Genomic DNA, 72,089 nt, shown 5'->3' with positions numbered 1-72,089 from the left:
GATGAACACATTGATAATAACCAGTAGGTGAATTCTCTCCAGCACCAAACAGGAAACAGCAAAGTGGGTAAAAGAACATCTCTCATGAGGCCTTTTACAGAGATATTCTGTAATATTGATGTAAAGAAGGCACCTCAATATTCTGGCTTTAGTTATTTACACTGAATCAAATAAAGTCGTCAGGAAGCTGCGCCAGTGTGTGTTTTTACTTTGCAAGAAGTGTGACATGTCACAACAGAGCTTTGGCATCTGAGGTGATGTATCTACATGTTGAAAATATGAATACCCTGATCATACCAGCGCTGCTTTAAAAACGATGGCGGGTGAACTGAATGTTGAGGTGCTTTTGTTAGCTGTGCACATTTATACCACTCTTCAAACACAAGCAAAGTTACTGAGCATCATATGCAACATATAATCACTTCCATTAAATAATTCACATTTAAAGAAAGTTACAGCCTCAATATACATTACATATGTCCTCTAAGTGAGTGGGCATTTCAGGAAAAAAAAAAGCGTCACAGAAAACTGCACTCACAAATGGAGAGAAGAGAGAGAGAATCAGAGTGAAAGGTAATGAGGAATAGAGGTGTGGAGAGATTCATGCAAGCAACAGGTTTGTGTGGTCAGAATTACTTTAGAAGAGAAGTAGGAAGCAATTTGAGGCAGAAAGGTGCACAGACCTTCGACACTGTAGACAGAAACGTTTTAATTTGTGCTGGTCTCAGAAAGAAGAATCCATCCATAATCTGTAACTGCTTATCCTGTGTAGGGTCGCGGGCAAGCTATCCCAGCTGACTATGGGCGAGAGGCGGGGTACACCCTGGACAAGTCGCCAGATTATCGCAGGACTGACACATAGAGACACACAACCATTCACACTCACATTCACACCTATGGTCAATTTAGAGTCACCAGTTAGCGTGCATGTCTTTGGACTGTGGGGGAAACTGGAGCACCCGGAGGAAACCCACGCAGACACGGGGAGAACATGCAAACTCCACACAGAAAGACCCCCATTGGCCACTGGGCTTGAACCCAGAACCTTCTTGCTGTGAGGCAATGGTGCTCACTACTACACCACTGTGGCACTCAGAAAGAAATCTGCTCTTCTCTTCCAGGTAAATCATTCAAAAAGATCCACAGAAACACCTTTAAAGACCTGGGTATTATGTGTCTTATATGCACATTAGTTTACAATATGGCGACCATGATCAAACAGTAAACAAAAATACATCTGCAGACTGAAGCATCTCCTGAGCTTCAAAACATCATGAAATAACAGAAAATGGTGAGAAAAGTGATTTGCAAATCCAAACAAAGTAAATCAGAGGAATTTACAAACCTTTCATGAAGTGATCACTACAAACTTCAGCGTTCTTCAACTAAGCTCCCTTTGATCCCAGTGAAAGGTTCAAGAGCCACCTGTCTCATTGTCTTTTGGTAAAATACTTTACTCCTTCACCCTTTATCATCACTTCAGGGGGAAGCCAGAAGAAATTTTTCTTGATCTCATGGTTTGTTTGATTCGAACAGCCCAAAACAAAGCAAGCATAGGGTATTTTAACGACTGACAAAGTGCCCCAGTAATAGTAATGCTTTGTGAACAGTGAACTTAGCTGGCCACCACTTCATGTCTTGCATAGCTAATGAGGCAGATATGACATTAGATGCAACCCAGCAGTTGTACCCTCCTAAAAATTAGCTTCAACATGAAAAGAAAATATTGCAGCCCACTAGATGGCGCTTTGTGGCCCACTAATGAGCCACGGCCTAGTGGTTGAGAAACACTGTTCTCATGTATGGTTAGTATTAGTTTAAACAAACAAACAAAAACAAACAATAATAATAATAATGGGGGGGCGGCATGGTGGTGTAGTGGTTAGCACTGTTGTCTCACAGCAAGAAGGTCCAGGTTCGAGCCCCGTGGCCGACGAGGGCCTTTCTGTGTGGAGTTTGCATGTTCTCCCCGTGTCCGCGTGGGTTTCCTCCGGCTGCTCCGGTTTCCCCCACAGTCCAAAGACATGCAGGCTAGGTTAACTGGTGACTCTAAATTGACCATAGGTGTGAATGGTTGTCTGTGTCTATGTGTCAGCCCTGTGATGACCTGGCGGCTTGTCCAGGGTGTACCCCGCCTTTCGCCCATAGTCAGCTGGGATAGGCTCCAGCTTGCCTGCAACCCTGTAGAACAGGATAAAGCGGCTAGAGATAATGAGATAATAATAATAATAATAATAATAATAATGCTCTGGATGGATCCAGTTGGAATGAAGAAAGTACCACTGTGGATACTGTGAAAGTCCATGTGAATCCAAATGAATCTGGAAGCATCAGTATGTGAACTGAGAAACTTTTTAAAGCAATCTTGCTCATTTTCTTTATGAGAACTAGTTTTGATGAATACAGGGTCACAGGCAAGCTGAGAGGAGATGAGTTTTGATGAATAAAGATGTGTAGTTTTTTAATTGGTTGAAATGTATTTTATTGTGCCTTACTTCTACTGTAACTTGTTTCTGATGAATTTGTCTGTAATTTCTAATGCAGAAAACAAACCACTCAGTGCACTGGTTAATACAGTAGTAATTACAGTGCCTTGCAAAAGTATCCCCCCCTTGGTGTTTGTCCTGTTTTGTTGTATTACAAGCTGGAATTAAAATGGACGTTTGGGGGGTTAGCACCATTTGATTTACACAACATGCCTACCACTTTAAATGTGCAATTTTTTTTTTTATTGTGACACAAGCAAAAATTAAGATAAAAAAAAAACAGAAATCTGGAATGTGCATAAGTATTCACCCCCTTTTGTATAAAACCCCTAAATAAGAGCTGGTCCAACCAATTCACTTCATAAGTCACATAATTAGTTGATTAAGATCCACCTGTGTGCAATCAAAGTGTCACATGATCTGTCACATGATGTCTGTATAAATCAACCTGTTTTGGAAGGACTATGACTCTGCAACACTACTAAGCAAGCAACATGAAAACCAAAGAGCACTCCAAACAGGTCAGATACAAAGTTGTGGAGAAGTAAAGATCAGGGTTGGGTCATTAAAAATATCCCAAACTCTGAATATCCCAGGGAGCACCATTAAATCCATTATAGCAAAATGGAAAGAATATTGCACCACTATAAACCTGAAAAGAGAAGGCCACTCACCAAAACTCACAGACCGGGCAAGGAGGGCATTAATCAGAGATGCAACAAAGACACCAACAATAATGCTGAGGGTGCTGCAAAGATCCACAGTGGAGATGGGAGTATCTGTCCATAGGACCACTTTAAGCCATACACTCCACAGAGTGGGGCTTTATGGAAGAGTGGCCAGAAAAAAGTCATTGCTTAAAAAATCATGTTTGGAGTTTGCCTAACATCATGTGGCAGACTCTCCAAACACATGGAAGAAGATTGTCTGGTCAAATGAGACAAAAATTGAACTTTTTGGCCATCATGAGAAATGCCATGTGTGGCGCAAACCCAACTCCCTGAGAACACCATTCCTACAATGAAGCACGGTGGTGGCAGCATCATGTTGTGGGGATGTTTTTTTTTTTTTTATCTGCAGGGACAGGAGAGCTGATCAGGACTGAAGGAAAGATGGATGACACTAAATACAGGGCAATTCTTGAGGAAAATCTGTTTGAGTCTGGGATGAAGGTTCACAGTCTACCTGGACAATGACCCTAAACATACTGCTAAAGCTACACTGGAGTGGTTTAAAGGGAAACATAATGTCTTGGAATGGCCTAGTCAAAGCCCAGACCTCAATCCAATTAAGAATCTGTGGCATAACTTGAAGATTGCTGTAGACCGACTCAACCCATCTAACTTGAAGGAGTTGGAGCAGTTTTGTCTTGAGGAATGGGCAAAAACCCCAGTGGCTAGATGTGCTAAGCTAATAGAGACATACCCCAAGAGACTTTTGCAGTTGTAATTGTAGCAAAAGGTGGCTCTATAAAGTATTGACTTTTTTTTTTGGGGGGGGGGATACTTATGCACACTCCAAATTTCTGTTTTTTCATCTTAATTATTGTTTGTGTCACAATAAAAAAAAATGTGCACCTTTAAAGTGGTAGGCATGTTGTGTAAATCAAATGGTGCCAACCTCCCCCCCTCCCAAAAAAAAAATCCATTTTAATTCCAGTTTGTAATGCAGCAAAACAGGACAAACATCAAGGGGGTGAATACTTTTGCAAGGCACTGTAGAAGATATTGCTTACGTGTCAGTTATTTGCATTTTCAAATTATATTGTAGGTTTCACTAATCTTAGTCGGCCAAGGAACATGTATATTACATCCTATTTGGGAAATGATTGATAAATAAATAAATAAATAAATAAATAAATAACTTCTTGAATAAAAGTATGCCTATATCAGATAAGACCACTTCAAAAACAAGTAATAAATTCAAACTGGTATTAACAGCTCTCGAGCAGGACCCTGGTGGTTTGTGTTTCCCTTGTTCCTTTGTATGCTTAATGAACTTCTCCACTCAGCAGGGAAGACTGGTCTCTGCTTCAGGAGCTGATTCAGCACATCTCGTACATTTCTGATGATTCCCATAGGATTACATAAGGATAGGATTTCCAAATAATCAATGAACACAGTGCAATATGAGGAGCTGAGAATGGCTTAGCAGGGAAATCTTTTGATGTGATTTTCCTGATATCATCTCCATGAGTGTATCTCCTGCTTAAAAATGTCTTGCTCTTCTACATCCTACATGAGATAAATATCTGATAGACAGGACAGGCTTACATAGCACTGAATTACTGCATTTGGAAGCCCAGTGCAAGCTAATTTCAAAATAGTTAGAATATGAATTGTCTAGTGATCTCGCCATGCTGAGAATACACCAGTCTGATGATCAATTACATGCAGTCTTTAAATATTAAAATTTAAAATAATGCTGTAGTACAGAACAAGGAAGGGTCAACAGTGTGACACACAGGCTATGCTATTATTATTATTATTATTATTATAGTTGAAGTGAAACCTGAGAATCTCTGGACAAACAAAAAGTGTAGACCTGTGAAATTAATAACAATCATCCATCCATCCATTATCTGTAACTGCTTATCCTGTGCAGGGTCACAGGCAAGCTGGAGCCTATCCCAGCTGACTAAGGGCAAGAGGCGGGGTATACCCTGGACAAGTTGCCAGATCATCACAGGGCTGACACACAGACACAACCATTCACACCTACGGTCAATTTAGAGTCACCAATTAGCTGAAACTGCATATCAGTTAGATACCACTTGATGTGATTCTGACATTTTACTCTATTACTCTGTGGTGGGTTTCCCAAAAGCCTCTTAACACTAAAGTCATCTTAACTAGAAGAGAGAGTGTTCATTGTGCTGCTCGCTCTACCATTTAATGATGATCTTTGTGCTTTTGGGAAACTCTGCACTGACCGTTCCAAACATGCAGAACAGAGGAAGTGCTTGAAACACGAAGAAAAATGGTTCATTCCTGGCATCTGGTGGCCATGTTGTCACTGGACAGTAAAGAACTGAAGCACAGTGCCATAAGATCTGTACTTTGACTATACAATTTAACTTTACTTACTACAATAAAATATATAACACTTCAAGGAAATTTTGAGCAGTCAGATTAACTTATGATGTAGTATAGTATAGTGTGACTGACATACTAGATGGCACAGTATAGTATGCTGGAGCAGATGTGTGATTTATATAGTATTGTAATAGTTTTAAAAAGTTATAAACTATGTACTTACCCATGACATCCATATGTGGTTCTTTCCCAAACTGTTGCCACAAAGTTGGAAGCACATAATCGTCTAAAATGTTTTTGTATTCTGTAGCCTTACATATTCCCTTTGCTGGAACCAAGAGGCCCAAAACCTGTTCCAACATTACAGTACCCCTGTGCACAAAGTGAGCTCCATGAAAGCATGGTTTGTCAAGGTTGGAAATGAAAGCACTCAAGCCCTGACCTCAACCCCACTGAACACCACTGGGATGAATTGGAAATGCTGCCTGCATTTCAGACCTCTTCACCCAACATCAGTGCATCAGTTCAGTTTAGGGGTGGGTTTCCCAAAAGCCCCTTAATGCTAAAAGCATCTTAACTAGGAGAGAGCATGTTCATTGTGCTGCTCACTCTACCATTTAACGATGATATTCCCTTTGCTGGAACCAAGAGGCCCAAAACCTGTTCCAACATTACAGTACCCCTGTGCACAAAGTGAGCTCCATGAAAGCATGGTTTGTCAAGGTTGGAATGAAAGCACTCAAGCCCTGACCTCAACCCCACTGAACACCACTGGGATGAATTGGAAATGCTGCCTGCATTTCAGACCTCTTCACCCAACATCAGTGCATCAGTTCAGTTCAGTTCAGTTCAGTTCAGGGGTGGGTTTCCCAAAAGCCCCTTAATGCTAAAAGCATCTTAACTAGGAGAGAACATGTTCATTGTGCTGCTCACTCTACCATTTAACGATGATCCTTGTGCTGCGATGCTTTTGGGAAACACAGGCCAGTTCAGTTCACACTGTGCTTTATTGGCATGACCGTTTTAACATTTGTCAGTCCTGCACGCTGTGGCGCGTGCACCTGAAGGTGTGCCTTGGGCTGCCGAGTGGACTCCAGCACGCACGCCGTGAACAAGGAACACCTGAGCTCAATTAAGGAACATTGTGTTTGCCTATTTAAGGACTGTGCTGATGCACGTGCATCGTGAAGTATTACGCTACATTAAGTACACATTATGGAGCCTTTCTACCCATGTTCTTGTTTTCCTGGTTTCTTGATTCTTGTGCCTGTTTCTCGTTCTTGTTTCTCACTTAGCCTTTGATGTACTGTTTGTGCCTCGACCGAACCTTTTGCCTGTTATGTTTAGCTCTTAATGGCTTAGCTCCCCAGTATTTGACTGAGCTCATTCATATCTATACCCCTGCCAGAACACTGAGATCCTCTAATCAGCTGCTACTTGTCGCGCCTAAAACAAAACTAAAAACCAAAGGTGACTGAGCCTTTGTGGCGGCTGCCCCTAGGCTCTGGAATAACTTGCCCTGGCACATCCGATCTGCAGGATCATTTGAAGTTTTTAAATCTTCTCTAAAAACACACTTTTTTCCCCTGGCTTTTAACCAAGTTTAAGTATTTTAGTATTTATCTTAATTTCTTGTAATTATGGCATTATATGTATATTATATATATTAACCTGTACAGCACTTTGGTCAACCCTGGTTGTTTTTAAATGTGCTCTATAAACAAAGTTTGAGTTATCACATTTTTTACCTTGCCTGCCGTTTTGGATTGTTTGCCTGTGTACTGTACTGTATATTGTCTCACTGTATAGTTTTGCACTTTGTATATATCTGCACTCTTGTTATTAAACTGAATACTTCTGCACATACATCCGCCTCCCTTGCGTACCTGACAGAATATTTCGCCCTACAATGGATGCAGCTGAAGCATGTCAGTATGCGAATCCACGCTGCTTCTGGGTTTCCCTGTCTCTGCCTCTTACCTCGTATTTTCGTCTGAAGATTGACTGGAGCCCCCCGGCAATTTACTATGGAATACATCACCCTATGGGATTCAATCTGCAGTGTGACTTTTTCTATGAGAACCTCCAAGAACCCAAGCCACCCGAACCCATCTCGGTAAGCTTCATACTAACATTTATTGCTGGACGAGCACGCAGATGGGTGGATTACCTAATCCGAGTCGAGCATCCATGCCTTCGAAGCTCACAGACATTCTTTGCCATGCTCAAGTTCATTGTCGAATCATTAGTAAAGGAGGAACCACATGAAAATTTCTGGGGAGGGGCAATCCCTCCAGTGGCCAAATCAGCCCAGGAGCCCATCGCTCCCGAGCTTCCTCCAGTGGCTGATGTAGAGACAGCAGAGGAGGCTACTGTTTCTGAGCCCCGCTTGGAGGCTGTTTCCCCTGAGCTGGTTTCTCAACGAGAACCAGCACCTGAATTAATGCTTGAACCAGTATCTGTATCAGAACCCATGCCTGAACATGAGCCAGTGTCTGTTCCTGTGCCAGTGTCAGTGTTTGTTCCGGTCCCAGAACCTGCTCCAGCACCAGAGTCGGAGTCAGTGCCAGTGCCTGCTCCAGAACCAGTGCCAGAGTCAGAGCCTGTGCCAGTGTCTACTCCAGAACCTATGCCAGTGTTGGAGTCAGCTCCAGTGCCAGAGCCAGCATCAGAGCCTGTGTCAGTGCCAACTCCAAAGCCAGCATCAGAACCTGCGTCAGAGCCAGCGCCAGAGTCGGCATTTGTGCCAGCTTCAGTGCCAATGCCAGAGTTAAGGCCAGAACCTGAGCCTTTTCCTGAATGACCTCTGCCTCAGCTGGCCATGAAGACATCCGTGTTGTCCCGCTGCCGCCCGGCCATGAAGACGTCTGCATTGTCCCACTGCCAGGTCCTAATCAGGACCAAAGCAACACACTGACAGAGCTCGAGCCTGTACCTGATCCAAGTCCAGAGTTCGAAAGCAATCCAAGTCCAGAATTCAAAAGAGAGCCAAGTCCACAGTTTGAGCCAAGTCCAGAACTCGAGTCATCCCCAGAGCCCGAGTCCTCTCCTGAGCCTGAATCAAAGCTTGCTTCCTGCTCCGAGCCCAAACCAGTTCCTGAACTCCTACCTGAGTTCTGCAGAGCTTGAGCAAGAGTCCAGTCCAGAGCTCGGGCCATCTCCAGAGCACAAGTCATCTCCAGAGCTTGGGCCCAGTCCTATGTCCAAGCCAGTTCCAGAACTCCAGCCTGAGTCATCTCCTGAGCTGGAGCCAGAGTCGTCACCAAAGCTCAAGTCATCTCCAGAGCTCAAGCCCAGCCCTACATCCAAGCCAGTTCCAGAACTCCAGCCTGAGTCATCTCCTGAGCTGGAGCCAGAATCGTCACCAAAGCTCAAGTCGTCGCCAGAGCTCGAATCCAACCTGGAGCTTGAGACCACCTTCAGGTCAGGATCCGAGTCTAGTCCAAGATTCAAGTCAGTTCCGGAGTCTGAGCATGATTCTGGCCCAGAACCCAAGTCAAGTCCCCAGCTCAAGCCCACTTCTAGCCAAGAACCCAAGTTGTGACCTGAGCCTGAGGCCCCCACTGGGGCCAAGTATTATGGATTTTCGCTCCCAGACGGAGCTCTTTGGGAGGGGGTTCTGTCAGTCCTGCATGCCTTGGGCTGTGTGCACACCGAGTGGATTCCAGCACACGCACTGTGAACAAGGCACACCTGAGCTCAATTAAGGAACATTGTGTTTGCCTATTTAAGGACTGTGCTGATGCATGTGCATCGCAAAGTATTACGCTACGTTAAGTATGCATTACCGAGCCTTTCTACCTGTGTTCTTGTTTTCCTGGTTTCTTGATTCTTGTGCCTGTTTCTTGTTCTTGTTTCTTGCTTAGCCTTTGATGGACTATTTGCGCCTTGACCGACCCTTTTGGCTGTTATCACGTTTTTGACCTTGCCTGCCATTTTGGATTGCTTGCCTGTGTATATTGTCTCACTATATAGTTTTTCACTTTGTATATATCTGCAATCTTGTTATTAAACTGAATACTTCTGCACATACATCCGCCTCCCTCACGTACCTGACATTGATCCCAAAGCAAATTAATATAAAACTTATACACAAACAATAACAACAAATAAAGGAATAGAAGAAAACAATAATGATTGAAATGAAAACTAAACAAGAATTGACCATTATGTTAACAGATGCATGACAGGATATGTAGGATTGAATTAATTTATATAAATTACATAGCTATATACAATATAATAATCAATAGTACTAGCATTGAATTAGGTTAGATTTATTCATTTCACTCAACTTCATGAACTGATTTATCCTGGTCAACATCATGGTAGACACTATCCAGAGCCCATCCATCCATCCATCCATCCATTATCTGTAACTGCTTATCTTGTGCAGGGTCACAGGCAAGCTGGAGCCTATCCCAGGAAAATTAAATATAATTGTATTTATGTAGAAAATAGACAATTCTTTGAAAATATAATTACTCTCATGCTATCCACTCTTACATTCACCTGCCTTAAATCAAACAAGGCAAAAGTGGGCACATCCTTTAATTAAAAAATAAAATTAAATAAAAAAAAACAGCAAAGTGTCTCTTGTTATCGGCAGTAAACGGAGGCTGCTGCAGATGGGTGTAAGTGCAGGAAGGTTTATTTACAGGCATGCAAATATAAAAAAAGCGTGAGTTAAAAGCAGAGTCAGATAACAGGTAAGAGTCATCCGAGGTGCAAACTCATCAATGGTAATCTGAAAGGTAGAGTCCAAATAAACAAAACAATGTTGAGAACCAGAGCAGTTACACAGAGTACAGGGTTAGGGAACATGAGACACAGGGTACAGCACATATACCGCACGATGTCCTGGTACATCTGGATTTCTTTTGTGTGTGCGCCATGATTGTGCTTTTATCATGGACCGGTGAATGTAATAATTAGTCCTTGCAGTGCACACCAAGCACAAATGCATGTGGATGTAACAGTTTGAAGCACGCAAATGTGACGATGATAAAAAAAGTAGAAATAATTAAAAGTAATATATAATTTATATATTACTTATACTTTAATTATTTCTACACACACACACACACACACACACACACACACACACACACACACACACACACAAACGTGCTTGAAAGTTTGTGAATCATCCCCAGGAGTGGTCAACAATGGTCATGAATTTCCTCCATTTGTACACAGTCTGTCTGACTGTGGATCGGTGGAGTCCAAACTCTTTAGAGATGGTTTTGTAACCTTTTCCAGCCTGATGAGCATCAACAACCCTTTTTCTGAGGTCCTCAGAAATCTCCTTTGTTTGTGCCATGATACACTTCCACAAACGTGTTGTGAAGATCAGACTTTGATAGATCCCTGTTCTTTAAATAAAACAGGGTGCCCACTCACACCTGATTGTCATCCCATTGATTGAAAACACCTGACTCTAATTTCACCTTCAAATTAACTGCTAATCTTAGAGGTTCACACACTTTTGCCACTCACAGATATGTAATATTGGATCATTTTCCTCAATAAATAAATGACCAAGTATAATATTTTTGTCTCATTTGTTTAACTGGGTTCTCTTTATCTACTTTTAGGACTTGTGTGAAAATCTGATGTTTTAGGTCATATTTATGCAGAAATATAGAAAATTCTAAAGGGTTTGCAAACTTTCAAGCACCACTGTATATATACACACACAATAGGCTTTTATCTTGATCATGCGAGTATTCTTTGTCCTTGACCTCATGAATAAGCTTGAGGATATTCTGTAAGTCACTCTGGATAATGGTGTCTGCTTAATGCTGTAAATGTAACTGTACTAACCCCATTTCCAGGAAAGTTGGGATATTTTCCAAAATGCAATTAAAAAAATCTGAGTTGTTTACTTACTATTTACTGTATTTTTAAATTATTATTTACTGTTTGTTTACTGTTTGATCTCAAATACATTAAGAAGGCAAGAAATTGCATGAATTAACTTTTGACAAGCACACCTGTTAATTGAAAAACATGCCAAGTGAAGCTGGTTAAAATAATGCCAAGTGTGCAAATCAAGGTAAACCATCGCTACTTTGAAAAATGTAAAATATGAAACATTTTGTTTAAAACTTTTTCTTTACCACATACTGTATATGTTCCATCTGGGGTGGCATGGTGGTTAGCACTGTCGCCTCACAGCAAGAAGGTCCTGGGTTCGAGCCCAGTGGCCGACGAGGGCCGGAGTTTGCATGCTCTCCCCGTGTCCGCGTGGGTCTTCCCCACAGTCCAAACGCATGGAGGTTAGGCTAATTGGTGGCTCTAAATTGACCGTAGGTGTGAATGGGTATCTATGTGTCAGCCCTGCGATGACCTGGCGACTTGTCCAGGGTGTACCTCACCTCTTGCCCATAGTCAGCTGGGATAGGCTCCAGCTTGCCTGCGACCCTGTAGGACAGGATAAGCGGCTACAGATAATGGATGGATGTTCCATCCGCTATTTCATAGTTTATGTCTTCTGTATTGTTCTATGTTGTAGAAAATAGTCAAAATACAAAAAAAACCTATGAATGAGTGGGGTATACAATCTTTTGACTGGCACTGTGTATATCAACTCAGTCTTGGTGAGATTTCACTTTCAGTGATGGGCTCCTTTGTAATGATGATGTGTCTCCAGGTAGCAAGTAACAACCTATGTACTGTATAGTATGAAGAAGAGAATGGGTTGAGCAACATCAGTGGAAGAAGCCATGTGATGCTATCATAAACAGAAGGGCTATAAAGGGGAAAGACTGGAGGACCTACAGGTGCTGGTCATATAATTAGAATATCATGAAAAAGTTGATTTATTTCAGTAATTCCATTCAAAAAGTGAAACTTGTATATTATATTCATTCATTACACACAGACAGATATATTTCATGTTTATTTCTTTTAATTTTGATGATCATAACTGACAACTAATGAAAACCCCAAATTCAGTATCTCAGAAAATTAGAATATTGTGAAAAGGTTCAATATTGAAGACACCTGGTGCCGCACTCTAATCAGCTAATTAACTCAAAACACCTGCAAAGGCCTTTAAAATGGTCTCTCAGTCTACAGTAGTTCTGTAGGCGACACAATCATGGGGAAGACTGCGGACTTGACAGTTGTCCAAAAGACGACCACTGACGCCTTGCACAAGGAGGGCAAGACACAAAAGGTCATTGCTAAAGAGGCTGGCTGTTCACAGAGCTGTGTCCAAGCACATTAATAGAGAGGCGAAGGGAAGGAAAAAATGTGGTAGAAAAAAAAGTGTACAATCAGTAGGGATAACTGCATCCTGGAGAGGATTGTGAAACAAAACCCATTCAAAAATGTGGGGGAGATTCACAAAGAGTGGACTGCAGCTGGAGTCAGTGCTTCAAGAACCACCACGCACAGACGTATGCAAGACATGGGTTTCAGCTGTCGCATTCCTTGTGTCAAGCCACTCTTGAACAAGAGACAGCGTCAGAAGCGTCTCGCCTGGGCTAAAGACAAAAAGGACTGGACTGCTGCTGAGTGGTCCAAAATTATGTTCTCTGATGAAAGTAAATTTTGCATTTCCTTTGGAAATCAAGGTCCCAGAGTCTGGAGGAAGAGAGGAGAGGCACAGAATCCACGTTGCTTGAGGTCCAGTGTAAAGTTTCCACAGTCAATGATGGTTTGGGGTGCCATGTCATCTGCTGGTGTTGGTCCACTGTGTTTTCTGAGGTCCAAGGTCAACGCAGCCGTCTACCAGGAAGTTTTAGAGCGCTTCATGCTTCCTGCTGCTGACCAACTTTATGGAGATGCGGATTTCATTTTCCAACAGGACTTGGCACCTGCACACAGTGCCAAAGCCACCAGTACCTGGTTTAAGGACCATGGTATCCCTGTTCTTAATTGGCCAGCAAACTCGCCTGACCTTAATCCCATAGAAAATCTATGGGGTATTGTGAAGAGGAAGATGCGATACGCCAGACCCAACAATGCATATCAGAGCAACCTGGGCTCTCATAACACTTGAGCAGTGCCACAGACTGATCGACTCCATGCCACGCCGCATTGCTGCAGTAATTCAGGCAAAAGGAGCCCCAACTAAGTATTGAGTGCTGTACATGCTCATACTTTTCAGTTGGCCAACATTTCTAAAAATCATTTTTTTGTATTGGTCTTAAGTAATATTCTAATTTTCTGAGATACTGAATTTGGGATTTTCATTAGTTGTCAGTTATAATCATCAAAATTAAAAGAAATAAACACTTGAAATATATCAGTCTGTGTGTAATGAATGAATATAATATACAAGTTTCATTTTTTGAATGGAATTACTGAAATAAATCAACTTTTTCATGATATTCTAATTATATGACCAGCACCTGTAGAATGGAGCCTTGTAGGACACTAGGAAAGAGTCTACAGATTCTCTCCATCAAGAAACACACTTTTGTGAAATATTTGACATCAAATTAAAACAATACTAGACAGCATTGTCGGTGAGCTGAACCCTGAACTTTATTTTGAGAATGAAGTAATATTCCTGAAATATAACATGATTTAAATAGTGTTCTGTATGAATTCAGTATCTGGTTGCATCATAACTCATTTAGTATATTTTCAGTTTCTCAGTGGTTCTATAAAGCCCAGTAAATTCACACACAGTATCCCTTCTTATCAGATGCAATATATACCTATCTGGAAACAATTGCTGCACATAAATTGGTAAATCAGTTCCAGACAGAAATCAGAGTGTAAGAGAGAAATAAAAAAGACGAGCAAAAGAGACATGAAGTTGTATATTTGCAGTCATGCACATCTAGGCTCATACTTAAATACTGTAGCTGACGTTTATTATGACGAACTGCGTTTGAAGATGGTCATACTCATACTGACCATCATGTATATTCAGATGTTGTTTCAATACTGTGATCATACTGAAGTTCAATTTATTTTTCTAGAGGAGTTATTCCACTGAACACGTATTTACCTACAATGCTCTCATCTGATAGTGTTTATGTGAAGCCATAGTCCTGGAGGAATCATAGTTCATGCCACTCATATTATACACACACACACACACACACACACACACACACACACACACACACACACACAGTAGGATAACTAAATTTAAAACTGCATCATTTTAGCATTAAGACAGATCTTACAAATAAAGCTCAGTGTGAAGATGCTAAACAGGCTGAACACGAGCTCATCCAGTGTAGAGGCTGTATAACCTTTCAGGTCCTGTGTGATGGAGATCAGTGACCCCCAGCATGACCCCAGCTCCGAATGACCATGACTCCTGCTGAGGGAGGAGTCCTGACACCATGCATCAGTTCATAATACTGTCTTGCTTTGAAGGTTAGCTGAATGTCATCATCTGAAGGACAGGGATGGTAGTGTATTAAAGGTTCAGAAGATCAGTAAATGTCATTTTGGGGCATGTTTTTTTTTTATACAAAATTAAAAATATAATTTTTTTTATTCTGAAATTTATAACAAAAATCCACAAGTAAGTTTTGTTGATCAAGAACTTTATTTATCAGCTAGTTAAAGCTGATAATGATTTTTAATAAAAGAACATGCTGATAATCCTGAAGGATCAGACACTGATACAAATTAAAGAAGATCCTGCTGACTAATGACATTCAGTTCATTTGTGTATCATTCAGTGCTCTACATTTACATATCCACTCCAGAATACATTTTAGTGTAAGCAATATTGAACACTGAGATACTAAATATTTGAGGTTGAGGGGTTTATTCTCTGCCATTTGATCTCTTTGTACAGTGGTGCTTGAAAGTTTGTGAACCCTTTAGAATTTTCTATATTTCTGCATAAATATGACCTAAAACATCATCAGATTTTCACACAAGTCTGAAAAGTAGATAAAGAGAACCCAGTTAAACAAATGAGACAAAAGTATTATACTTGGTCATTTATTTATTGAGGAAAATGATCCAATATTATGTATCTGTGAGTGGCAAAAGTATGTGAGCCTTTGCTTTCAGTATCTGGTGTGACCCCCTTGTGCAGCAATAACTGCAACTAAACATTTCCGGTAACTGTTGATCAGTCCTGCACACCGGCTTGGAGGAATTTTAGCCCATTCCTCCGTCCAGAACAGCTTCAGCTCTGGGATGTTGGTGGGTTTCCTCACATGAACTGCTCGCTTCAGGTCCTTCCACAACATTTCAATTGGATTAAGGTCAGGACTTTGACTTGACCATTCCAAAACATTCACTTTATTCTTCTTTAACCATTCTTTGGTAGAACAACTTGTGTGCTTAGGGTCGTTGTCTTGCTACATGACCCACCTTCTCTTAAGATTCAGTTCATGGACAGATGTCCTGACATTTTCCTTTAGAATTCGCTGGTATAATTCAGAATTCATTGTTCCATCAATGATGGCAAGCCATCCTGGCCCAGATGCAGCAAAACAGGCCCAAACCATGATACTACCACGATCATGTTTTACAGATGGGATAAGGTTCTTATGCTGGAACGCAGGGTTTTCCTTTCTCCAAACATAGCGCTTCTCATTTAAACCAAAAAGTTCTATTTTGGTCTCACCCATCCACAAAACATTTTTCCAATAGCCTTCTGGCTTGTCCACATAATCTTTAGCAAGCTGCAGATGAGCAGCAATGTTCTTTTTGGAGAGCAGTGGCTTTCTCCTTGCAACCCTGCCATGCACACCATTATTGTTCAGTGTTCTCCTGATAGTGGACTCATGAACATTAACATTAGCCAGTGTGAGAGAGGCCTTCAGTTGCTTAGAAGTTACCCTGGGGTCCTTTGTGACCTCACTGACTATTACACACCTTGCTCTTGGAGTGATCTTTGTTGGTCGACCACTCCTGGGGAGGGTAACAATGGTCTTAAATTTCTTCCATTTGTACACAATCTGTCTGACTGTGGATTGGTGGAGTCCAAACTCTTTATAGATGGTTTTGTAACCTTTTCCAGCCTGATGAGCATCAACAACACTTTTTCTGAGGTCCTCAGAAATCTCCTTTGTTTGTGCCATGATACACTTCCACAAACATGTGTTTTGAAGATCAGACTTTGATAGATCCCTGTTCTTTAAATAAAACAGGGTGCCCACTCACACCTGATTGTCATCCCATTTATTGAAAACACCTGACTCTAATTTCGCCTTCAAATTAACTGCTAATCCTAGAGATTCTTTTACTTCTACTTCTAGAACTTTTGCCACCTCACAGATATGTAATACTGGATCATTTTCCTCAATAAATAAATGATCAAGTATAATATTTTTGTCTCATTTGTTTAACTGGGTTCTCTTTATCTACTTTTAGGACTTGTGTGAAAATCTGATGATGTTTTAGGTCATATTTATGCATAAATATAGAAAATTCTAAAGGGTTCATAAACTTTCAAGCACCACTGTATGTTTAGATGTTTTGCCATTGTTCATTTATATTTTTTATTGTTCAAGTTTTTATTTAATAAGTTGATGAATGTTGAGTTTCTCAGTGGACTGCTGATTAATGTATTTACCATGTCTTCTATTAAATTGGCACAGCCAAAAAAAGAACTCAGTGGATTTCTTGCAGCGCACCATGTAATCTATCAATTAAATAGTTATTCATCAACCTAGAAATTTAACTACATATAATAAAAAAGTCAGTACATGAAGGAGACATAAGGATGAATTTGGAAGTCTGTTTGCAACAGCAAGGCCAGCTTACACTAAATTTATACTTATCTACCAGTTTATCTACTAGCTACAGCCTGGGTAGGTCTCCAACTGACACCTAGTGGTAAAAAGTAAAATCAGAGTATAAGGACTGTGTCTTCTGTGATCAATTCAGTTGAGGTGTTCAGATCCAGTGGGTCATTACTGGTGTTTTGACAAACTCAGACTTTTGAATTCATGTGTGTTTTTGTGAGGAAATTACATTAATAATACTTACTGGGGGGGGGGGGGGGGGGGGTACACGACATGGTATTATATTCTTTCATAGGGCCCAAAATTTCTAGCGGTGCCCCTGGCCATAATGCATATGGCCCCACTGCAGTTGGCCTCATCGACAAGGTCAGGGCCCCCCACTGACTGAACTCACACACACTCTTAGTGCATCACATTAATGCACTTCCCCTCTGGACTGCTGTTTGCACTTTTCATGACGTCATGCCATCTTCATTCTATGACCTTTTATTGCACATTCCAGCACACACTGTATACCGTAGCTTGGTTATTTCAGTAACACATATTCTACAACCCCGATTCCAAAAAAGTTGGGACAAAGTACAAATTGTAAATAAAAATGGAATGCAATGACGTGGAAGTTTCAAAATTCCATATTTTATTCAGAATAGAACATAGATGACATATCAAATGTTTAAACTGAGAAAATGTACCATTTAAAGATAAAAATTAGGTGATTTTAAATTTCATGACAGCAACACATATCAAAAAAGTTGGGACAAGGCCATGTTTACCACTGTGAGACATCCCCTTTTCTCTTTACAACAGTCTGTAAACGTCTGGGGACTGAGGAGACAAGTTCCTCAAGTTTAGGGATAGGAATGTTAACCCATTCTTGTCTAATGTAGGATTCTAGTTGCTCAACTGTCTTAGGTCTTTTTTGTCGTATCTTCCATTTTATGATGTGCCAAATGTTTTCTATGGGTGAAAGATCTGGACTGCAGGCTGGCCAGTTCAGTACCCGGACCCTTCTTCTACGCAGCCATGATGCTGTAATTGATGCAGTATGTGGTTTGGCATTGTCATGTTGGAAAATGCAAGGTCTTCCCTGAAATAGACATTGTCTGGATGGGAGCATATGTTGCTCTAGAACCTGGATATACCTTTCAGCATTGATGGTGTCTTTCCAGATGTGTAAGCTGCCCATGCCACACGCACTAATGCAACCCCATACCATCAGAGATGCAGGCTTCTGAACTGAGCGCTGATAACAACTTGGGTCGTCCTTCTCCTCTTTAGTCCGAATGACACGGCATCCCTGATTTCCATAAAGAACTTCAAATTTTGATTCGTCTGACCACAGAACAGTTTTCCACTTTGCCACAGTCCATTTTAAATGAGCCTTGGCCCAGAGAAGATGTCTGCGCTTCTGGATCGTGTTTAGCTACGGCTTCTTCTTTGAACTATAGAGTTTTAGCTGACAACGGTGGATGGCCAGTGGAGGAGTTTAAGTATCTCGGGATCTTGTTCACGAGTGAGGGAAGGATGGAGCGTGAGATCGACAGGCGGATCGGTGCAGCCTCCGCAGTGATGCGGTCGCTTTACCGGTCCGTCGTGGTGAAGAAGGAGCTGAGCCAAAAGGCGAAGCTCTCAATTTACCGGTCGATCTACGTTCCGACTCTTATCTATGGTCATGAGCTTTGGGTAATGACAGAAAGAACAAGATCGCGGATACAAGCGGCTGAAATGAGTTTCCTTCGCAGGGTGGCTGGGCGCTCCCTTAGAGATAGGGTGAGAAGCACAGTCACTCGGGAGGAGCTCGGAGTAGAGCCACTGCTCCTCCACATCGAGAGGAACCAGCTGAGGTGGCTCGGGCATCTTTTTTGGATGCCTCCTGGACGCCTCCCTGGGGAGGTGTTCCAGGCATGTCCCCCCGGGAGGAGGCCCCGGGGAAGACCCAGGACACGCTGGAGGGACTATGTCTCTTGGCTGGCCTGGGAACGCCTCGGTGTTCTTCCCGAGGAGCTGCCCGAGGTGTCTGGGGAAAGGGAAGTTTGGGCTTCCATGCTTAGACTGCTGCCTCCGCGACCCGGTCCTGGATAAGCGGAAGAAGACGAGACGAGAAGAGACGGTGGATGGCACAGTGAATTGTGTTCACAGATAATGTTCTCTGGAAATATTCCTGAGCCCATTTTGTGATTTCCAATACAGAAGCATGCCTGTATGTGATGCAGTGCCGTCTAAGGGCCCGAAGATCACAGGCACCCAGTATGGTTTTCCGGCCTTGACCCTTACGCACAGAGATTCTTCCAGATTCTCTGAATCTTTTGATGATATTATGCACTGTAGATGATGATATGTTCAAACTCTTTGCAATTTTACACTGTTGAACTCCTTTCTGATATTGCTCCACTATTTGTCGGCGCAGAATTAGGGGGATTGGTGATCCTCTTCCCATCTTTACTTCTGAGAACCGCTGCCACTCCCAGATGCTCTTTTTATACCCAGTCATGTTAATGACCTATTGCCAGTTGACCTAATGAGTTGCAATTTGGTTCTCCAGCTGTCCCTTTTTTGTATCTTTAACTTTTCCAGCCTCTTATTGCCCCTGTCCTAACTTTTTTGAGATGTGTTGCTGTCATGAAATTTCAAATGAGCCAATATTTGGCATAAAATTTCAAAATGTCTCACTTTTGACATTTGATATGTTGTTTATGTTCTATTGTGAATACAATATCAGTTTTTGAGATTTGTAAATTATTGCATTCCGTTTTTATTTACAATTTGTACTTTGTCCCAACTTTTTTGGAATCGGGGTTGTAAATATGTTTATTTCTTTTTTTTAATTGTACATTTTAGATTTCTACATATTTTTTATTCTATTTATTATATTTCTACTTTTGTCTCTTAATTGTTCACGCAATAAACACAAAGCAAATTCCTTGTATGTAAGGATGTACTTAGCAATAACGGGATGGATCCAGGAAAATTGGGGGGGGGGGGGGGGGGGGGTGTCATCAACCCAGTAAGGCTGGGGTTCCGAGTAAGGCTCTGCAATTTTTAAATGCCAGGAGATGCATTTTGAGCTGTCAGACACACATTGTAAATGAAATCTCTTACAGAAAATTACCATATCAAAAATAAGTTTTAAAAGTAGGAACTTTGAAAACCATTTTGTCACTGAAAATTATATTGTCAGAGTTGCAGGTACAGTATATGCATAGAACATAATTACAACTGCTATAGTAATATTTATGAAAGATGCAATGTCATAATGGGCGGCACGGTGGTGTAGTGGTTAGTGCTGTCGCCTCACAGCAAGAAGGTCCGGGTTCGATCCCCGTGGCCGGCGAGGGCCTTTCTGTGTGGAGTTTGCATGTTCTCCCTGTGTCCGCATGGGTTTCCTCCGGGTGCTCCGGTTTCCCCCACAGTCCAAAGACATGCAGGTTAGGTTAACTGGTGACTCTAAATTGACCGTAGGTGTGAATGTGAGTGTGAATGGTTGTCTGTGTCTATGTGTCAGCCCTGTGATGACCTGGCGACTTGTCCAGGGTGTACCCCGCCTTTCGCCCGTAGTCAGCTGGGATTGGCTCCAGCTTGCCTGCGACCCTGTAGAAGGATAAAGCGGCTAAAGATAATGAGATGAGATGAGATGAGATGTCATAATGCATTACAACATGACATACAAAACACCTTATCAATAAATTAATTACTATTTTAGCATCTGCAATCTGAGCTCCTGCTCAGGACATTCAATGTACATACAAGACAGTGAATATACCCAGGTAAACTGAGGTAATGTAAGTGGCCATTTAAGACAGAGCTTCATACCAAGATAACTATAAACAAAGACTGCAAGAGTTGCAGGTCTATAATACAAAGTCAGTAACTGCAATCTGAGCTCCTGAGTCTAATAGACTGAGATAGCTGCACAATGATTGTGTGAGTTGCATGTGAACAAGTCCCATTGGTGGATTCAGAAGTATTGAAAAAGCCTACTATAGGCTTGGCCTGTACTGATACTATAATAGATGTATTATTATTATGGTAAATTAATCTCCCTGAGGGAACCCGCCCAAAGGGATCAATAAATCTGAATCTAATCTAAATTAGCCAGCACTTATGTGTCCGGCCACATCACGATCCCACCAAGCAGTTGTTGGGATGTTGCTTCGAGTTTGATACTTCTCCTACAATTTATACTCCTTAGCTTCGTCACTCCTCTGTATCAGTCCACCAAAGACTTTCCTCGTGATGGTTTCTCCTTCCAAGAGAACAGCCGCTTGCATCCTCATAACTACTCTGGAGGCGTTTTTCTCATCGATTAACTTCTTAACCACTCTTGTTGCCTTCTCAATGCCACTGCCAAGACATCCAATAATGACTGGGACAATCTCGACTGCCAGCTCTAGTCTTCTCTCCCTGGTCTCGAAAGCAAGTTGTTGGTACTTGTCAAGCTTCTTCCTTGTCACTCCCTCCAGGCTTTCCTCTTGGGGACAGGCCATATTGACAATCCAGATCTTTCTTTCATTTGCATCCTCCCACATGAGATCAGGTCTTCGTGCTGCAGTCCGTTTCCTCATTTTGAACTCGAAGTCCCAACAGAGTTTGGAACCTTCCTTCTCCAGCACATGGCCCTGTTTCCTTCTCTCTTTGTACCTGGGAGAATGCCTTTCTCGATGGCCCAACTGACTGCTAGGACCATTAGTGCATTATTGTGCCTTCATAGGTATTCAGTTTCAGCAATTATTTCTATCTATCTATCTATCTATCTATCTATCTATCTATCTATCTATCTATCTATCTATCTATCTATCTATCTATCTATCTATCTATCTATCTATCTGTACAGGAGAAACTTTAATTTATTGTTCAAAGTTACACTCAAATTCGGTCTGATATCATAAAAAACTGCAATAATATATAACAAAGTATTACAAAAATATTTAAATTTATAATCCTTTTGTTTAGTTTTTATTGGATAGGCTCCAGCTTGCCTGCAACCCTGTAGAACAGGATAAAGCGGCTAAAGATAATAAGATGAGATATAGTTTTTATTAATTTAACCTATATTCTTTAGTTTATCAATTTTATTATTATTATTATTATTATTATTATTATTATTATTATTATTATTTAGGGGCCTAGTAATACTCATGTATATAACTTATAAGTGTAAGTATAACTAGATGCAAAGTGTGCTTGCTGAGCTGTAGCAGAACAGAAGAAAAAAAAGAAGGAAAAAGAAAGGAAAAGACGAGTGCAGGTCAGACCCGATTGCATGAATGTGTCAGGGGAGTTGGCCTGAAGTATCACAAAGTTTGGTGCGTCTCTGATCGAGCCGATGAGTAGGACGACTCGATTCGTGAGCCCTATTCATTCTCTATGGGGGGGGGAATGACAGAAAAATGATAAGAACGACAGAACGGATGCGTCGATCCAAAAGCTGTATACAAGCACAGTACACCAGTGGATATGTGGTGAAGTGTTACTGAGCAAAACTCCATTCATTTGAATGGGGCCAAAAATCAATGGAAGCCAGATCAGGCCAGGGAAGCTGGGTAGTTTACAACATTTTGAACGGCCTACAATTCTAAGACCCAAGAACGGCAAGATAATACCGCATATTGTGATGTGGAGGAAATATTATAAATGCTGATAAATATAAATTCCAGAGGTGGACAGTAACAAAGTACATTTGCTTGAGTACTGTACTTAAGTACACTTTGAGTATCTGTACTTTGAGTATTATTTTTTTGGAAACTTATGACTTTAACTTCACTACATTTGAAAGGTAAATATCGTACTTTTTACTCCACTACATTGCTGTCAAGGTCCTTGTTACTCATTACTATGAAGCAGCTTTGAAAGTGGATGTGTCTTTTCTTTTCTAAAACGTGATTGGTCTGAGACAGCCCATCAGTAAATCACTAGGGTCACGTCACACCCATAGACTGGATAAAATCAAGTTCAATGATTTCTCAGCAGCATTATTTAACACAATCAGTTGATGGCAGAATGGAAGGAGGCAGTTCTTCTGGAGAATGCACACACTCATGGCCATACCTAGAACCCTTGTTTCAGTTTTCTGTAAAGAATAAAGATTTGTTTCATTTTAAATGTTTGCTTTGTTTGCTGAAAACGAACCACATCATGGCCTACAAAAACTTGCCGTCCAACCTGCGGAAGCATATTGAGGTATATAAATGTTTTATTCCAAGAGAAATCTTGCAACAAAGTTGTCTGTGCTTTAGAGCTAGCAGTAACGTTGCAAATGTAGCTGTGCAGTCTGGTTAATCAAAGGACTTTCTATGGATTTACCTGCCAAGTTGCCATAGCCTTGTCCACGGCTAACAACAACACGTAGCTAGTTAACTTGGACAGTGTTAGTTAGCATATAAAAACAGTTACGCTAACATGAATAACGTTAACTTACCTGAAGTCCATTCAGAAATGTTTTAGCATAATCTTGCCAAATAAACAATGTAGAAATCTTTATTTTCTAGTCGCGTTAGCTACCCAATATGATTTTGAGTTTGAAAAGCGTTTGCTAGCATGTCAGGTGGAGTTTCACTGACTAGCTAGCTTAAAGCCCAGTGCACACCTTCCCGATTTCATTGAGGCTTTGTGTGTCGGGCGATCGGTTACGAGTATACGGGCCCGATTTGATAGGTTAAAAATTCTCCGCACACATTTGCGAGACATCGTACACGTTCAGCCTGAATAGATGGTCACGTGTTCAAGATATTGCATTATTTATATATATTGGACAGAGACAACGTTTTTCTAATTTTGGTTCTGTACATTACCACAATGAATTTTGAACAAAACAATTCAGATGCAGTTGAAGTTCAGACTTTCAGCTTTAATTCAGTGGGTTGAACAAAATGATTGCATACAAATGTGAGGAACTAAAGCATTTTTTAAACACAATCCCTTCATTTCAGGGGCTCAAAAGTAATTGGACAAATTAAATAATTGTAAATAAAATGTTCATTTCTAATACTTGGTTGAAAACCCTTTGTTGGCAACGACTGCCTGAAGTCTTGAACTCATGGACATCACCAGACGCTGTGTTTCCTCCTTTTTAATGCTCTGTCAAGCCTTTACTGCAGCGGTTTTCAGTTGCTGTTTGTTTGTGGGCCTTTCTGTCTGAAGTTTAGTCTTTAACAAGTGAAATGCATGCTCAATTGGGTTGAGATCAGGTGACTGACTTGGCCATTCAAGAATATTCCACTTCTTTGCTTTAATAAACTCCTGGGTTGCTTTGGCTTTATGTTTTGGGTCATTGTCCATCTGTATTATGAAACGCCGACCAATCAGTTCGGCTGCATTTGGCTGGATTTGAGCACACAGTATGTCTCTGAATACCTCAGAATTCATCCGGCTGCTTCTGTCCTGTGTCACATCATCAATAAACAGTAGTGACCCAGTGCCACTGGCAGCCATGCATGCCCAAGCCATCACACTGCCTCCACCATGTTTTACAGATGATGTGGTATGCTTTGGATCATGAGCTGTACCACGCCTTTGCCATACTTTTTTCTTTCCATCATTCTGGTAGAGGTTGATCTTGGTTTCATCTGTCCAAAGCATGTTCTTCCAGAACTGTGCTGGCTTTTTTAGATGTTTTTTAGCAAAGTCCAAGCTAGCCTTTTTATTCTTGAGGCTTATGAGTGGCTTGCACCATGCAGTGAACCCTCAGTATTTACTTTCATGCAGTCTTCTCTTTATGGTAGATTTGGATATTGATACGCCTACTTCCTGGAGAGTGTTGTTCACTTGGTTGGCTGTTGTGAAGGGGTTTCTCTTCACCATGGAAATTATTCTGCGATCATCCACCACTGTTGTCTTCTGTGGGCGTCCAGGTCTTTTTGCATTGATGAGTTCACCAGTGCTTTCTTTTTCTTTCTTTCTTTCTTTCTTTCTTTCTTTCTTTCTTTCTTTCTTTCTTTCTTTCTCAGGATGTACCAAACTGTAGATTTTGCCACTCCTAATATTGTAGCAATTTCTTGGATTTTTTTTTCTGTTTTTGCAGCTTAAGGATGGCTTGTTTCACCTGCATGGAGAGCTCCTTTGACGGCATGTTTTCTTCACAGCAAAATCTTCCAAATGCAAGCACCACACCTCAAATCAACTCCAGGTCTTTTATCTGCTTAATTGAGGATGACATAATGAAGGAATTGCCCACACCTGCCCATGAAATAGCCTTTGAGTCAATTGTCCAATTACTTTTGGTCCCTTTAAAAACAGGGTGGCACATGTTAAGGAGCTGAAACTCCTAAACCCTTCATCCAATTTTAATGTGGATACCCTCAAATGAAAGCTGAAAGTCTGGACTTTATGTCCATTATATAACTATAACTTGAATATGTTTCAGTAAACAGGTAAAAAAAAACCAACTTGTGTCAGAGTCCAAATATATATGGACTTAACTGTAAATATAATACATACATACATGCATAGAGAAGTATTAAATTTTGAATATTAGAATCAAAAAGGGATAATAATCTCAACTAGACAAATCAATAATAAGAATTTATTCTAATTTGTTCAGTCGTTCTTAAAATTCAACTTGTTCTGGGATTCTGGACAAGCGATTTCTGTACCACTGACAATGCTATAATACTTTACCAGGCATTTTCAAAGCTGACACGATTACAGCCATAGCCTCGTTCTTCTTGTCCCGTTTGCTGTAATCAGGTGAACTAATGTCATAAAAACAGGTGGACGCTTTCCAAAGTGACAAGTTGTGCTTCCCGGTCTGCAGTCCACATGTGATCAATCCTGGCACTCCAATTGGCTGTTTAAAATTATTGTAACCGATGAGATTGTAGTAACAATGCACACACTACCGATTGTGTTGCGTACAAGGAGATCGCGTCTGAAAATATCAAGACCAGTTTGATATGAACCGAGCAACCGAGAACCGATGAAATCGGCTACGAGGTGCCCCCACACACATTTACGATTCGCAAGTGATTTAATCGGCCTGACAAAATCGTAAGCGAATCGGGAAGGTGGGTGGTGGGCTTAACGTTAAACCACCATGATGGCACAGCATGCGTTCATTTTGTGAATTCACATTTCTGTCTTTGGTAACATTAGGTTTTGTAAGCGTTATGGCAATAAAACGACGATGCATTGACAGAACATTTTAATACTTAAGTATTTTTAAAAGCAAGTACTTCAGTACTTTAACTTTAAAAATTTGACTGGACAACTTTCACTTGTATCAGAGTAACATTTGACCAGTGGGATCTGTAGTTTGACTAAAGCTAGCCGCACACTACGCCGATTTTCAGCGTACCGAGCCAACTGAAGTCGCGAGTCAGGTGTAAAGACTAGTTTTCGATGGTACCGACTCATCTCACAGCCAATTCGAAAAACTAATCGGGAGCCAGACTGATCGGCGAGAGTCGCTAGCAATAGCCAATCATACCTTTCGCATATAACACGTGACATCATTAAACACAATTTCTAGCGCGAGAAATACGTATTGGTAGCACCTAATGCAGGTATATACTGTAATTTCATAGACTGAAGCTTTATCCATAGACACAGTGGGCTGGAAAGCCACTCTGCTCAAGTTGTGTGGCTGAATTCCAAATCGCTTTAACTCCCCTATATAAGTGCACTATTTAAGGTTGGAAATAATAGCTCATGCAGCCTAGATAGTGCGCTACATATTCCATGTTGTGTCATTTGTAATTCAGCCTGTAGCATCTTCAAGTGTTGGATTTAACAGTAACTATATCCAATAGCCAATCACAAAGCTATTAAGTTGTCACGTGATATTTAGCGGAATGTTTGTTATGATGCTTAGTTCGCATAATCTCGTTTGGTGTCACTTCAATCGCGATTGCACTCGTCAACAGTCATGAGTTAGTCGGGGATATGTGCGTGCCCTGTCGGGAGTCGGCTCTGAAATTGGTCGGTTCGGTACCGCGTGGATCGGCGTAGTGTGCGGCTAGCTTTAAGTAATGAAGTTGGGTATTTTGTCCACTTCTGATAAATTCAGGAATACTTACATTTTCTTGATGATGGAAGCAGATTTTCTTCAGAGCCATTGCAAAAAATTCAACATCTCTCAGACCTACCCAGCCACTGTCGTAAAAATCAAAGTGAGGCTCACCACCCCCCAAAGGGCACATGTACCATGTACATACACACACCCTTTACATGCAGTCTGGGAATACAGTATGTTATGTTGATGCACGAAGTTCCTGTGCCCTGTTAAAATCCAACAGGACTCACCCAGCTTGCTTTTCAATGCATTCGTGTCACGAGCGGAAAAAAAAACAACCCTTTGTTTTACACTGTGGTGTGCTGGGGGGCAGCACATCCGATAAGGACACATCCAGACTGGACAAACAGATCAGGTGGGCCTGCTCTGTGGTCAGCATGAAGCTGGACACTCTGGTGATGGTGGCAGAGAAGAGGTCTATGGACAAACTACTGAACATCATGGACAATGTTAGGGTTTTGCTGGGATTCAAACCCGGGTCGCTGGCGTGATAATCCAGCAAACCCCCACTAGGCCACCAGGGGGATGACTCAAGTGCAGAGGCGTGAAGCGAAAGTAGAGTATCAAAAACAGTTTATTTACACTATATACAGTCCAAAGGAAAAAACAAAAGGATAATCCAAAAGCTCAGATGATGTACAAAAAACAAAAATATCCAAAGGGTCAAAGTCCAAAATCCAACTAAGAAAAGAAGAGGCAAAAACTCAAACGCTCAGAAGATCAAAAGGTCAAAACAAAATCCACAAAGTCCAAAAGAAAGAAGCAAAAACCAAGAATACAAAGACACAGGCAAGGTACATGGGACAGAGGGAACTAGCACTAACAGCATAGCATAGGAAAAAGACTCCGTGACAAGGGAACAAACAGAGGGGTATTTATACACACAATAAATTGAACACAGGTGACACTAATGAAGACAAAACAGGCAATAAAGACAAACACAAAACACAGGAACAGTGGCGGCCTCTAGAGGCCAAAACAAACATGACAAGAAAGATAACAGCGGCCTCTAGAGGTCAAAACAGTCCCAGTCCTAGCAGACAATGCCAGTCTGCACACCGTCATCAGCAACCAGAGGAGCCTGTTCAGTGACAGAATGCTCCTTCCCAAGTGCAGGACGAACAGACTTAAAAACTCCTTCGTCCCTCACACCATTAGACCGTACAACTCCGCTCTGGGGGGGAGGAGGGGTAACAGGAGGACAGAGGACGGGAAGGAGCAGTAGCCTAGCCTGACAAAAAGCAATACTGGACAATGTGCAATATAAAAATGTGCAATACCTCTCCTGCTGGACTTTAATACTTGTATATGTAAATACTTATTTTTTCTCTATTTTCTACTTATCCTCTAATGATGCTGCTGGAATTTTTAATTTCCCTGAGGGAAGCCTCCCAAAGGGATCAATAAAGTTCTAATCTAATCTAATCTAATCTAATCTAATCTAATCTAATCTAATCTAATCTAATCTAATCTAATCTAATCTCGGATCTATTATTAAATATAAATTTATACCATGAACTCTCCAGCTCAATCACATGTAACGATTTATTTTGTTTATTTTTTAAATTATACTAATGAAAAAAAAACGGTGGACATCTCGGTATCTGCAATACAATCACAATTCGGAGGAGCCATGTACCGTACTAAAACTTTTTCCTTAAATCCGCACCAGAATAAACTCGATTGTGCCAAAATGTTCATACAATACTTTTGAAATATCAAACAAATACGACAAATCAAAATACAAAAAAAGAGTCAATTTTTTTAGACTGGCAAACAAATTATTCATGTAATTGTGCAAAATATCAGTCTATTACTCTTCAGAAACCTTTTATTTTTGTTCCGCGTCTTTCTCAGTTTTGTTTGGCGTAATTTATTTTGGTTGCGATTCCAGCTTTCTCATTTGCGCTCCCTGACTTTTTGCTTGCAGTTTTGGCACAAACTTCACGTGTGGGTGGGCTGTCTAGGAATGCATTCCCATTGGGTAACTTGTGTTTGACTGACAGCTATGCTCAGTGATTCCCCTGGAGGCTGTTGCGGCCATTTCCTACTCGGATTTTGGCGGACTGTTTGACGAGTGACCGATCCATTGACGGTAAACAAGGATCGAGTGGACTTCAGTGGCGACTATGATATTGAATTAATTCAACAAAGTGTAAGTACGGGACAAATGTGTTGTGTGTGTTGCAGTAGTACACATTATGCAGGCGTGTTTAACGTTAGCAAGACAGCTATTATATTGGGTAGTGGAACTAAGTCTAACATTTGACTTGCCACGAAACACCTGCATAATGTGTACTACTGGAACACATCCAACACATTTGTCCCGTACTTACACTTTGTTGAATTAATTCAATATCATAGTCGCCACTGAAGTCCACTCGATCCTTGTGTACCGTCAATGGATCGGTCACTCGTCAAACAGTCCGCCGGAATCCGAGTAGGGAATGGCCGCAACAGCCTCCAGGGGAATGGCTGAGCGTAGCTGTCAGTCAAACACAAGTTACCCAATGGGAATGCATTCCTGGACAGCCCACTCACATGTGAAGTTTGTGCCAAAACTGCAAGCAAAAAGTCAGGGAGCGCAAACGAGAAAGCTGGAATCGCAACCAAAATAAATTACGTCAAACAAAACTGAGAAAGACGCGGAACAAAAATAAAAGGTTTCTGAAGAGTAATAGACTGATATTTTGCACGATTACATGAATAATTTGTTTGCCAGTCTAAAAAAAATTGACTTTTTTTTGTATCTTGATTTGTCGTTTTTGTTTGATATTTCAAAAGTATTGTATGAACATTTTGGCACAAAATTGATTCCATAAGAAAGTGGCAGTAGACGGATATAAGTGTAGAAAGAGTTTGTTTGATAGAGACACGATCATACAACTCTGAAACGTTAGTCAGGCTCAAACACCGTGGATAGGGAAAAGGTCGAGCGAGGCACAAGCACACTAGATGAGGCAAAGACAAAAGCAATCCAAAATTAAAACGAAAAGAAAACCGAGCGCTGAGAACAACAATTACGGTCCTACTGAATGCAATACTTCACAAAGTCTTCTTCTTCTTCTGTCGATTTATTGGCGGTTAACAATCGATGTGTATTACCGCCATCTACCGGGCTGAGGTGTGATCTCAAGGGATATTAATCGTTGCAAATGCCTGCATGAGAATAACTCAAAACTGAGCCTGTAGTCAGACCTTGAGCAGGTCACGTCCTGATAGAATGTTCAAAAAGATATCAGTATTATGTCTCGAGCAATGTGTTATCATAACAGTATAATACACAGTGAGACACAAGGTCACAGAAGAATTCTAGCCTTCTTTAACAATATTAAGAGATGTATGCTTGAGTTAATCCTTGCTCTTCTTGACGTGTATTGGTGCTCAGAGGGCGGGCATGCCCTATCAGCCCTCGTCCCACCTCACCGGAGCTTAGAGAAACTCCGGCCAAATTGTCTAGAATTTGTGTAGAATGCTAAACCACATAACCAAACAAAAATCTTCCCGTAAACCAATTACGAGGATAACCAAACAAAAATCTTCCTGTAAACCAATTACGAGGATAACCAAACAAAAATCTTCCCGTAAACCAATTACGAGGATAACCAAACAAAATCTTCCCGTAAACCAATAATGAGGATAACCAAACAAAATCTTCCCGTAAACCAATTACGAGGATAACCAAACAAAATCTTCCCATAAACCAATTATGAGGATAACCAAACAAAATCTTCCCGTAAACCAATAATGAGGATAACCAAACAAAATCTTCCCGTAAACCAATAATGAGGATAACCAAACAAAATCTTCCCATAAACCAATTACGAGGATAACCAAACAAAAATCTTCCCGTAAACCAATTACGAGGATAACCAAACAAAATCTTCCCGTAAACCAATAACGAGAATAACCAAACAAAATCTTCCGGTAAACCAATTACGAGGATAACCAAACAAAATCTTCCCGTAAACCAATTACGAGGATAACCAAACAAAATCTTCCCGTAAACCAATAACGAGAATAACCAAACAAAATCTTCCCATAAACCAATTACGAGGATAACCAAACAAAATCTTCCGGTAAACCAATTACGAGGATAACCAAACAAAATCTTCCCGTAAACCAATTACGAGGATAACCAAACAAAATCTTCCCGTAAATCAATTACGAGGATAACCAAACAAAAATCTTCCTGTAAACCAATTACGAGGATAACCAAACAAAAATCTTCCCATAAACCAATTACGAGGATAACCAAACAAAATTTTCCCGTAAACCAGTTACGAGGATAACCAAACAAAATCTTTCCGTAAACCAATTACGAGGATAACCAAACAAAAATCTTCCCGTAAACCAATTACGAGGATAACCAGACAAAAAATCTTCCTGTAAACCAATTACAAGGATACTGATTATTAAAAAAAAAACAAACTAAATTCTATTTGCTAGTTGAGTGTCCTTTAAATACTGTGTTAGAGCTGTTACTGCTGATTGTGTGAATGGCTGACTTAATAAGTTGTCTATAGTTACATATTTTCTGAACGTTCTCCCCATCTTCTCTCTTTCACTGGAATACTGTGTACAATGTATAAGAACATGCTCAACCTTTTCTACTTCTCCACAGTGTGCACAGGCCCCAGAATGTTTCCTTATTGTATACAACCCACTATTGAGACTTGTGTGTCCTATCCTCAGCCTCGTCAACCAAACCTCCTCCTGTCGTTTCAGTTCACCACCCCTTCTAAACACCACCTCCTTTTGTAAATTATATAGATGCCTTCCTTTCTCCTCTGTATTCCATCTCTCCTGCCACATTTTGTTGATGTTGTCTTTAATTATTACTTTAATTTCTGCCTTGCTTAATGGGACTTCTAACTCAACCTCATTTGCCTTGATGGCCTCTTTGGCCAGTTTATCCACTTTCTCATTACCCTCAACCCCCTTATGAGCTGGAACCCATGTGAACTGAATATAAGTTTTATGTTGATTTATCTTAAATACGAGATGGTTAATTTCATCTAAGAGATCTTGTCGGCATGTAGATTTTCCACTCTGGATACTATTTAAGGAAGACATAGAATCTGAGCAAATAACTGCTTTACTAGGCTTCACCTCCTCCACCCACTGCAGGGCCAGTATAATAGCCATCATTTCTGCTGAAAAAATTGACAAGTGATCTGACGTCCTTTTCCCAATACTTATATTGTAGCTGGGGATGAATACTGCTGCTCCTGTCTTACCAGTTTCGTCTTTAAAAGCATCTGTATATATCTGTGTCGCATCATCATACATTACTTCTAAATACTGCTGTACATTCTGGTTTGCAATCTCCTTAGTTTTCAAATTTACAATAGGGAAATAAAATAACCAAGGGGAAATGATTGACCTTGTAATTGTTTTGCAAAGAGGAATGTCATTGATCCCCAATTGATCTGCCTGCTGATTACCATCCCACCCAAAACTGCGTACGGGTCGACCATACTCCCAGCATTCCCTTAGTACCTGTTTGGTTGGGTGATTGTCTTCATGACCCTGTAGGTTTAGCCAATATGATACTGATAATTTCAGTCGCCTGGGGTCCAGTGGCATCTCCCCTACTTCCACCTGAAGTGCTGGGACTGGAGAGGTCCTGAAGGCACCACAGCATATACGGAGGGCTTTGGCTTGTATCTTGTTTAGCTCTAACAAGGAAGTCTTGGCTGCTGAACTATATGCTATACATCCATAATCCAACACTGGTCTGATTAGGGCACTATAAATTCTTTTCAAGGATGTGCTTGATGCCCCCCAGTCATTCCCTGCTAAGCATTTCAGAATATTAATTCCCTTTTTACATTTGTCTATAACCTTTTGAATATGATTTTTAAAAGAAAGTTTGTTATCGAACCATACACCAAGGTATCTTAAATTATCCGTTTGCTTGAGTGGCTGCCCATACAACCTGAGGTCCACTGTAGGGTTAACCCTTTTTTTTTGAGAAACATATAACTTGTGTCTTTTCAACAGATAAATGAAACCCCCACTCATGTGACCATCTTTCAACCTCGTTTATAGCTATTTGCATTCTGTTCCTTAGACTATCAGAATTTCGGCCTCTCACCCACAGTGCTCCATCATCTGCATAAAGTGCTCTACTGATTCTGGAATCAATATTGTTAAAAACATCATTAATCATTATATTAAATAGAACTGGGCTGCAGACACTACCCTGTGGGGTACCATTTTCTATAGCGTAGATTTTTGAATGGCTCGCTCCAACTCTTACCTCTATGGTTCTATTCCTTAAAAAATCTCTAATCCAATTGAACATTTTGCCTTCTATTCCCATTTTATTCAATTTAAGTAAAATACCCTCTTTCCAGAGCATATCATATGCTTTTTCAATATCAAAGAATGTTGCCAAGACTGACTCCTTATTTGCTTGAGCTTTCCTAATTTCATTTTCTAGGCAGATTATTGGATCCATAGTAGTATGGCCATTTCTAAACCCACTTTGATGTGGAGAGAAAAGACTTCTTTTTTCAATCTCGTATACTAACCTCTTAGTTATCATCCTTTCCATTAACTTACAAAGATTAGATGTTAGTGCTATAGGCCTATAGCTTTTGACCTCTGCTTTATCCTTACCTGGTTTAGCTACAGGTACCACTACTGAATGTTTCCAGCTAGAGGGCAGCTTACCTTGCTCCCAAATTGTATTATATAACTTTAAAATCACACTTTTAGCCACATCAGATAATTGTTCAATCATTTTGTAACAAATTCTATCTTTACCTGGAGATGTATTTTTAACACCCACTAATGCTCTTTTCAGTTCAAATAATGTAAAATTATTATCAAGTGCGCCCTCACTTATATCTTTCTTTCCTAATACGTTTCCATTATCTTCAATCATTTTTGTTCTCCATAATAACTCTTCATTTGTTAAGTTTTTAGAGCTATGCACTTTAACAAAGGCCCTAGCAAGCATCTCTGCTTTTTCATCATTATTTACTGCTTCACCATCACTATCTTTAATTACTGGTAACGAGAAATCCCTTCTTATTCCTCCCATCTTTCTGATCATTCCCCATATCTCGGACCTTAACTTCTGATCCAATATTATTACAGAAACTCCTCCAGTAATTCCTCTTAGTTTCCCTTATTACTCTTTCAGCTTGAGACTGTGCCTTTTTATATAGTATTAAATTGTTGAAGGAATGATTAGATTTCACCATTCTAAATGCTTTATTTCTGGCTTTGACCGCCTTTTTACATTCATCTGACCACCATGGCACCATTTTCTTTTCCCTTATCCCAGAAGACTCACCCAGAACCTCCTCTGCTGACTCATATAATATATTTGTGATTATGGAATTTACTAATTCAACATCATCACTCAAGTTTGACATAATCTCCATAAGTTTGCCACTTGCCTTCATGCTATATAGCCCCCAATTAGCCTCTCTCATTTTCCATCTTGGGTACCCAGTTTTCTTCCAAATTAACATTCTGCTCTTGTATCTTGGTCCAAATTGGGTAATGATCACTTCCTAATGGGTTATTATTAAGAACTTCCTACTGACTGACTCCTGCTAATCGTTCTAAAAGTAAGGTAAGGTCAAGTGCTGATTCTGTTCCATGTACTAGATCAAACCTAGTGCCTGTTCCATCATTTAAACAGACTAGATTGTGGTCATCCATAAACTCCTCAACAGTACTCCTATTATCATCTGTTCTTTTGCTTCCCCATAATGTGTTATAAGCATTGAAGTCTCCACATAAAATATTTCTACAGTTTCCCTCCACACAAAAACTATCTAAAAAAATCTCTTCTAATCTTCTGACAAGGGTTATAGAAGTTAATTATTTTAAACTTAGTTCTACCCACCCATACTTCCACTGATATTACTTCAATTTCTTCATTTATATTTTGTGCTTTGTAATTAAGTCCCTGTTGAATAAATGTGGCCACTCCCCCACCTGTTCCTAGGCTTCTATCTTTGCGTACTGCTACATATCCATAGATTATAAAGTCAAGTGATGGCTTTAACCATGTTTCTTGAATACAAATGATATTAGGTTTAACCTGCTGTTCTTCAATAAAATGTTTAAATTCTTGCCCATTCGCAATGAAACTCCTGGCATTCCAGTGTAATATGGACAGTACCATTATAAAACACCACCACATGACTGCTGACTTTCAGACACTCTGGTCGCTAATACTGCATTTACAGACTCAACGGATAATTCTCCTATATCCAGGTACTTTTCTGCTGCTCTTGTGATAATCTTTATTCTCTCTGTTCTGCTATCTGTCTGAGCTGAGCAATTGATAACTTCCACTATGAAGGCAACAAACTTTTTCTGCTCCACAATCAAAGTGTCTTCAGAAACTTTATAATTCAAAGATTGTGCAACTCTTTGAGTAGGAGGTTGAGACACAGGTTGAGGCACAGACACTGCTTTAGCATCAGATCATACTTTGCTATCTATCTTTTTGATTGCATCAGCATAGGTAAGTTTCCCCTTCACCCTTATGTTTTGAATCCGTACTGCTCTTTTATGGGCCTCACATCCTTTATAAGCAGCGCTGTGCTCCCCTCCACAGTTACAACACTTTATTTTACTCCCTACAGCACACTTGCCATATTCATGTCCCCCCCACACTTAGCACACCTGGCTTTAGCCCTACAGGCTGCAGCAATATGCCCAAACCTTTGGCATTTAAAACACCTTGTTGGTGGAGGAGTATGCTCGTACTGCATAACTGACATACCCAATCTTAACTCTTTCCGGTAATCGCTCTTCGTCCAGAGCTATCATAACTGACAAACTAAGACTTGTAACTCCATCTCTTGTAATAGGCAAACGCTTCACCTTGGTTACTTTAACCCCTTTCATGTTAACTCGGATCTGTTCCTCTGTCAACTCAGTAGATACTCCAGATATCACACCCATACACTTCCCCTTTTCCTCCCACACTTGCGGCTTTATCGCTTTCCCCAATAGTGTTTTACACTTCATTAACCCCTGCTGCTGGTTTCTATCTCTACACACAATCATCAAATTGCCATCTCTTAAAATTTTGACTGTTTGTACTTCACCTACTAGCTTGTATACTGCCTCACTAACTTTTAAAGGATTTAAAGGCCCGGTCCCACTGGCCGATGGACACAAAACGTATACAAAAAGGACACAGCGGACGAGCAAAATTTCGGGGGTGGCGCTATCCGTTTTCATCCGCTCCAGAAATGGACAAAATTGGTGAAAATTTGCGAAAACAGAACGGAAAAGAACGGACGTGGGTAGTATATAGCGGGGATGTTAAACGCATGTTCATAGGAAGCCTAGCGGATGGAAGTGGATGACAGCTCCGAAGGGGTTACCGGTGAGAACTGAGAAGCGGACGCATAGCAGAAAGAGCGGATGCATAGCGGATGAAGGGGATGCATCACGTACGCCTAACGGAAACAAAGGGGATGTTGCGCGGATGTATATCGGATGCAGACCGTTCACTGCGCATGCGGGGGGTATGAATTGCGTCTGCTCCGCGGATATAAAGGGATGCAGCACGCACGCCGTCAGCATAAAGCGGAAAGACGTGCTGGCGGCTACATCGATACATCTCTACTACTAGATGATTTTCTCCCCCTTTTTATACAAAATATCGATTGTCCGCTAGGTGTCCTTCTACATACTCTAGACATACTCCAGACATCCTAAATATACGAGATACATCCCAGATATAAACGCTTTGTCCGTTTTGAATACTTTATATACGAGATGCATACGCTTACATCCTTTCTATTTCCGTGCTACTGACAATGAATAGACGTTTCATGTACCTTATCTTTCCTCCCTCTTTCCGTTTTCAGCTGCAGCAGATGTGAGTTGCGAGGATGCCCAGAGGATGCAGAGAGGATACAGCAGACGTTTAACGGATGATAACGGACATAGAACGTTTGTTGCTCGTATATGTCGCGGATTTACATCGTACACGGCGGAAAGTTCATCCGTTCTAAAAGTTTTGTGCAGCTCAAAACTTTTTGCGCGGATGAAATCACAGTGGACAGATGCTCGATGGATAGAGCGTATGAAGCACGTATGCAATGAGTACACAACGGATGCATAGCGTTTTCCAACGGATGGCAAAGATTTTTTACATCCTCTTTGCATCCGTAAGTGCAGTGGGACCGGGCCTTAAAGTACACGGGGATTGGAATCTAAGGATAACTTTAATTTCATTTCTTTTATCTTCCTCTCTCCTCTCTTCATCGGGTTCTAGTTCTTTCCTTTTCTTACTTCCTCGATTCACCCTCTGCCATTCTCCTGAGTATATATTTCTCTCATTGTAGTCGCTTGACGCTAGATCACCACCTTCATCTACCTCCTCAATCCCCTCCATCTCACTCACTTCCTGCAAACCCCGGATCACACCTCCAGCCCCCAAAAACTCCACTCAGCCGAAATCTCGAAGATTTAAATTGGAAGAAGTTCCGTTCAATCATTGTTGAAGCAAGAACCTCTCCCCGTTCTTTTCCGTCCGCTCCTCGCGCCGAGCCTCCACTCCCCACCCCACCCACTCACTCACTCTCTTTCTTTCTTTCTTTCTTTCTTTCTTTCTCTCTCTCTCTCTCTCTCTCTCTCTTAAACCGTATCAAGTCCTTCACAAAGTCTATTAGATTTCAGCGTCATTATAAGCGCGCGCTGATTGCGCTCTAATACGGGACAGGTGCATGTAATTAATCCTTGAGGCGCGCGCTGCTCAGAGCTCGAAGGCGCGCGAGTGAAAGTTTGATGCGCGCATGCGCGTGGATGTGACACATTCTGATTCTGATTCTGATGTGACGTCGACGGTGAAATTCAACAACAAAATAAAATGGCTTCTATGTTTTCAGAGGAGGATTTCTCCTGTCCTGTGTGCGGTGAAATCTTCAAGGATCCTGTTGTTCTGCACTGCAGTCACAGTGTGTGTAAAGTGTGTTTGCAGCTGTCCTGGGAAACCAAAGGATCCAGAGAATGTCCTGTTTGTAGGAGGAAGTCATCTGTTCATGAACCTCCCATAAACCTGGCCTTAAAGAACCTGTGTGAGATTTTCTTACAGGAGAGAAGTCAGAGATCTTTATCAGGGTCTGAAACAGTCTGCCGTCTGCACAGTGAGAAACTCAAACTCTTCTGTCTGGATCATCAACAGCCGGTGTGTGTGGTGTGTCAGACTTCAAGAAAACACACCAACCACAAATTCTGCCCCATTGATGAGGCAGTAACAGACTGTAAGGTAAATAAAATGGACATATGAACTCATGGGTCACATGTGAACAAATGCTGTTGTTCATAATGACAATTGCTTTGTAAACAATTTAGTTTATATGAATTAAAAAATATCTAAAACACAGAGTCTCCATGCAGCGTGTTAATTTATTTCAGGGGGAGCTCAAAACTGCCCTGAAGCCCCTACAGGAGAAACTGAAGATCTTTACAGACTGTAAACTGAACTGGAGTCAGACTGCAGAATATATAAAGGTTAGAATCAGCAACATTTGATATTATAGTTATTAGTATGTATCATTTCCCTACTCAAAAATTCAAGTTTTGAATGTTTCTGTCCGCAGTCTAAATTTATTCCTTTAACAATATTTGGGCTCTTGACAAAAAAAAAAAAAAATTGGGCAATTTAATAATGGTTTGTGGTCCACCTGGATAGTGAATAATTGCATTAATGATGTAAATACATTCACCTTATTTCCATGTTTACGTTTAAATGCAGAAAATTAAAGAAAACATTATAACCATGCTTTGATATTACAATAACCAATGTTACCCATAACAGTGAATTTAATAATGAATTAATAAATGAATTTAACTTGTGTGTTCACTGCTTCAGATGGGTTCAGTGCAGAAAGTGCACTGCACTCTAATATACAAATAAAGGCTTAAAAAAAAGAGCCTATCAAGAAAAAAAAATCAAAATCCACAATTCTAAACAACTTTTTTTTAATCAGATTTAACAATTCTGTAAAAAAAATTAAAAAAAGCCAAAAAAACCCAAAAACATATCTTTATAGTGGCATGTAGCAACAGCGTAATAGTGTCAGGATGCAGGTACTTACAGATGTATATGTGCAGGGGAGAGTGGGGAACGCAGACTGGCAAACAAATCCAAAATGCTAGACAAAATCGAAGTCGAGGAACAGGCAGGGATCGATTGATCGGCAGACAGAGTAATAAGGGCTCAAGAGTAATGAGAACGAGACAGTAATGAGGGTCGAGAACACAATAAGGCAGGTAGAATAACAAGGCTTGGTATGACAGGTAAGACACTGAACGATACTTCGCATCGAGTGAGTGTGGGAGAGATGTTTATATAGCATGAGCTGATTAACGAGGAAATGAGTGACAGATGTAATTAATAGACAGGCAATAGAGGGTGCTGTGGTTCCTGGGTGTTCTAGTTCAGATCAGCCTTTCACCAAAGCGCTGGGAGAGAACCTCTCCTATACCAATCTCTGAGGCATCCACTTCGACCATGAAAGTTCAGGTCGGGTCCAGATGCTGAAGGATAGGGGCTGTGTGAAAGCTGGTTTGAGCCTGTCAAAGGCCTCTTCTGTTGTGGGGTTCCAGTGGAGGCGTTTGGGTCCCTTCTTCAGGAGGGAGGTCAAGGGTGCCGCGAGGGTGCTGAACCCTCTAATGAAACGACGATAAAAAAGTTTGTGAAGCCTAAGAAACGTTGGCGCTCCTTCACTGAGGTGGGTACGGGCCAGGATATGACTGCAGTTACCTTGGAGGGGGCCATGCTGACCCCCTCAGCACTGATGTACCCCAGGAAGGAGATCTTATGCATGTGAAATTCACACTTCTCAGCCTTGATATAGAGATGGTTCTTAGACAGGCACTTGAGTACTGATTGAACATAGTTACAATGACTCTTTTTTTTCAGGGGAGTAGATCAGGATGTCATCGATGTAAGCTATGACATACCTCCCCAACATGTCTTGCAGCACGTCATTAATGAGGCACTGGAACACGCTTGATGCCAAAGAGGGGCCATAAGGCATGACCCAGTACTCAAAATGGCCGGCGCTGGTACTGAAGGCAGTCTTCCACTCGTTGCCCTAGCAGATGTGGACCAGGCTGTAGGCACTACATAGGTCAAGCTTGGAGAAGATTGTGGTGCTCCAGAGTTGTTCCAATGCGGAAGGCACAAGTGGAAGTGGATACGGGTATTTCACTGATATCTGATTGAGTCCTCGAAAGTCGATACATGGACGAAGTCCGCCCCCTCTCTTCTCCACGAGAAAGAATCCCGCTGACACTGGTGAAGTGGATAGGTGTATGTACCCCTGCCTGAGGGCCTCCTGTATGTACTCTTCCATAGCAACTTGTTCATTCTGGGACAGAGGGTAAATGCGGCTGCATGGGGGAGAAATACCAGGCAGAAGGTTGATGGCACAATTATATGGATAATGTGGGGGTAGGCTGCATGCTTTGCCCTTGCTGAAGATCTCCTCTAGGTCCAGGTAGCACACTGGCATCCCTTCCAGGGAGTCAGGGTGAGGACTCTCTCTATGGAGGTGGAAGAAGGATTTAACTGAGGACATCAGAGGCAGTTCTGGAAACATGTCTGGGACCACTGGAGAATCTCCTTGTTCTGCCAGGAGATGAGTGGGTCATGAAGCTGTAGCCATGGATAGCCCAGGATGATGTTGTGATGCTTGGTAGCTGTGACGAGGAGTGAGATTTGTTCAGAGTGAAGAGCTTCCACCTGAATATGCATGGGAGTGGTCCGGGAGGTGACAAGGCCCTCCCCTATGGAGCCTCCATCGATGGACCAGATGCTGAGTGGGCTCTGCAGCGAGTTTGTGGGCAGATTGAACCTCTGGACGACTGAGCTGGCAATGAAGTTTTCCTCTGCCCGAGTCAATGAACACTGACAGCACATGGGTAGAAGACGACACTTTCAGTCGTACTGGAAGCTTGAAAGCTCAAGCTCTTAGTGATCCCGTGGGACTCACAGAATCAGCCTTAGTCTTCTCAGAGCTGGTGCGTGGTGGGCAGACTGGACACTGGAAGATAGGGTGACTGGAGCTCCCGCAATAGAAGCACAAGCCATCCTTCTTTCTCTGATCTCGTTCAGAGCGTTTCAGGTGAGCACGAGAAACTTCCATGGGAGAGGGAGGATCAGAGGTCATGGCAGGCTTGGCTTCCTCCCGGAGGGATGGGTGACTGGATAGCAGATGGTGTAGTTGAATGGCGAGATCAATGAGAGCGTTCAGAGTGAGATGTTCATCGTGGCATGCTAGTTCACTCAATACTGAGGAGTGAAGTCCTTTAATACTGTCTCATTCCATCCGCTGGTGGCTGCAAGAGTCCGGAAATCTAGGGCATAATCGGCGACTCTCCTTGAAACTTGGGTGATGATGAGTAGGCTCTCACTGACTTCAATTTCCTCCAGTTTGTGATCAAACACACACTTGAATAACTCCAGAAAGCTGTCTTAGGAGGTGGTGTGCTCACCTCTGCTCCTCCACACTGCGCTGGCCCATTGTAGTGCTTTGCCGGTTAAAACAAAAGAAATCCAGCGATCTTGCGTTCATCTAAGATGTGTGGGAGTGAGAAGTACATGGAGCACTGAAGCAGAAACCCCTTGCAGCTGAGCTCAGCGCATCCCCGGCATACTTCTCTGGGTGTGGAAGTGGGAGCGCGGGACTTGGAGGAGCTTTGGGGCACGTTAGGAGGGCCTGCAGCATCATAGCAGTGAGCTGAGCCATCTTGGTGTTGAGATCGGTGAGCATCTACTGATGTTCTCCTAAGAGGCAGCCTTGAGTGATCAAAGCAGCCTGCCGCACCTCCTTTGCTGCATCCATATGCGGCGAAGTATCCTGTCAGGATGTTAGGCACTTATGGATGTACTGTATGTGCAGGGGAGAGTGGGGAACACAGACTGGCAAACAAATCTAGATGAAATGCTAGATGAAATTGAAGTCAAGGGACAGGCAGGGGTCGATCGATTGGCAGCCAGAGTAATAAGGGCTAGACTAAAGAGTAACAAGAACGAGACAATAATGAGGGTCGAGAACATGGTAAGGCAGGCAGAATAACAAGGCTTGGTATGACAGGTAAGACACTGAACGATACTTCGTGTTGAGTGAGTGTGGGAGAGGTGTTTATATAGCATGGGCTGATTAACGAGGAAATGAGTGACAGATGTACACTGTAAAAAATGATTTGTTGTTTTAACTTAAAAAAGTTAGTGCAAGGGTTGTCTTAAGGGCTGCCTTAAAATTTTGAGTTCACTGAAATTAATATAGTAAGTTCACAACAATTTAACTTACTATGTGAATTCCAGTGAACTCAAAATTTTAAGGCAGCCCTCGCACTAACTTTTTTAAGTTAAAACAACAAATATTTTTTTTTACAGTGTAATTAATAGACAGGTGACAGAGGGCGGTGTGGTTCCTGGGTGTTGTAGTTCAGATCGGCCATGTTTGTCATCTGACTGGAAGTGGCGCTCTCTATCACGTTACTGACAAATAGTAAATTAAAAAAAAAAAAAGAAAATCAAGTTTGAAGTTCATAGAAATTTACAGAATTAAGAAATATGTTTCAAGGCTTATATTTTGGTCAGTGGTACATAATTAGGATAGGGATAGATTAATTTTAACACCTTGCAGGGTTTGATGCACCCTAATAATTATATTTTGCATCATCGCATAATGTTTCATTTGAGTCCCTCTTCACTGTAGATTCAGACCCAGCACACAGAGCATCAGATTAAGGAGGAGTTTGAGAAGCTTCACCAGTTTCTACGAAATGAAGAGGCAGTCAGGATCACTGCACTGAGCGAGGAAGAGGAGCAGAAGAGTCAGTTGATGAAGGAGAAGATTGAGAAGCTGAGCAAAGATATATCATCTCTTTCAGACAAAATCAGAGTCATAGAAGAGGAGATGAGAGCTGAAAATGTCTCACTGTTACAGGTGAGGATCATTTAGTCAGTATTTATACTGTGAGAAAGTAAAACTTCTTTCCATCATAAGAAATGTACATTTCACTGGTGTAAAAATGTAAATCATATCCACCAATATTTGCTTTGTTGTTTTACAGAACCACAAGGACACAGTGAAAAGGTGAGTGATGTGCTTCCTGTCTCTGTCGTTCTCTGTGTTTCTGAATCCAAACCCACAGCAACACTGACTCCTGAATGTTTTTGCAGAGCCCAGAGCACACTGCAACATCCAGAGGAGCTTTCAGGAGCACTGATCCATGTGGCAAAATATCTGGCAAACCTGAAGTTCAGAGTCTGGGAGAAGATGCAGGACGCTGTCCAATATAGTAAGACTCTTAAGTGTGTGTGTGTTGAACATGAACAGTTTTTTTTTTTCTTTCTGTTTTTCTGCCTTTGTTACTAACCCTAATGTGGTCATTATTATGACATTTCATTTATATACTGTTTATTATTATTATTATTATTATTACGTGTTTACCTTTCATTTTGAGTTCATGTAATGTAAGGGAACCTTTATTTTGAAAAGCTTCTTTTACTGTCTTTAGGGATGGGCAATGCCACTGATTTTCTTTTCAATCCAATACCAAGTCATATTAGAGATAGTATCCCGATACAGATACCAATATTTTTAGAAGACTTCTTGTGTACACAAAAGCAGGAAATATTTTGTAATTTTATGATCAAAATTGGGGGCGGCATGGTGGTGTAGTGGTTAGCACTGTCGCTTCACAGCAAGAAGGTCCTGAGTTCGAGCCCAGTGGCCGATGGGGGCCTTTCTGTGTGGAGTTTACATGTTCTCCCCGTGTCTGCGTGGGTTTCCTCCGGGTGCTCCGGTTTCCCCCACAGTCCAAAGACATGCAAGTTAGGTTAATTGGTGGCTCTAAATTGACCGTAGGTGTGAATGTGAGTGTGAATGGTTGTTTGTCTCCATGTGTCAGCCCTGTGATGACTTATGGGCCTTTTCCACTACCCTTTTTCAGCTCACTTCAGCTCACTTCAGCCCAACACGGCTCGCGTTTCGACTACCTCAGAGCAGAACAACTGAGCTCACTTCAGCCTTACTCAGCACCCAAAACTCTCACGGTTTTGGAGTGGGGCTGAAGTGAGCTCAACCGAGCCGAGTGGGGCTAGGGGCGTGAGGAGACACTCCCCTGTGCAGTGATTGGTGAGGAGGAGTGTCCTCACATGCCCAGACACGCCCCGCGAGCATGCTGGGATCTGTAAACACCGTAAACCCGGAAGAAGAAGAATTACGACAAAGAAGAAGAAGATCAGAAAACTAGAAGATGGAAGACCAACCCAAGCGAGGAAAGGCCAGCCTGTTTATTGTTTACTATCCGGGTCGTGAGACTACCGCTTAAAAGGTCACTGTTGTCACTGTTTGCGCCGCCTAACGACATCACGTGACGTCCACCCACTTTCGCTAACTCCACCCAATGTGTCCACCCACTTCCAGCCAGCACGGTTCAGCGCGGTTGTAGTCAAAATGCAACCCCAACAGCCCCACTCAGCTCGACTCAGCCCAACTCAGCCGCGTTGGTAGTGGAAAAGCCCCATTAGTGACTTGTCCAGGGTGTACCCTGACTCTCGCCCATAGTCAGTTGGGATAGGCTCCAGCTTGCCTGTGACCCTGCACAGGATAAGCAGTTATGGATAATGGATGGATGGATGGATGGATGGATGATCAAAATTGGTAAAGGCAGACATCAAAAGTTGTATTTAAAAGCTTTGACACTACTTACGGAAGCGTACTGCTGCCACACCAGAAAAAAAAATCAGTATCACAGAATAACATGAAAAGTTTATAACAGTATATTTTTCACGTTATAACAATATTTTCACGCTATTACGTGAAACGTTTCATGTTATAACATGATAATTTGGTTTCATGTTATAACATGAAGACTTTAAACTTATGTTTGAATCTATGGTTTGAATGAGGTGTGTTGAGAATAAACTGGGTAATATGGGGAATGAACTGGGTACGACTCATTTATATGATTTAATCAAGTTCTATTTCATGCTTGGATTGAACTGCGGTAAAGTTAGAAATATATTCACAGATTCAAATCTCCTGGATACTTCCTGGATATTCGATTCAACTGTAGGGTCACCAAAATCACTACACACATCCACAGTCTCGTTTGTTATATGACAACCGTTAGTTTGGAAAAAAATGTGCTTTTGCAGAATTTTGGCAAACTTTTTATTGAGAAAAATATTCAATAACCTATGTTATACACTGTAGTGCCACCAAAATCACTAATAGGAGACTGTTGATGTGTGCAATGATTTTGGTGACACAACAGTGAACAAGAGTTAAGTTATTGAACATTTTTGTAGCATCTCTTCTCAGTCTTGCACTTTTTAGGCAATCCCTGCACACCCGCCTCACAGCCAGCTGCACATACAGTGTCTTGCAAAAAGTATTCATCCCCCTTGGTGTTTGCCCTCTTTTGTCGCATTACAAGCTGGAATTAAAATTGTTTTTTGGGGGGTTAGCACCATTTGATTTACACAACATGCCTAACACTAAAGGTGCATTTTTTTTATTGTAACATAAACAATAATTAAGATGAAAAAACAGAAATCTGGAATGTGCATAGGTATTCACCCCCTTTCATTTGAAACCCGTAAATGAGAGCTGGTCCAGCCAATTAACTTCATAAGTCACATAATTAGTTGATTCAGATCCACCTGTGTGCAATTAAAGTGTCACATGATCTGTCACATAATGTCTATATAAATCAACCTGTTCTGGAAGGACCCTGACTCTGCAAAACTACTAAGCAAGCAACATGAAAACCAAGGAGCCTCCAAATAGGTCAGAGACAAAGTTGTGGAGAAGTATAGCTCAGGGTTGGGTTATAAAAAATATGCCAAACTTTGAATATGCCATGGAGCACCATTAAATCCATTATAGCAAAATGGAAAGAATATGGCACCACTACAAACCTGGGGTGTGAGGGGAGAGCTGCAACGGGGGACCTCTACCAAAGGGCGACCGCACCCAGACACTGGACACCAGACACTGGATGGCCCTAAGGCACGTCCACGAAGGGAGACTCCCAACTCTCACTTGTGGCTCCAAGCAGCTGACACGAATACCAGCAGCCACACCCCAGCAAACCCTCTCGGTCGAGGGGCTAAACCAAGTGAGGGGGCCAGAGGAGGACTGGGAACCCACTGGCTACAGAACGTGGTTACTAGCCACATCCCAAGTGAACTATGGAAGCACAGCATGAGCAAACAGAGATGGATGGGGGTCTTGGTACCTCCAGAAGACCCGATCCCACCCTACTAACTACTGGAGAAGAGGGAGGTGCTGTCGCTATGGACCAGAGGACCGAGGATGGCGTGGCGGACCCAAACCCAGATGGTGATCCTGATGGCAACCATAATGGAAGGTACAACACTGATGGAAGGGGAAGTACTGGCAGAATCAACCTGCGAAAGACCATAAGAATGGCAACTTGGAATGTACGAACTTTACACCAAGCAGGGAAGCTAAGTAACGTACTAAGAGAAATGGAAAGGTGTGACATCAATGTTCTTGGTGTCGCCGAAACCCATTGGACCAGAACTGGATTCTTCACAACTACAGATGGAGAGATAGTTATCTATTCAGGGGGAGAAATACACAGAGCAGGAGTTGTGGTCCTACTATCCCAAATAACGGCCAGAAGTATGCTATCCTACAAAGCTGTGAGTGACAGCATTCTGCTAGTACACATCATGGCATCCTATTTCAACATCTACATGATACAGGTGTACGCTCCAACCGCAGATGCCCCAGACAAGGAAGTGGAAAATTTCTACGACCAAATCCAACAGCTACTGCTGGAGTGCTGAAGCCAGGACATTGCCATGGTGATGGGAGATTTCAACACTAAAGTAGGTGTGGATAGGCTTGAAGATGTTTGTGGACCCTACAGCCTAGGATCACCCAATGAGCGAGGGGAATGGTTGGTGGAATTCTGCCAAGACAATGGACTGTTTATCACCAATATAGCCTTCAAGCATCATGAGAGGCAGCGCTACGCATGGCTGTCCCCAGGGGGCAGGTACAGGAACCAGATCGACTACATCCTCGTTGGCAAGAGATGGAGGAAGTGTGTCACCAACTGCCAATCATACCCCGGACCTGACTGTGGATCAGACCACAACATGGTGGTGGCAAGTCTCAGACTCAGGATCAAGAAGTGTGGTAGGAGGAAACAGAGAGCCCACCTTAATCTAGAAGCACTAGAGACACCAACAGTACAGGAAACTTACAACATTGAGGTCCACAACAGATTTGAGGCTCTAAACCTATTCCAGGAAGAAAGAACACCGGACGAGTTCTCAGTGTCATTTACTGAGGCCATCAAAGCTGTAGCAGAGAAAGTGCTGGGAAAAGCACCTAGGAAAGCAAACCACCCATGGATATCACAAGAGACACTTGACCTAATAGACAGAAGGCACGAGCTGAAAACACAGCGCAACACAGAAAGCGGAGAGCTGCTCTACAGGGAAGTGGACAAGCAAGTTCAAAGGGAGGCAAGGAAAGACAAAGCAAGGTGGCTGGAAGAGCAATGTGCTGAGATGGAGCAGGGTTTCGGAGGTAACAGCTCTCTCAGGAAGTCATACAGCATCATCAAGAAGCTGAGGAGAGGTTTCCAACCCAAACAAAGGAACATCAAGAGCGAGGACAACCGGGTGCTCACTGATCTCCATAGCATTCTACAGTGATGGAAACAGTACTGTGAGCAGCTGTACAAAGATAACACACTACACTCTGCTGCTGACGACAAGCACGACATACAGTATGGTACCTAGCGAGGAGGCAGGAGACAATCCCTTTCCAGAAATCCTAGAATCCAAAGTGGAACATGCCATCAAGTGCCTACCAAAGAACAAAGCAGCTGGTGTAGACGATCTGCCAGCAGAACTTTTGAAAACCGACAACCCAACAATAACAAAAGCCTTGTGCTGTTTTTGTAACAAGACCCTAAAGACTGGAGAATGGCCTACAGACTGGGTATGGTCAGTGTTCATCACCATCCCCAAAAAACCAGGAACCACTGACTGTTCAGAGTATTGCACCATCACCCTGATAACTCATGCCAGCAAGATTCTACTGCGCATCCTGCTGAAGAGTATGGAGAGCAGGCTTTCGTCTAAACGGGGGAACAGGGGCGCTGCGCCCTCTTACTCTCGGCGTGCGCCCCCTTACCGACTCCATGAAAACATCCCAGCAACACTACGTGACAATGTGTCTGATCATCAAATACGTTATAATTGCTCCAAAAATATTTCAATCATGGTGGATACACCGCCAGACGGTGCAAAAACAATCCGAATTGGCGTTTTCCAGACTGAGGCACCATGTTGTTTAGTTGTTTACTTGTCGCGGCTGCTCTCGCGAGATTTGACATGGGTTAGATACAAGGTCAGCTGACTTGTAGCGCGAGATTTCTCGAGACTGAATGACCTTTCACCCACCGGCGTGGGAGCTTTTGACAGAAGTAGTTCGCGAGTTGTTTTTGTTGACACTTGGGAATTTAAAGATGTCATCCCGCGGCACGAAGCGGAAGAAAGCCAAAGACTGTCCGGGGCAGAAGAAGATTAGGCCAAATAAAAAAAAAAAAGTGTGTTTCCGGTAACCCGACCGATCGAGAATTTCCGCGTCGAAATTGCCGACCGTAAAGTTTTTATTACAAATTTCCCTCGATATTTTAGTGTAAGCAGCGTTAGTTTGTCATAATTTTTTGTTTCAATGCATTCAAGTTGTGAAAGAAACGATAAAAAGTAAAATGTTTCGCCACTTCTATCAGCCCTCCTCCATAAACTGAGCCGAGCCGCCATTTTGAATCCTCATTCAAGGCTGTAATGCAAATTGCTTCCTTTTCAGTATACAAGTGCACTTCCATGGCAGGGAAAAACACTACATTTTGCCGCCTATGTAGTCCCCTATTTATACAAATAGGAGTCATTCAGGATTCAGCCATGTTTTTGCTCGACCCAAGTTCTACAGTAGGCTAGGCTAGGCCGTCTGCTTTTAATGGAAGTAGCCTAGCCTAGGATGTTATTTTCACGTTATTTCTTGATAAGGTGTTTTCACGTTATTACATGAAAATATCATGAAATATCGCTTCCGTAGATCATAACTCGAACTCTCGCGATATTTTTTTTATTCGTTTAAAGATTTAAAACACTTATTTTATTATGATGTGTGGTATAAAGGATTCTGTGCCAAAATACTATTTTGTAAGATGTTTACTTGTGTTAATTTTTTCGAACAAAATAAAAAAAAAAATTAAGAAAAAAAAAAACTTTCCTACCTACCGAACTTATTTTAGTATTTCATGTTACCGGAAACACACTATATATATTTTTTTTGGCCTTACTTCTTTCTTTTTCAATGTTGACAGACAATTTGTTACAATTTCCCTCTCAGATAGCCTCAGAATGTCCCATTGGAGCATTTTTCAAAGGCTTTGCACGGCGGGGGGACAACCGGCACCATCTCCCCCTCCGCTTCGCTCCCTCGCCATGGTGAGCGCCCTCATACTAAATTTTTCTAGAAAAAACCCTGGAGAGGGTGGCAGATCAAGAATTTGCTGAGGAACAGATGGGGTTCAGGAAGAAAGTGGAAACCAGGGACCAAATATTCAAATGTCAGGATTTTAATAGAGAAAGCATGAGAGAGTAATGTAAATCTTTTTCTGGCATTTATTGACTACAAAAAAGCTTTTGACTCAGTAAGGCACAAAACCCTCTGGAGAGTAATGGAAACAATGGGAGCCTCCAAGTATATAGTCAACTCACTACGCCAGCTGTACAGATGCCAACAGGTAGCAGTGAGAGTGGAGGAGGAGCTAGCTGACTGGTTCGAAGTCACAAAAGGCGTGCGGCAGGGATGTCTGGTCTCACCGATCTGTTTTAATTTCTATTCTCAAGCAGTGATGAGAGAATCTGCAGGCGAACTCTCATGGATTGGTGTCGACATCAATGGGAGGTCAATTGTAGTAGAGAGTGCATGCACATCCAACTTTGTACAGGTGCAGGGTAAAAAAGTCCGTCAATTAAAAAGAAAAAATATACCCGCACACTGTTGCTGCTGCTCTCAGTGATTTTATTGATAGATACACTTTATTGATAAATCACTTGCTATTCTCTTAGTGGGTAGGCCCATTATCAGCAGTATAGGATCTTTGACTTCTAACATTTCCACTTTTGTTGATCAGTGTTTAAAACCATGTGTCATTGCTTGGCCATCGTCTCATCTCATCTCATCTCATCTCATCTCATCTCATCTCATCTCATCTCATCTCATCTCATCATCTCTAGCCGCTTTATCCTGTTCTACAGGGTCGCAGGCAAGCTGGAGCCTATCCCAGCTGACTACGGGCGAAAGGCGGGGTACACCCTGGACAAGTCGCCAGGTCATCACAGGGCTTGCTTGGCCATCATACACAAGAGATTCCATAGATCTCATTAATAAACTGAAGTCTACTATACTACCTAATCAGGACTGCCTTCTTGCCACGTTTGATGTTACTAGCCTCTATACAAACATCCCACATACGGTAGTGGGGGTTTAGACGCAGTAGCTTTTTTCCTTAATCAAATGCTATCTATGAGCAAATCCAGTATAAATGTGTTACTGACTTGACTGAATTAGTTCTAACCTCGAATTCTTTTCTTTTTAAGAATGAGTTCTATTTACAAACAAAGGGAACGGCGATGGGAAGCACCATGGCTCCCAACTATGCAAATCTCTATATGGGTCTGTTTGAAAAAAAATTTGTCCTGAATCCAGTAGTAAACATGTTTTATTCTAATATTCTTCTATATAAACGCTACATTGACGATATCTTTATAATCTGGACAGGGACCACTGACACTCTTAGGCATTTCCATCAGTATCTAAATTCTGCCAATGAACATTTGAACTTTACCCTTGAATTTAGATTAGATTAGATTCACTTTATTCATCCCACATCGGGGAAATTCACGTGTTACAGTAGCAAGAAAATGTCATACAGATAACAAATAAAACTGAAATAAAAATTAGACAAATGAAAGATTAAATACAGAGGGCTATTTGCATTATCTACCATGAAAAAGTATAGAAATATTGCCTTATTGAGAGGCTTGGAAAAATTGCACATTACAGGTACTTTAAGGCTCAGAAAAATTGTACATTACAGGACTGATTTAGTCCAGTAGAAATTAGTTTCCTAGATGTCAGGATTATCAAACAAGATCTTATTTTACAGACTGATTTATACAGGAAACCTACGGACAGGAATACTATATTACGGGGAGACAGCTTTCACCCTACTCACCTCATTAAGAGCCTTCCTGTAAGTCAGTTTCACCGGATTAGACGAATATGTAGCTCTGACGTGAGTTATGAACATCAAGCCAAAAAGAGAGATTCTTGGATAGGGGCTATAAACAAGAATGGATTGACTGTGGTGAATAGATTCAGTACTGTTACTCAGGATGAATCTTTACAGCCTAACACTAAAATAAAAAAGAGTAATCCCATCTTCTGTGTAACTAAATATTCCCCATTTGGATTTGAGTTCAAACGGATTATACAGAAACATTGGCATATAGTGAAATCTGATCCAAGACTCATCAATGTTTTTAACGAACCACCTAGGCTGGTCTACAGACGCCCACCCAGTATTAGAGACCAGGTTGTGAGAGTCCATATACCGGCTAGCAGACACACAGGAACCATCAACATCCCAGATGGGAACTACAAATGTGGGGGCTGCGCACAGTGTGGCTATACCACAAAATGTAAGACATCCACACATCCACATAGTGGTAAGCATTTGAAGATCCGTGGGGCCATTTCCTGCAGCACCACTTTTGTTGTTTATTTAATTAAATGCCCCTGTGGCCTTGGATATGTTGGTAAAACCTGCAGGGCCCTTCGTACACGCATTAGTGAACATCGCAGTAATATAAGATGTGGGGATGAAAAAACCCTGTGGCACTACATTTTAGAAAAGCAGGACATAGTATTAGTTCTCTGCGCTATGTGGGCATTGAAAAAGTGGAACGGCCACCTAGAGGTGATAATTATGAACGCTTACTCTTACAACGCAAAACTTTCCACATATACGCCCTCAATACTATGGCACCATATGGACTTAAGAGTTTGACCTCAAGCCTTTTTTATGAATTAATTCAGTCTGTACCATACTCTATGTCTGACTATCACATTTGTGCTTTTTTACATATGGAGACTTTTTTTTTTTGAAAAATCCTTCTTTTTGTTTTGTTTTTTGTTTTGTAGCACTTGAACAGATTCTGGGGGGAGGGTTTTGATACGCTTTTGATATGGTTTTGATACTGTTTTTACTGTTTTTTTTTCTAATAAGTAAGCCAAGATTGTCAATGTACAATATTTGTAGTATTAATATAAGAACAATGTATTGTAAAATTTGTATATAAAAATGTATTGTATGTATGTATTTTTTACACTCATAAGTTTATGAATACTACTTACTCCTTGATTGGATAATTGAGAGCAATGCCTATTTTCATGGGTATATATCCCCTCCCACCCTTTGTTCCTGTTAACACCTGACGAAGACCTACTACGGTCGAAACGTTGTGTATCTATCAATAAAATCACTGAGAGCACCAGCGACAGTGTGTGGGTATATTTTTTCTTTTTAACATCAATGGGAGGACCATAAACAACTTAGATTTGCAGACGACATTGTCCTATTAGCCACTTCACCGGAGAGACTTCAAGAGCTGCTGGACCTAGTAAATACCGTGTCCATGGAGTACAGTCTGGAGATCAGCACTAAGAAGACCAAGGTCATGGCAACAACGAAACAACCTACAGAACTGAAGATCTGCTGCCGGGGGGTCCTGCTGGAACAGGTGTCAACCTTCAAGTACCTGGGTGCCATTATTGACGAAACAGCTGGAAGCAGTTAGTGCACACTTAGGAGCAGCGTGGGCAGCCCTTAGTTCTCTGGAGGTCATCTGGAAGGATAGAGCCTTAAGGACATCCACCAAGCTGAGGGTGCTGAAAGCCCTGGTCTGGCCCGTAGTGACGTACGGCTGCGAAGCATGGACACTTCACGCTAAGGATACTCAGAAGATCCAAGCCTTCAAGATGAAGTGCTACAGGAAGCTACTGAGGGTCAGCTGGACAGAACATCGCACCAACATCTCAGTTCTGGAAGAGATGGGGATGGAAAGAACACTCCTAACCATGGTAAAAAGATGGAAGCTCCAATATTTTGGACATGTCACCAGAGCCCAAAACATCTTAACTCACATCCTGCAAGGAAAGATCTGTGGCACCAGAAGCAGAGGGAGGCCATGCAGGAGATGGGGAGACGACATCAGGGACTAGACAGGCAGGACATATCAGACTGTAGGCAGAGAGCTAAGGACAGGACAGGATGGAGGAAGCTGGTGCTGGAAGCTACCATAGTCCCCGACCCTCAAAATGAGGATGGGACAAGGTGAGGTGAGGTGACAAACCTGACAAGAGAAGGCCGCCCACCAAAACTCACAGACTGGGCAAGGAAGGCATTAATCAGAGATGCAACAAAGACACTAAAGATAACACTGAAGAAGCTGCAAAGATCCACAGCAGAGATGTGCATTGGGGTGGCAGCAGCATGCTGTTTCTCATCTGCAAGGACAGGAAAGCTGGTCAGGACTAAAGGAAAAATGGATGGCACTAAATACAGGGCAATTCTGGAGGAATTCTGGTTTGAGTCAGCCAGAGGTTTGAGACTGGGACGAAGGTTCACATTTGAGCAGGACAATGACCCTAAACATGCTGCTAAAGGTACACTGGAGTGGTTGAAAGGGAAACATTTAAATGTCTTGGAATTGCCTAGTCAAAGTACAGACCTCAATCCAATTGAGAATCTGTAGCATAACTTGAAGATTGCTGTACACCAACACAACCCATCTAACTTGAAGGAGTTGGAGCAGTTTTTCCTTGAGGAATGGGCAAAAATTCCAGTGGCTAGATGTGCTAAGCTAATAGAGACATACCCCAAGAGACTTGCAACTATAATTGCAGCAAAAGGTGGCTCTACAAAGTATTGACTTTGGGGGGTGAATACCTATACACACTCCAGATTTCTGTTTTTTTTTTCCTCATCTTAATTATTGTTTGTGTCACAATTTAAAAAAAAAGTGCCTTTAAAGTGGTAGGCATGTTGTGTAAATCAAATGGTGCTAATCCCCCAAAAAATCCATTTTAATTCCAGCTTGTAATGTGAAAAAACAGGCCAAACACCAAGGGGGATGAATACTTTTGCGAGACACTAGAGAGACCGGTGTTATTTGTCCAGCTCAGAGAACGACTCAGTTTGATTAAAATTAGGTTGTAGCTTGTTGTCTACCTTGGTACAGTAGGAAAAAGGCATCTATTGTGTTTGAACATCATTTCGCTTGAGAGTTATTGATCCAGGAAGTTTGAGCCTGTGAATATATTTCTAATTTTACCACGATTCAACCGAAGCATGAAATAGAACTTGATTAAATCATGTAAATGAGCGATATTACCCAGTTTATTACCCATATTACCCAGTTTATTGCCCATATTACCAAGGTTATTCTCCACATACCTCATTCATACCATAGATTCAAATATGAGTTTAAAGCTATCACTTTATAACATGAAACCAAATTATCATGTTATAACGTGAAACGTTTTATGTAATGTGAATATATATTGTTATAATGTGAAAAAAATACTGTTATAACAAACTTTTCACATTATAATGTGATAGTTTTTTTCCCCCTTTTTACTGCTGTGGCAGCAATACACTTCTGTAACTACTATATCTATGAAAGACTACAAAATATCAGACTTGCCCATTTTGTTTTTCATGTTTAATAACAATGATAAAAAAACAAGAGTTATTCTTCACATAAACAGGGATGAGAATTTTCCGCCGATTGGCGGATTTCCGACATTTTCAGATCAAAATGATCGTGTAAAACTCCCTACGTGTGAGTGGAGCACTGAGGACGGCAGGACAGAGATCAGGTTTGCAAAACGGCTTTATTGCCACACTTTTCAGTGAACAATGTTATTGGCTAGACACAGACACACACACAGCCAGCGTCTAGTCCGGAGATCAGCTCCTCTGCTCTCACCCTCCCTCCTTAAATAGGGTGCGGTCACTGGGAAGACACACACAAACACAGGTTAATTGTTCTCAGGTGTCGTGATTCTGCCACTTACCTTCCCTGACTCCGCCCTCCTGTCACAGACCGGTGCTTGACCACGCCCCCGCTGCCACATACCCCCACCGCCCGACTCAGGCCAGGCGGCCGTCCGGCCTGCAGCCGACTCCCCCCCCCCCCCCCCCCCTTGACGGGAGAGGAAGTCCGCCACGACCATCTGCGCCCCCGGCCTGTGGACCACCTTGAAATTAAAGGGTTGGAGCGCCAGATACCAACGGGTGATCCGCGCGTTGGCATCTTTCATGTGGTGGAGCCACTGGAGGGGCGCGTGGTCCGAACAGAGGGTGAAAGGGCACCCCAGTAGGTAGTACCGGAGGGCGAGAACCGCCCACTTGATGGCCAGACACTCTTTCTCGATGGTGCTGTAGCGCCCCTCACGCACTGACAGCTTCCTGCTGATATACAGGACAGGGCGGTCCTCCCCCTCCACCTCCTGGGACAAAACCGCCCCCAGCCCTCTGTCCGACGCATCGGTCTGCAACACAAAGGGGAGAGAAAAGTCAGGGGAGTGTAGAAGTGGCCCCCCACACAGTGCAGCCTTTACCTCTGAGAAAGCCCGCTGGCACTGCTCCGTCCACTGGACCGGATCTGGTGCCCCCTTTTTAGTGAGATCAGTCAGCGGGCTGGTGACGTCCGAATAATTAGGTATAAACCTACGATAACAGCCAGCCAGCCCCAGGAACTGTCTCACCCCCTTTTTGGTCTTGGGCCTCGGGCAGGCCGCAATTGCTGCCGTCTTATTAATTTGGGGACGCACCTGCCCATTGCCCAAGTGGAAGCCCAGGTACCGTACTTCCACCTGCCCAATCGCACACTTCTTTGGGTTGGCTGTGAGCCCCGCTCGCCTCAGCGACCTAAGGACGGCCCTCAGATGTTCGAGGTGCCGCTGCCAGTCATTGCTATAGATGATGATGTCATCTAAATATGCTGCCGCATACGTGGCGTGAGGGCGGAGGACTCTGTCCATCAGCCGCTGAAACGTCGCGGGCGCCCCAAACAGCCCAAACGGAAGGGTGACGAATTGGTGTAAACCAAACGGTGTGGAAAAGGCCGTTTTTTCTCGGGATAGTGGAGTCAAGGGGATCTGCCAATATCCCTTCGTCAAATCCAGTGTCGAATAAAATCGAGCAGTGCCGAGTCGATCGAGCAGCTCATCAATACGAGGCATTGGGTACACGTCGAATTTAGACACCGCGTTGACTTTTCTATAGTCCACACAGAACCGGACCGACCCGTCGGCCTTGGGTACCAAGACCACCGGGCTGCTCCAGTCACTGTGGGACTCCTCGACGATGCCCATTTCGAGCATGGCATGAAGTTCTTCCCGAACCACCATTTTTTTGTGTTCGGGTAGCCTGTAAGGGCGGCTATGCAGTACCACCCCCGGGGGTGTCTCTATGTGGTGCTCTATGAGGTTAGTGCGACTGGGCAGGGGCGAGAACACATCCGAAAACTCGGTCTGCAACTGGGCGACCTCCGTGAGTTGGGTCGGGGAGAGGTGGTCTCCACAGGGGACCGGAGAGGTACGTGATGCCAATGTTCCTTTTTGAACCTCCGGCCCCAGCTCTGCCTTCTCCAGAACTACCGACACCAACGCCACGGGGACCTCCTCGTTCCAGAGTTTAAGCAGATTGAGGTGGTAAATCTGTAGCGCCCCACCCCTGTCCGTTCGCCTCACCTCATAGTCGACATCCCCGACTCGCCGTGTGACCTCAAAGGGTCCTTGCCACTTGGCGATCAATTTGGAGCTCGACGTGGGCAACAGTACGAGTACCTTATCTCCCGGAGTGAACTCTCTAAGGCGCGTACCCTTGTTGTACAGGCGGGCTTGCCGTTCCTGGGCCTGCCGCAAATTCTCCTGGGTTAGGTGGGTGAGCGTGTGGAGTTTTGCGCGCAGGTCCATAACGTACTGAATTTCATTCTTACTTTGTGAAGGTCCCTCCTCCCAATTTTCCCGCAGCACGTCCAGGATGCCGCGCGGCTTACGCCCATATAATAATTCGAACGGGGAGAACCCCGTGGAGGCTTGGGGGACCTCTCGCACTGAGAACAGCAAGGGTTCGAGCCACTTATCCCAATTACGTGCGTCCTCACTTACGAATTTTTTAATAATATTTTTGAGGGTGCGGTTGAATCGTTCTACCAAACCGTCCGTTTGTGGGTGATACACACTGGTGCGGATCGGCTTAATCCCCAATAACCCATACAGTTCGCGCAGTGTTCGTGACATAAACGTAGTGCCTTGATCAGTCAGAATCTCTTTCGGGATTCCAACTCGGGAGATGACGCGGAAGAGTGCCTCTGCAATACTGCGTGCTGAGATATTGCGCAGAGGCACGGCTTCCGGGTATCGCGTTGCATAGTCCACCAGAACTAATATAAAGCGGTACCCTCGTGCTGACCGATCTAATGGCCTGATGAGATCCATCCCAATTCTCTCAAACGGGGTCTCGATTAATGGTAGAGGGCGCAAAGGCGCTTTTGGAATGGCCGCTGGGTTTACTAACTGGCATTCGCGGCATGCCGTACACCACCTACGGACATCGCCGCGAATCCCCGGCCAATAGAATCGGGCCATTATTCGGGCTAGTGTTTTATCCTGCCCCAAGTGTCCAGCCATGGGATTAAAGTGAGCCGCCTGGAATACCAATTCCCGGTGGCTTTTAGGAATTAAAAGCTGCGTGACTCGCTCTTTAGTTTGAGTGTCCTGCGTCACTCGGTATAATCTATCCTTCATAATCGCGAAGTAGGGGAAGGACGGGGTGGCGTTCGGCGGGAGCGTTTGACCATCGATTACTCTCACTTGGTCAAACGCATGCCGCAGAGTCTCGTCTCGCGACTGCTCTAATGGGAAATCCGCGAGGGATTCCCCAATAGAGAGAGGAGGAGCCAGCGGCTCCTCACTCTGACGCGGAGATGACGTAGACGGCTCTGTGACAGCTGCTCCCGCCAAAGCGACACCGGGACCTCCCCCTGTCAAATGGCAGGACCCACTCTCTACTAGGCGTGTCATTAAACCCCGAAATCCCGGCCAATCAGTCCCCAAAATTAACGAGTGGGTAAGGCGAGGATTAACCGCCGCCTTCACTATAAATTTTTCCCCTCTGAAAATAATGTGGACCGACACCAAAGGGTAGCTGTGAACATCCCCGTGCACACATAACACCTTCACCCCTTGTGCTCCCCCCAATGCCTCGTTTTGAACCAGGCTTTGGCGAATTGAGGTCTGATTACAACCAGAATCCACCAACGCCTGATATGTAGCCCCTTGGATACTCACCGGTATGCGATACGCTCCGGCCCGATCGAGGGCGGCCTCTGGCGCGTCGGGGATCCGAACCACCGCGCCCACTTCCATTGCTGTGCACTGCTGATGAAGGTGGCCCGGCTCCCCGCAGCGCCAGCAAACCGGCCCGGGCTTTCCCTCTGCACCGGTGATCTGGGGCTCACTCACCTGAGGTGGGGGAGAGACAGACACAGAAGGGAAAAACGGGAGGGCACCGCGGGTGCAGTGGGCCAGCTGGGGTGGAGCCGGCCCCCGCCTCCGCGGTGGGGGAATGGGGCGAGGACGGGACACAGGAGGAGGGAGAGAGAGAGAGAGAAGAGGAGAGAAGAGACGATGCCATCTGCTGTCCTGCCGCCGGGACAGCCGCCAGCTCGACTGCCTGATCCAGCGACGCTGGGCGGTGGCACTGGACCCACTCCGCGGTTCCGTCTGGTAAGCGGGCGACGAACTGTTCCAGTACCACCTGGTCGACGATTCCCTCGGCGTCGCGATTGTTGGCCTTCAGCCACCGCCAGCAGGCGTCCCGGAGCTGCTGGCCGAACGCGAACAGCCGGCCAACTTCCTCCAGTCGCAGCGCGCGGAAGCACTGGCGCGGTTGCTCTGCGGTGCGCCCCACGCGCTGGAGGATGGCCCGGCGGAGGTCCGCGTAGGCCAGCCGGCGGTCGGCGGGGAGCTGTAGCGCGGCCAGCTGTGCCTCTCCCGTGAGCAGGGGGAGGAGGCGCGCCGCGCGCTGCTCCATCGGCCACCCCGAGGCTTCGGCGACCTGTTCGAACAACGTGATGAACGCCTCGGGGTCGTCCTGCGGGCCCATCTTGGTGACTATGAGGGGAGACGGGCCCGCGGCCGGAGCACTGGTGGACCCCGCCGACGCGAGGAGATGCTGGAACGCCTCGCGGTCTTCCTGCTGGGCCAGCACCAGGGCTTCGAAGCGCTGCTCCTGCTCCTTTCGGAGCGTGACGAGTGCCTGGTGCTGGCTTTGCTGAGCCGTGGCGAGGGCGTGGACCAGATCAGCGAACGGGGAGGATTCCATGGGGCTGCTGATTTGGTGCTCCACGTCCCGGGTTTTGGCACCACTGTAAAACTCCCTACGTGTGGGTGGAGCACTGAGGACAGCAGGACAGAGATCAGGTTTGCAAAACGGCTTTATTGCCACACTTTTCAGTGAACAATGTTATTGGCTAGACACAGACACACACACAGCCAGCGTCTAGTCCGGAGATCAGCTCCTCTGCTCTCACTCTCCCTCCTTAAATAGGGCGCGGTCACTGGGAAGACACACAAACACAGGTTAATTGTTCTCAGGTGTCGTGATTCTGCCACTTACTTGCTGGGATGTGCCGCGCGGGAGCATCTGCCCACATTTTTTAGGCCGAGATGAACTTAGTTTTTGATTTAAAAAAATTTCCAATTTGTAATGCCCATTGTACATGCCTGTTCTTTAATTCAAAATCACCATCTCCAGATTGACCGTATGGTATCTGTATTACATTACACAACATCCTGTCCAGATAAAACCTAGTTAGTACACACAACAGTTGAAAGGGAAGTGATAAGTGATGTTGAATGTTGCCTGCTTAATATGCAAGACCTCCTGCTACCATGATAACATCAGAAGAAAGCTTCAGAGAATTATGATAGAACTTTTTTCTGGTTTGCACTTCATTTTAAAGGATTAGAGTATTCAAAGATGAATCACAAAAATGCAGAAATATAATACTGTAGAGCTCGTTTATATTAAAAGGTGCATTGATTTTTTGAAATCATCAAATGTGAATTGATTAAAAACAAGTCTCTTGTACCATATTAATCATTTTCACCTGGTAGTCCACCAAGAAGGGGAATTTATTTCCAAATACATTGCAACTTTTTGCTGATAAAATTAATGGTTTTGGGGTTAAAAAAAAAATAGGCAAAAATAATTAGACCCATGACACCCCCACCCCCCCCCCCCCCCCCCCGTGCCTCGCCCCGGTTTTTACAGACTTTTAAAATATTTTTCATTCTCATCCCTGCATAAATAGGTTCAAAAATGTTCAACACATCTCTTCACATCAACTGAAAATTTGGGTAATCGACCATTAGATAAAAGTAATACATCTGTGCTCAGATGAGCACTGACAAGAGTTATTGTCACTATAGATAGCCTTTTTTCCTAAAGATATTAGCAACCTGTGCCTTTAAAATAATCTGTGTTTTAAGAAATCGTGAGCAATGTAGGCTATAAACTATTTGTTTTTATTTTTGAAAATGTGTCCAGTCGTCCAATAGCAATAGTCTAATAGTCCACTAGTCCAATTGGCTATACACTGATTATGGCAATAGTTTACCTGGGTGTTAAATCTGTAGCCTGCAGTAATACCATGATTACAATAAAACACATGGTTATATGTGATCATTGAAATAAGATAAACATGGGACTGCAATATTCTGCATGTTAAGAAATAACCTGTTTCCTGCTTTCTTTTCAATTGGTTAACCAACGAGTGGAAGGCCACATTTAATACTCCAGCTGGTCATTATGAATATTTAGTTCTTCTATTTGGGCTTACTCATTCCCCCCCCCCCCCCTTCTGTCTTCCAAGCTCTGATCAATGAGGTCCTATGAGATTTCATTAACCAGTTTGCTTTCGTATATCTAAACGCTATTCTCATATTTTCTGCCTCGCTTGAAACTCATTGATTCCACATCAGGCAAATCCTGCAATGGCTCCTGGAGAATCAACTGTTTGCCAAGGCAAAAAAAAAAAAAAAAGTGTGAGTTCCACAAGTGCACTGTTTCTTTTCTGGGCTTTGCAATATCCCCAGGAATGATACAAATGGAACACAAGGTCAAAGCAGTTTATGAGTGGCCCATTCCCTCCTCCCATAAGGAATTACAATGTTTCTTGGGGTTTGCTAATTTCTATCAGAGGTTTGTCAGAAACTATACCTACATTGCCGGTCCTCTGACCAAGCTCACATCCTTCAAAAGTGCCCGTTTTCTTGGACTAATCATACCAAGAGTGCCTTTACCTCCTTAAAGAACAGGTTCACCATAGCACCCATTCTCATGATCCCTGACCCAGCCACCCAGTTTGTCCTCGAAGTGGATGCCTTGGACATGGGCATGGGGGGCGTCCTGTCTCAGAGATCAGCCAAGGACAATAAGGTGCACAGCTGCGCATTCTTTTCTCATCACCTGATGCCTACCAAGTGCAACTATGGTATAGGAGACCAAGAACTGCTTACAATCAAGCTGGCCCTGGAGGAGTGGAGACATTGGTTGGAAGGGACTGAGTCTCTGCTCATCAGATCATGAGAAGATCAGAAGAATATTGAGTACATTAAGTCTGCTAAATCTTAACTCATGCCAAGCCAGGTGGTCATTGTTCCCCTCATGCTTTAACTTTGTGCACTCTTTTAGACCAGACTCTAAGAATGCTAAGCGAGACACTCTCTCCCCAGGCAGTTTTCTCCAGACTCTTAAGGCACCACTGAACCCATTCTCCCTGTTCACTGTCTAGTGACCACTGCCCAGCTCAACATAGAATCTACTGTCCAGAATTCTCTGTCCAGTGATCCAGGACCACACAACAGCCCACCCAACTGTCTGTGTCTTTTTATGTGCACTCCCAGGTGTGTTAGTGGGGACACAGCTCTTTTTCTAGCCTTTCACCCTGGGGTGGCTCGGCCTCTCTCCACCCTCAGGCAGTGTTTTTGGCGGCTTACTATGCAGCAGGATGTCAGGACCTTTGTGGCGGCCTGTGATATCTGTTCTAGAAAGAAGATGAGCAACCAATGCAGCGGGACTGCTAAGACCCTTACCTGTGCCTCACCATCCCTGGTTCCACATTGCGGTGGAGTTTGCCATCAATCTCACTCCAAGGGTAACACCTGCATCCTGACGATCATCAATTGTTTTTCCAAAGCAACTCACTTTGTCCCCCTCCCTAAGCTGTCTTCAGCTAAAGAAACAGCAGAACTGTTAATCTACCATGCATTCAGGGTTCATGGTTTGCCTGTGGACATTGTATCTGACAGAGGCTCTCAGCACACTTCTGGAGAGTTTTCTGTAAACTATACTGGGGCCACTCCTAGCCTTTCCTCTGGTTACCACCCACAGACTAATGGGCAGATGGAGTATACTAATCAGAAAATAGAAGTCACCCTATGGTGCTTGACGTCTTGTGATTTCCTCCTGGAGCCAGGGTCTGACCCTTTTCCAGTGTTGCCTCAGTTACCAGCCAACTCTTTTTCCTGAGCAGGAAGCATCTGTTCCATCAGATGCCTTTATCTGATGCTGTCACAGGGTATGGGCACATGCCAGACATCACTTACTCCAGCTGTTCATGCAAGAGGAAAGCTGACTGACACTGCACATCAGCCCCTGTTTACCATCCCAGACAGAGGGCCATATTATCCATGGCCAAGCTCCTTCTTAAAGTTTCCTCCCATAAGGTGGTCCCCAAGTTTGCTGGTCCTGTTCCTATTTCTAAAGTCATTAACTCCACAACTATCAGATTGTTGTTACCCAAGTCCATGCATCGTGTCCACCCCTCCTTTCATGTCTCTCAGCTTAGACCCCTAGTCTTCAGTCCCTTTCCCCCCTCTTCCAAGACCCCTTCCCCCCAGGATCATTGATGGAGGCAAGGCCTACATGGTCAAAAAGCTACTAAAGGTCCATCAACAAGGTTGGGGGTTACAGTATCTAGTCGACTGGAAGGGTTACGGCCCAAAGAAGAGGTGTTGGTGCTGACAGCGCACTTCATCCTCGACCCTTCACTCATCAGGGACTTCCACCGTAAGAATCCGGAAGCTCTATTTGGGATGCCTGGAAGCATCTGTAAGGGGGTACTGTCACAATCCAGCCTGGAACTTCCAAGTCCTGACCCGTGCATTTGTGTTCCACTCCATGTTTCCCTGCTCTCTCTGCACTGTGCAGTCACATATGCTATGCATTTTGCTCTCCATATAAAACACAGTGTAGAGAACAACATAATGCAGAAATAGCGCCATCACATTTTCTCTGCTACTTCCCTGTTTTTTTTTTTTTTTATTATTTTACTATTGGATTACGAGTTTTGCCTACCGGTTTCAGATTTGTTGACTCTGACTCTGTTTCTGGCTTACTGCTTGCTGGTTGTTCTTGGATTTACTCCCTCACATTTTTTTTTTTTTTACTCTGGATTCTGTTTCTGCTCTGCCATTCTTGCGTTTCTGCCCAGTGGAATACTGACTGTGCTGCTGTGACTGCTTTCAGCCTGTGCACTTCCTTGATGCTTCACCACTTCTCTGGTTACTGTTTTCCTGCACTTTGTTAGCCTCTCCTCATTTCTGCTGTACCTCATTGTGCTTTTTTGTGTGGCATTGTTTAAGTGTTTCAATAGACTTGTGGTATTACAACAATACCTGTCAGTTTTTGTTTTTTTTTAAATGTGTCACATTATGCTTCAGTGTTGTTCAACACGGTGAAATAGCTCCAACCGATGCTGCGGTTCCTCTCTGCCATTGTATGACTGCTGTCAAACTAGCAGAATCTGTTTCTCTGTGTGGTTTGTGCTTTACTGTTGCTTGACTACTGCCGTTGTTGAGAGCAGAGCGAGAAGGCGGAAGGAAAAGTAGTTCCTATCCTAACCAACAAATTAAAAAAAAAAAGAAGAGATAAAACAAAATTAATTAAATAAGCACCTTAAAGCAGTACCTGTTATTTGTTTTAATATAAGGATCGATTCTCAAAACTGAACCATCAGGATCAAAATATTGATATTTTGGTATCGATCTGCCCATCTTTGTTTTCGGCAAATGTTAGCTAGTTCCATTCTAGTATAATGATTTAGATTAGTGCCATCAAAATGAAATGTAAAAATGTGTGTGTTTTTTCAGCACCTGTAACTCTGGATCCCAACACTGTTCATCCTCAACTCATTGTATCTGCTGATCTGTCCAGTGTGAGAGATGTTGATGAGAAACAGAAACTTCCTGATAATCCAGAGAGATTTGATAAATATTGGTGTATCCTGGGCTCTGAGGGCTTTAACTCAGGGACACACTGCTGGAATGTTGAAGTTGGAGATGGTACATACTGGATTGTGGGTGTGATGACAGCATCTGTTCAGAGGAAGGGGGATATATTCTCCAGAAGTGGAATCTGGTATGTGGGGTATCATAATGGTGAATACAGAGCATGTTCTACACCACATCCAGTCACTGTCCTCTCAGTAGCACAGAAACTCCAGAGGATCAGAGTGAAGCTCGACTGGGACAGAGGAAAGCTATCATTCTCCGACCCTCTCACTAATAGACACTTATACACTTTCACACATACATTTACTGATAAATTACTGCCATTCCTACGTGTGTTTGGTGAAGAATCTCCTTTAAAGAGCCTCCCACTTCAGTGCTCTGTAACAGTGAATCAGGGGTGGGTTTCCCAAAAGCTTCTTCATGTTAGAAGCGTTTTAAACTGCCTCTTAAGACTCTTCAAGATAACATGGTTTTCCCAAACACCGTCGAACCAAAGTAGTACTTTAGTTCGCCCTTAAGTTACGATGGACCTGGATCACTCTTTCACAGCAAAGAATGTCTTAAGATCTCGCTCACAGCCGAATACATAGAATGTGCATCCACCTCTGAGAGACTCTTCCAAATCAATGGGCAGAAACTGGTGTTGAATATGCTGCATGTACTCAGTTCTTTTTCTTGTACATTGCAAGTACATTGAGTTAATTATGAAATGAATATATGCATAACATTATGATACTGAAATCTAGTTATAGAAGTGCATGTATTAAATGAAATATCACATTGATAACATCACGTTTTAATCAAATTTAACTCCATTACTAGGCAAGTGATTACCAAATTTAGTGTCATAAATTCGACAAACTGCTGCACCTACAACATTGTATATATGAGGGAAAAATGTCGCCAACTTGGCACTGTGGAGAACAGTTGAAATAATCATGAATGCACTCCAGTGAAGCTCCACTTGAATGCACTCTGAAGTTCCACTTGTTTGGCCAACAGGTCTAGCACAAGCCAACAGGGTTTCTTGTGCAAGATGGCGGTGCATGCACATGTAGCGGTTCAGCACTCCGCAAAACAGCTATTTTTTGTTAGTATTTTGTTTATTTATTTCTGTGCATCACGTATGCTTATGATAAAGATATACTCAAAGCAAGCTGTTAAACATTGGTTTGCTGCAAAACAACTGTTTTTGACATAGAATACTTCACCAAACACATTAAACAAGGCATCCCAAAAGAACTCATCAGACTGCCAGGGTCACCGTGGCTTACCGTCCCAGCTGGGAAGCAACGAAGACAGCGCAGAGAGCAGAAACAAAAGTGAGGCTGTCAAGCCGGCATGCGTGCTAGGCTACCAAGAGCCCCGCACAAACTCCTGCTGCCAAGTCTCTTCGTCTCAAATGCAAGATCACATCCCAACAAAATCGAGGAGCTGGAGCTCTCCATATCCACACCGAAAAACATCAAGGACTACGGTGTTATGATCATCACAGAGACATGGTTGAATCCGATGATTCCAGAGGAGGCTATCAAGCGAGCAGGCCATGCTACAAACTGACCCGATAGGAGGCTAGACTCCGGTAAGAGCAGAGGAGGCAGACTTTGTGTTTGCACAAATAACAACTGGTGCACAAATGTTAAGATTACTGACTCTCACTGCTCTCCAGACCTGGAGTATTTAAAAGTTAAGTGTTGTCCCTTCTATCTACCGAAGGAATTCACAGTAATCATAATCACTGCTGCATACATACCTCCTGATGCCAACACTGCAGCTGCATTAGGCTATTTGTTAGATGTGATTAACAAATAACAGAGTGTGCAGCCGAACGGAGTGTTTATAATAGCAGGTGATTTTAACCATGCAAACCTAAAGACTATCTTACCAAAATTCCATCAGCATGTGCAGTGCCCCACAAGAGGAAAAAACAATCTAGGCCATGTTTATAGCAACATTAAGCATGGGTTTAAGGCATCTCCTCTTCCACACCTGGGCCAGTCTGACCACATCTCCCTGTTCCTAACTCCAGCGCATAGACTCATTATCAACACAATTAAATCAACAACTAAAGTTATACAAGCATGGCCGAGTGGAGCTTCTGAACCACTTCAGGACTGCTTCAGTTGCACTGCCTGGACCATATTTGAAGATGATGACATTGACACTTACACTTCTATGGTCCTGCTTTACATAAAAAGCTGCATGGACACTAACTACTACAAAACAAATCCATGTCTTTCCTAATGACAAGCTATGGATCACAAAAGACGTCTGACTACTGCTAAAGGCCTGCAACAGGGCTTTCAAGACTGGGGGACACACAGCAGTACAGTGCTGCCAGGTCAGAACTAAGAAGAGGCACCAGAGATGCCAAAGCAACCTACAGAAGGAGGATTGAAGGCCACTTTGATAACTTGCATCCCTGTCAGGCATGGCAAGGTATACGTCGCATCACAACACAAAACACCAACATAACCACCAGCAGCAGCGCCTCACTGTCAGAGCAACTCAACCACTTCTTCAGTCGTCATGAGTGGGGCAGCACAAAAACTCTCATGACCATTGCTCCAGCTACAGACATGAGCTGCCTCATTATACAGTCTGCAGATATCACACACACAAACAACAAACATGTAGAAAGCAGCTGGCCCGGATGGTATCCCAGGATGGGTCCTCAGAGACTGTGCTGTGGAATTAACTGAGGTATTTATAAATATCTTCAGCCTTTCCCTATCACAGTATACTGTCCCCACCTGTCTGAAGACATCCACCATAGTGCCAGTTCCCAAACAAACAGTCCATAATAACCTGCCTCAATGACTACAGACTAGTAGCTCTGACACCTATACTTATGAAGTGAATGGAGAGACTGGTACTCAAATACATCAAGGACACTCTCCCACCTACTCTGGACCCTCATCAGTTTGCATACAGAACCAACAGCTCAACGGATGACGCCATCTCCATTGCCCTCCACACTGTACTGCACCACCTGGAACAACAAGGAGCATATGCATGATTGTTGTTTGTGGATTACAGCTCTGCATTTAACACAGTCACAGGCTGTTCCACAAGATGTCTGACCTAGGCCTCAATCATAACATCTGCCTGCGGATACTGGACTTAAGTAACCAGCCACAATCCATCAGGATGGGCCCTCACCGCTCCTGTACTTTCTGTACACACATGACTGCATACCATTGCACAGTACAAACACCATCTTAAAGTTTGCAGATGACAACAGTGGTGGGACTGATCCCTGAAGGAGATGAGTCTGCCTACAAAGAGGCAGTTCAGAGGCTGACAGACTGGTGTGCTGAGCCCAACTTAGCTCTGAATACCAAAAAGACTAAAGAGCTGATCGTTAAGTTCAGAAGACATCAGGATGTTCATCTGCTACGGAACATAAATGGAAAAGTGGAGAGAGTTTCCAGTTTCAGGTTCCTGGGTACAGACATCAGAGGACCTGATGTGGACATACAACACACTGCCTCATTTAAAAAAAAAAAGTCACAACAAAAACTATATTTCCTGAGAACACTAAGGAAAATCAACCTGTTACAACAGCTGCTGATGTCCTTCTACCGCTGTACCATTGAGCCTGTCCTCACAAACAGCATCTTGATATGGTATGGTAACAGCTCTGCAGCAGATAAGGCGGCACTACGAAGAGTCATAAAGACTGCAGAAAAAAAAATCAACAAGCAGCTGCCTGCTCTTGAGGACATATACACGTCCCACTGCCTACAGAAAACACTGCATCTTAAAGGACTCATCCCACCCCACCCATTAGCTGTTCAAATGTCTGCCCTCAGGCAAGCATTACAGAATAATCAAAGCATGCACCACAAGATTCAAAAACAGTTTGTATCCCAAATCTATCACCACACTGAACTCTGCTCTGAAATCACACACACCACAATCAAAAAGATAAGATAACCTTTTATTATCCCACAAGGGGAAATTTACATTGTTACAGCAGCAAAAAAAAAAAAGCAGCAAAATATAGAAAAGACAGTGAGGAAGTAGTGCAAAAAGTACTAAGTATATAAGAAATAAACTACAAATTGAAGATAAAATTTACAAATTAGCATAAATTAACAGGTTTTCAAATATACAGTTAACATAAGTGTATTATGCAGATGGTATTGCATGTGTAAGTATTGCACAGGTAGTACTGCACAAGTAAGTAGATATATTGCACAGGAGCCATTTTATCAGTGTGTAGCTAGCAGTTCACTGTTCAGTGAACACCGTATACATTCAGCAGGGTCTCTATGGATGTAGAAGTGATCTGGACAGTATTGTTCATGATTGTGAGGAGTGTCTACAGGGCTCGAAATTAACTTTTTTTCTTTGTGTCCCCCAGTGGTCCCGAATTCTGTGTTGTATTGTCCTGAATGGAAGCAATAGTGTCCCCATTTTTTCCTCTCTGAAATAACCAGTGGTTAATATTATCATATGAAGTTACTATTATATTTGTAACTATGCAATTTTGAACCCTTTATATCATTTTTACAATAAGTCACAAAGACACAAGCGACACATGTCCAATACATCATCTACTTCAAAATTACAGTTATTGCATTTTCAGTTTATTAAACTTTGGCGATCTCACTGTTTGAATAGATACCCGTTTATTTAAAGGGGCCAACTAGCTCATTCAGAAAATGTTTCAACTCCCTACATCTACAGTACACTTTAGTTGAAAATAAGACCCCTTTTATGTTCATTTCATCTACTTATACCTTGAATATCTGTTGGCACTTATAAGGCCAACTTATCATTTTCACCATTACCGTTATCCATTTTTATGAACTTTCCATTACCCATTTTTTTGAACTTTCCGTTATCCATTTCTATGAACTTTCCGTTATCCATTTTTATGAACTTTCCGTTATCCATTACCGTTATCCATTTCTATGAACTTTCCGTTATCCATTTTATGAACTTTCGCTGCCGGGTGCAAATGTTAGCAACATCAGCATAGTGGCAGGTCCGAGCCTAGTTGTGCTGCTGACTGACTAAACTTTCTGAACTAGAAAGACACCAAGAAAACTCACTTATTCTGTTGAACGGTATCTTCCGTCAATATCATCCACATCATTCCTGTTGTATTTTATAACGTGTCGAACAGTGTTCATTAAGTTCATTCAGTTGCTCGCGTTGCCTGCAGACCAGGCGAGGACACTTTGGATCCTGAAGGTCCCGGAGACGTTATGTCTGGGCTTTCAGTTTCTTCCCCGCGGTCGGTCCGCTTCAACCACTTCAGCATTTTTGTTCTGGCAAGAGTCGGCGCAGCGTGTGCGGTAGCAATTCCATTCCGAGTCCATATAATGCGGACTCCGGCCGAAGATTCTAGAACAGAATGCGCTGCTCTGTAGCCTACGGATGCAGGTGCACCGAAAGTGTAGCTACTATGTATTTTTCGCTGTTAACGTTTTAAAATTAAAATTGACAAATTAGGTGAATGTCTACGTATGTGTTACGGCTTTGTAAATAATATTAATGTAGAACTTTTTTTCTAGATCTATTTTTTTCCATTGTCCCGGGATTGTCCCAGATATGATAATTTTGTGTCCCGATGACATTTTTTATGGTCCCCGGGACATCGGGACACCGTTAGTTTCGAGCGGTGAGTGTCTAGCGCTGTGCTTGGTGAGGTGCCAGTTGTACAGTCTCCCAGCAGTAGGAAGGAAGGAGCTGCTATATTTCTCCTTAACACACCGCAGATGGAAGAGCTGGTCACTGAAGGAGCTGCCCAGTGCTGCTACTGACTCCTGCAGTGGATGGGAGGTGTTTGCCATTAAGGATGACAACTTGGCCAACAGCCTCCTCTCCCCCACTACACATCCCAAGACAGATCCTGCCTTCCTAATCAGCTTGTTAAGTCCCCCCCGCTGTTGTGATACTGCTTCCCCCACAGACAACTCCATAGACTATGGCTGATGCCACCACAGTCATAAAAAAAGTTCAGAAGTGGACCCTGTACTCCAAAGGCCCCGAGCCTCCTCAGCAGGTGGAATCTGCTCTGGCCTCTCTTGTACAGGCTGTGTGTGAGAGATCAGTCCAGTCCAGTTTATTGTTCAGATAAACCCAGATACTTATAGCTCCTAACGATCTCAATGTCCTTTCCCTGAATGTTCACTGTCAATTTATCCACATCTTGCACAATATTTATATTTGTTATTTATCTATTACCAAGTGCAATATCCTCCATTATAAATACAGGGCACTTTTTCCATGTAATAAAAATACATATTCTATTCCCTTCTAGTGGGAATATTGATGGCATGCAGTATTATATTGCTTATCCTTCATGTATTATACCACTCTCCCCAATGGAGAATGAACATGCAATATTGTTATAATATTGCACATTGTCAAGACAACACAGAGCTCATGTGAAGATCCCATGACAGCTTTTCTGCTCCGCATGTGCAGAATCATTTCCTTGTTGGCTGGAAAAGAGAAGATGAGGTTAATCCAGTGCTAGGTTTAAGTACTAAATAAATAAACTGAAACTAAAAAGATATGCTGAACACTTAAAGGCTACCAAAACTACACACACAAAAAGAGACATGTCAGAGATATAAAACCTTGCTAACAGTGACTGACCGTTTGTTTACAAACATGGCCATGAGGTTTGCTTCATTAAAAACAGAAAGACTGAGAGAATTTTGGCTGCCAGATTGTGCTGTTGATTTTAAAAGTAAATTGACTGCATTAACACGACACCAGATAGAAGGTAACTGGACTGCCATGCTAACAGCACCAAGTCACAGGTAAGCTGGTGTCAGCCTTTGCTAATGCTATCTGGAAGCTAACTGGACTGCCACATGTAAGCTAGTATTGGCCTTCAAGAATGTTGATAGGAAGTGTGTGTATGTATTGTCATGACCAGAGCCAACAAGAAAATGTTTTCACATTGTCATGTCAAGAACCATGACAAAAAACAGACACAATATTAAGGCCAAAACAAGTAATCCTAACAAGACACCAATATAGACATAATGAAATAAAGTAGTGATGGAGAAAAGAAAGCTCCACTGGGATGAGGGAGAAGCCAGATTTAAAGGCATGGAGACACTAGGCCCAGGTGTCTTTGGTTCTGACGATGGGCTGGAGCCACACCTACTGAAACACAGAATACAAATGCAGACAGGCCAGCAGACCATCACACCCCCTCCCACAAGAAAGGGCTCCCCAATAGAGTCCTGTTCACTATATAAATCAGTCCCCCCAGGATTTCGTGGGCCTTTTTTGTGATTGTTGTGGGCTAAAATGTCTGATGTTGCGGGGTGGTTTGCCAAAAAATTGTGATGAAAGTTGCAGTGTTTTTTAGGTTTTTGTTGTGATTACAT

At 42.8% G+C, this 72,089-nt stretch overlaps 1 protein-coding gene across 1 annotated transcript; it reads left to right on the top strand.

The window, feature by feature from the left end:
- Positions 1-38,072: 38,072 nt before the first annotated feature.
- On the top strand, positions 38,073-67,744 carry LOC132892148 (E3 ubiquitin-protein ligase TRIM39-like). Its single transcript, XM_060930542.1, has 7 exons — positions 38,073-38,471; positions 38,621-38,716; positions 42,937-43,167; positions 43,295-43,317; positions 43,404-43,522; positions 64,585-65,147; positions 67,649-67,744. Exons 1-7 carry the CDS (start codon positions 38,073-38,075, stop codon positions 67,742-67,744), a joined length of 1,527 nt encoding a protein of 508 aa, XP_060786525.1.
- Positions 67,745-72,089: the final 4,345 nt, after the last annotated feature.

This window comes from Neoarius graeffei, chromosome 9 (genome assembly GCF_027579695.1).
Source record: "Neoarius graeffei isolate fNeoGra1 chromosome 9, fNeoGra1.pri, whole genome shotgun sequence".
Lineage (NCBI taxonomy): Eukaryota > Metazoa > Chordata > Actinopteri > Siluriformes > Ariidae > Neoarius > Neoarius graeffei.
The sequence above is the reverse complement of the archived record's forward strand: the minus strand, read 5'-3'. Positions and strand labels throughout refer to the sequence as shown.

Bases quoted from the DNA above. Each gene is read 5' to 3' on its own strand.
- LOC132892148 (XM_060930542.1), top strand. From the start codon at position 38,073: ATGGCTTCTATGTTTTCAGAGGAGGATTTCTCCTGTCCTGTGTGCGGT. The intron at 38,717-42,936 runs GTTAGAATCAGC...TCTTCACTGTAG, and splicing joins AGACTGCAGAATATATAAAG to ATTCAGACCCAGCACACAGA. The intron at 65,148-67,648 runs GTTAGAAGCGTT...GACCCTCATCAG, and splicing joins TTTCCCAAAAGCTTCTTCAT to TTTGCATACAGAACCAACAG.